The 71,580-nt window shown below is 40.3% G+C and overlaps 3 protein-coding genes and 1 long non-coding RNA gene across 4 annotated transcripts in view; all 4 read left to right on the top strand.

Moving 5' to 3' along the window:
* The window catches only part of PDE10A (phosphodiesterase 10A), a 172,899-nt gene extending 168,045 nt beyond the window's left edge, over positions 1 to 4,854 (top strand). The window contains exon 22 of the mRNA XM_041398164.1: positions 433 to 4,854. Within this exon, the coding sequence (XP_041254098.1) occupies positions 433 to 550 (118 nt within the window). The 3' untranslated portion in view covers positions 551 to 4,854. The remainder of the gene's footprint in view (positions 1 to 432) is intronic.
* A 34,104-nt stretch (positions 4,855 to 38,958) lies between these two features.
* Positions 38,959 to 47,234, top strand: LOC121332580. The gene is made up of 2 exons (XR_005952171.1): positions 38,959 to 39,015; positions 39,149 to 47,234. It is a non-coding gene; the product is annotated as an uncharacterized LOC121332580 (long non-coding RNA).
* A 1,062-nt stretch (positions 47,235 to 48,296) lies between these two features.
* On the top strand, positions 48,297 to 58,499 carry MARVELD2 (MARVEL domain containing 2). The gene is made up of 6 exons (XM_041398149.1): positions 48,297 to 49,535; positions 51,119 to 51,151; positions 52,232 to 52,368; positions 53,251 to 53,422; positions 53,826 to 53,876; positions 54,810 to 58,499. The coding sequence occupies exons 1-6, from the start codon at positions 48,438 to 48,440 to the stop codon at positions 54,924 to 54,926; spliced, it is 1,608 nt and encodes a 535-aa protein (XP_041254083.1). The 5' UTR covers positions 48,297 to 48,437; the 3' UTR covers positions 54,927 to 58,499.
* An 852-nt stretch (positions 58,500 to 59,351) lies between these two features.
* On the top strand, positions 59,352 to 71,148 carry LOC121332592 (general transcription factor IIH subunit 2). The gene is made up of 16 exons (XM_041398174.1): positions 59,352 to 59,609; positions 59,767 to 59,922; positions 60,015 to 60,092; positions 61,063 to 61,099; positions 61,708 to 61,794; positions 62,597 to 62,647; positions 63,033 to 63,087; positions 63,846 to 63,951; positions 64,881 to 64,971; positions 65,136 to 65,223; positions 65,753 to 65,860; positions 67,015 to 67,078; positions 67,929 to 68,032; positions 69,880 to 69,982; positions 70,276 to 70,315; positions 70,739 to 71,148. The coding sequence occupies exons 2-16, from the start codon at positions 59,867 to 59,869 to the stop codon at positions 70,856 to 70,858; spliced, it is 1,188 nt and encodes a 395-aa protein (XP_041254108.1). The 5' UTR covers positions 59,352 to 59,609; positions 59,767 to 59,866; the 3' UTR covers positions 70,859 to 71,148.
* Positions 71,149 to 71,580: the final 432 nt, after the last annotated feature.

The following is a 71,580-nucleotide window of genomic DNA, read 5'->3' as shown; positions in this document are numbered from 1 at the left end:
GGCAGCCCTTTTGCAGGAGTTTCAGAAAGCTTAATCTGCTCCTGTGCTCCAGAGTGCTCTTTCAGAGTCTCTGCAGTCTTGTCTCTCTTCAGTCACAGCTGGGTTTTCCCACAGCCATGAGGACTATGAATTTGTTGCATAAGCAGGTGGTAGCTTCTAATTCAGGGCTTGCCTTGGGAAAGGAAGGTTCTGTAGGCTAGGATAGAGTTGACATGGATATGAGTGATACAGAATTACAAAATGGGATAGCTGAAGCTGAAGGCTGAACTAATGTGTAGATGACAAAAGCTTGATGACATACAGGTACTAATATAAATATATTTACATAAATATAAATCTCAAAGTATAGTACAACAGACATTATTGTGAGGAAGAAAAAAATCCCAGTCAACTTATGAAAAGTGTCTTACCTTCAGTTTTTTGCATCTCCAGGGACAATCTTAACCAATGGGAGAAAGTAACGAGAGGCGAGGAACCCTCTATATGGATTTCTTCTCAATCCCTTGCTCCTGGGACCTCAGATTCTCTTCCTGTGAAGACTGATGACTGAACAGAAGTAACAGATTGCTTTAACCTGAAAATCACCCCTTCTTGTTTTGGGGATTGTTTTTGTTTTGTTTAATTTTTATTTGAAAAAAAAAAAAAGAAAAAAAAAAGAAAAAAAAAAAAAAGGAAAGCTGCAAAATGCTAAGAAGTAGACCTGCCTAGGAGGTAACACCCATAGAGTTACCTCAGCTAAATGACTCTGGCAGCCAATCTCCTAACCTACACCAGTGACACAGCATAAACAGAGGGAAAATGACAACCCAGATGTTTTGGAGTCAGCTATCAAAACAGAACTTACAACTTGTGAAAATAAAAGACTGGCCTTATCTCATAGGCTACCTTGCTGAGGCCTTAATTTAAGACTGATGGGGGTGGGGGGGAAACTTATGGGATATTTCTAAATTGTATCTTTCTTGTAAGGGTTTCAATGGTACTTTTATTATATCCATACTGTGGCTGGCTTTAACACCAGTGTCACTTGGGAGTTCTTGGCTATAAATAGAACAATATACCCATTGCTATTGTGAATGTTTATGTGTGATCTATTTGTTCAGTTTGAACTCCAGCAGAATCCTTGGAGACTATAATTTATGCTTAGGTAACAGTGAATTCTCTTGCTGCAAACTAAAGGAAAACCAACATTCAGGTTAAAGTTTTAAAGTACTTCATTAAGCATCATGATGCCAATTGTCTGTCACTCACAAGGGAAATGTTGGTATAACTAGTGACGGTGCTTTGTTCTTTAGGATGTTTTTTAAAACTCCTCCCTTAAAACACTGGAAGTACTGGTTAATTATCTCTGATATAAGAGGGAGTTTCAGGTTGGAGGTTTTGAATTCATAGTGAGAGAAATATCAGATAAAATTTAAATGTGACAGCAAAGATTTCCTTTTGTAGTGAGCTATGAAAGTGAGCTACGAATTAAGTAAAGCCATCATTTTTATTTTTACCTGCTGAGCTGTATTTTAAAAGGTATTGGAGACATCTATCTGCTGGGAAGAAAAGCCTTGTCAGAAAAGTCAGGTCTGATAAGAGGGATTGTGGTACCATCACAATAAATCAAAAATGTTTTTTGTATTGACTAGCTTTTGTGTTGCACAGTAACACTTCATGTCTTCTACTGCTTTTTCCCCCCATGCCAAGATGAGTGAAATTAGGAAACTTCTCCATTTGTCTGTTTTTTTCCCCTAGTTAGAGAAATTTCTAGGTTTAGAAATGCCTTTCTTAGTGAAAGAATACCTGACTGAAGAAAAGTACACTAAATGGCGTGTTTACAGTTCTGTGCTGACTTAGGCCTCAGCCTTACAAACTTATGCACAGACTTACATGTAATGCCACTCTTATAAATTTACTGCAATTGTACAGAATGTTTCACAACACTTAATTTGCCTTTGTCTTTCTCTCAAAAATATTAATAAGAAAAAAAAATCTTCATAGTGATCCACACATTAGGTGAAAACACAGTCTTTACACACCTTTCCCATATAGCCTATACTGCATTATGTGATTTTTCACAGATAATGCACTCTTGTGGAGGTTCCGTGGTAACACAGCCTTTGTGTAATTGCAACGAGTAATAGTAGTGACCTAAAGACAGAACACAGGTTCTCTTTTTCCATCTCCTGTCTTTTAGGCTCTATTGCTCTAATAGGCATGCCAGCTTTTGGGTTTCTTGTGAACTTGGCCTCTTGAGTTTTGCCTTCTGTTATGGTCGAGCACATGCTAGTATCTGTTTATGTGTACAGTGTGTGATCCGTAGTCGCATAATGTATAAATGCACCTAAGCCTTTGCTGTACATAGAGATCCTACAGGCTGAGAATTCAATATGAAGTTATCTTATTTGTATGATGCATGTTACCTAGCAATAGCCTTTTTTTTTTTTTTTTAACCAATTCTAAGTGCAGAAATTCTTTGGCAAATCACAGCAAACTGGTTTGGAATTGAAAAAGAGCAAAAACAAACAAAAAGAAAAACATGGCAGGAAACAATTACAGCAAAGTAGAATGAATGATATCTCATACTGTGTCCTCTACTTTCCTCCTTAGCCATTGTGTTTCAACTAAATAATGCAGATGCAACCTTTCATCACTAAGTACTTGAGGCAGAATCCATGGTTCCTAATTTACATGGAAATTATCTACATCTATGGTGACTACAGAAGTGCTCTTTGAAATTCAGATGGCCCAACAACTGGATGGAATGTTTTTCTTTGCAGGTTAAGTATATTTGCTTAAGCATATTTGCATTAAAGATAACTTCACTTGTTCTGTTTCCTACCATCAAAAAATGTTTGGCAGTATCAACACTATGTTATGTTTTGAAGTTTGTAAGTACTGATAGAGGACACGATTCCCTGGCAAATTTGTCAAATTGGCAATGAGTTGTTTTATTAATGTCTCAAGTGAATCAGCTACTGTTTCTATTATAGAACTATCCAAACAACTTAAAATATATGTTTGCTATAGTTTAATGTCTATTAGAATTTTTAAAAATATGCTCCAGTGGATGTGGTTTGGTTTGATTTCCTGGTGCGTAAAAGGAGAAAGGTAATGACAAAATATTACTTTTTGTTAGGACTAGACCAAAAAAATTAGTCACGAGGAGCTGTTATATTTAAGCAAATGTAGTCTGTCTTAGCATTTACAGAGTACAGATTCATATGTGTAAATATTTTTTTTAAAAAAGACTTGTACCTGTACTTCCAAAGTCAAACCCACCAAAAGTTAGAAATTTGGAGCTGCATTTGAATTTCATGGATCAAAGACATGTTGAGATCTAATTGTTCAAAGTTCTGAACTCAAACTCGCAATTGATGAAGACATCTAGGTTTGCAAGACATCTGACTCAGTAAGTTAAATTGTCCAAAGTCATTCCTCCTTGCATTTTTATCCTACTAAAACTCATCTTGCCCAAAAGAATATATAAAAAGCTTAACAGATCTTTCCTTTCCTAGAAGTGTTAGATTTTATATTCTTAGAATTGCATTTTTCTTGATAATAATTGCAGCTGCTTTTCCCTCCTACATCTAGTAAATGTAAAAACACTGTTTGAAGCTGTAACTGAGCATTTCTAGTGTATTATGTGCCTGAAAATGTGCCTGAAAGGTATGCACTAAGTGAGAAAAATAGTTGACATAGCATGATACTCATCTGAGATGCTGCATGTTTTATTACAGCATGACAAATTCCATTGTTACAATTAATTGATGAATTTTGTATGGTTTTGCAATATTGTACTCACATGGTTCAACTCATTGCAGTAATTTTTTTTCTATAAGTAATCATTAAAGAAATGAAACAGGGTTTTTTAGCTGGAGTATATGATCAAGCATGTTAAATTGGAGGGGACATGCAGAGTGGAATTCATCTTTTTATGTGACACAGATTTCTTTCCTGTGTGTAAACTTAAAACAGTATGATCAGTTTGCTGTGACTGCACTTAGAGCATATAGTGTTAAAATTGTTGGAGTAGCAAAAAGCAGTATTCATGTTAAAAAAATAGAGATTATTAGATGCTCAAATCAATCATGACCCTCTTGAAATAATGCATTTGCCTCAAACACTGTGATATTGGACCAGTTCTTTGAAGTGGAACAATTAATTTATTTATTCTAAACACAGAAAAGGCTTTCTGCACACTACTACAAGGAAGTTAATGTTCAAACTTTAGGTTCTATATCCCAATCTAGCAAAGGCACATCATAACTTTTGTTTGCTTTCTGACCAAAAACTGTGCTCGATTGTAATACGGGTGTATACTCTGTCAAATAAACCTAAAATAAAAGACTGCTTCCTAGGGTAGATCAAACTGATTTGTAGAGTAGTTTCATAAATATTCCAAATTCAGGTTGGGCTGTTACGTGGAGAAGAAAGAACTTCAAGGTAACAACATTCAACTTTATTACATTTAGTGAGCTGAAAATTTTGTTATATATATATATATTTACACACATACATATATATATATATATGATACATATAAACTATCTTTGTAAAAATATGCAAGTGCAATAATTTAAAGAGGTCTTAACTTTGCATTTATAAATTATAAATACTGTACATGGTGTGTAATTTTTTTTCATGTATTCATTTGCAGTCTTTGTATTTAAAAAACAAACCTAAACCTTTACTATTACGTTTGTACAATAGAACAGTAAGCATTTATTATATCGTTAAGTTGTAAATAAATTCACAAACCAAACAGCCAGTACATATGCATATATGGGTGTCCTATTGTGAAACCTGTTTCTGCTTTTACTGCTGCCTTTAGCACAGCAAGACAACTTCTGTGGATATGTAATTATACATATAAATATATGTATGATACATAAAATATATTTAGAAATGTTCATAATTTTAATGGATATATCTATACATATACTTTGGTGTGGATATTACTGAATACAGAGTTTTTTAATATTATTTTTCATGTTTATTTTTGCTGTTGTTGGGAGTACAAGTGAGGGATGGGAATGTGTGTGCATATATGTGTGTTTATACAAGTAAAACACAGCACAAGGTGATTCAAAACACGATGGAGTCTTTTGAACAGGCAGTGCTTGTCATTCCCTGTATGTGCAGTGTCCTGCTTAATGTATGTTTTCCCAACATAAGGCTTTTTTCAATATAGTTTTATCACCTTTTGCAGGTTCACGTCACAAACTGCAAAGGGACCTCCTTTTCTGTTTGTCCTCCTCCTGTCAGGAGCTTACCTTGCTTCTGATGGACAGCTTCCACATAAATCCTTGCTTTGCCACAGTCTAATGCCAGTGCAGCTGATACAGAATCATTTCCTACCTTTGGGAATTATTGAGATACTTAGATGCTGAATTGTAAAAAAAAACTAATTCTGCACCCAAATTTGTAAGGTCTAGTCCAAAGCAATATAGGATTTTAACAGCTGCAAGTATCCTGAAAATACAAGGTAGCTTCAGAGAACTATAAAGCAAAATTCTGAGCAACACATTAAAAATTAAATTTAAAAATAGCTGAAAAAAAGGCGAGAAAATTAAATCTGTGTATTTCTCCACTTACCATATACTCTTGTGACCAGTCCTTCCAGAAAGCTCTGCTGCAGGGCCAGCTTTTTTGATAAGAGAGAAACTGCACTGACATTTAATGACTTTTTGTTCATTAAATTTAAAACTTTCTGAATTGTTGAGGTGAACACTCCATGTGTGGAGGCACAAGGTTTGACTCCATGTTTTTCAGAAGGCTGATTTATTATCTTATGAGATATATTATATTAAAATATTACATAAAAACTATATTAAAAGAACAGAGAGAAAATATAATCAGAAGGCTACAAAGAACAGGAATAGAATAGAATGCATAACAAAATCTTGTGACTGCTCACAGCCTCGGCACGGGTGGCTGTGGTTGGTCATCAATTGAAAACAATCTACATGGACTAATGGAAGATGCACCTGTTGCATTCCACAGCAGCACACAGTTATTGTTTACATTTCTCTCCTGAGGCCCTCAGCTCCTCAGGAGGGGAAAAATCCTAGGAAAGGATTTTTCATAAAATATCATGGTGACACCAAATTATTTTGAGGGAAAGGCAATAGAAGAGGAATGTTTCTTTAAATACAATTAGTACTTCACACTTGTTTCTGTATTGTTGGCAAGGATCTATAGGCTGACGTCAATTAATGACTTTCTGGACGAGATTTTAAAATTGGTGGCAGTCAGTCACATGCCTTTCCATATTTTTCTGGTTGTTGTTAGCTCTTGTAGCACAGTATGTTGCTTTGCTGTTGATGGTCACTATTTGGTGTGTTTTTCTTAGCATTTTTAGCATTCCTTTCACATTGAAGAAAATAATCAGAAATGTACAAAAATCAAGCCTGAGTATATTCCCTTGCAGATAATGGAAAATATAAACATAAAAGTGCGTTAACTTAGGCTTATTTATATTTGTAGAGGAAATGAGTATTGCTGTTGGTCTTGAGGAAGTTTGAATTTGTCTTATTTGAAAAAATCCAAGAGCTCTGGGACAGGAATATCAATGGCTTTCACCTGCTCAACAAGTATTCAAGATTACTTTGTTGTACTTATTTTACAGTTACTGAAGACAATTATTTACTGAAGACAATTACTAAGGGCGATATTCCCTTTCTTCAATCCATAGTCTGTCTTCCTGATGATCACCCTAAGAAATTCTGTTCAGCAGCCAGACTATATGCCATGAACCATTCCTTTAGGAAATCTATCTTAAACTCATTTTGGGCTAACACAGCCAGAGTAATATATTACAGCAAGGGGAAGCTAACCCTTTAGATCTGCTAAGTGTGATTGAAGCACATTACTCATTTTCTCAATATCTGGGCAGTTTTATCCAAGAAAACAACAATTGTAGGGAAAAATCTCAGTCAAACGACAATGTTAAAGATAAAAAAAATGCCTTTGCCTGGACTTCAAACCAGAGCCAGCTGCCAGAGAGAAACCCACAGAAAATTTACTGTTGCAGGGTATGCACAAATCTAACAAGTCTAACAAATTTTGCCTTACAACATTAAATTATTAACAGTATCAATACAAACCTGGGTATAGACTCTTTGTCAATACACGGGGGTTTTTTTCTTGATGATAAGACCATGCAATATATCTCCTCTGCCTCCACATACTGTGAAGCTGACAACATTTCAGTAAGGTCTTGGGGAAGACAGGCACAGTGCAGAAAGGTATATTCTTTTGTTAAACACCTCAGCATTAAAGCCTTACCAGGGCTGGGGAGGGAGGCTGGCAGAAGTGAGAGTCAAAGGAAATGGTCTTCAGTGGATCCAGATTCCCTGCATAATCCAATATAACCAACATAAAGGAAATGAAAGAGAGATATCTCCTGGCATCGGAATACTGGCGGAAGTTCTCTGTAACCAAGGCAGAGAACAAGAGTCTTTTCCTTTCTCTTTCCAAATACTCTCTTTCCAAACCATGTCCTAATCCTAATTCAGCAAAAATATTTTTGGTTGTTTGGTTGGGGTCTTTTTTTAACCAGTCCAGATTTTCTCTAGACTGAAAAACATCCTTGTTAGTGGGTAGCATTTTAGATTACAAGTGCAAATGACAAAAGTATCTGATGGACAGCAAAATCCACAGCTATCAGAGATGGAAATATTATAGTTTACGACTTAAACATTTTCATTAAGGACTTTGAAAACTGTATTATGAAAGATGCACAGGAGACCATCACAATCTGACCAAGGTCCTATATCACTGAGTGATGAAGAGAAGAAAACAACTCAGGGCTGAGGACATTCACAAAGCACAAGCCTAATACCTTCGGGGCTGAGACTGCAGCCCCAGGGCTGTCAGCTTCCAGGCTTCACACAGATACTCACACCGAAGGGTGGGGGGCAAAAAGGCTTTGGCCATGTGGTAAGAAAGACTCTGGTGAGATGCAGAGACTGCCCATCCTCTGCTGTGCAGACCAGCCCAGCTGTAGGGCCCTTCATCCCAGGGAAAAGCTTATCCACAGGGTGTCATGGCCCATCAAAGGCCTCCCACAAGGGGTCCCCAGACCCTGCACCAGAGCACTGCAGCATGATGCAACAGATCCATAGTGTTGCGAGGGACAGTGTCAAACTGGCCCCCTGAAAGGGAGGCACCTGGGCATTCCCACGTGGCCCAAGACACATTGATTCATGGAATTCTATACTCTTCAGCATGGCGTGGCCTGGTGTGGTGATGGGGGACCCTCACCACCAAGACAACTAGATGGAGCGGAGCAATGAGACATTCTTGGGATCCCTGGAAGGATGATATGCTTCCACCTAACCCCTGTCACTCTTTCTCTGTCCCCATCCTCCCCTGCACACTTCTTTTTCTACTTCTTTTTTTCTTTTCTCTTACTTTCTCGCTGTCTCTTTAACTATTAAATAAAAATGTATCAAATTTTTTGCATCAATATTTAATATTGTTTGGATTCAATCTCATTTAGGAATATTTTGAACCTTCAAAGATTTTTCTGTTTTATACATAGAGACTAGCTTTCTTTGTTCTTCTGGATTAAATCAGTTTGTAACACCAGCACACCAGAAGAGTATGCAGCCCTCTGGGGTAGCACTGAACCACTCTGGGGGGGACCCATTGCCTTGCCTTGCATTACCGTTCAGTTCAGAGCGTCTCAAACAAGAGAAGGGGAAAAGAAGAGCAATTTTTTTTTTTTTTAAACTCTTGAGAATGTCGCTCTTTCTTCACTGCCTTTCTCCCTCTTGCTTGCTTGAACATCAAGGATGTGAGAAAATGACCCACACTCTTGAACTGAATTTTTAAAAACTTATTAAAGGACAATAGGGGACAAAATCAATAAAGCAAAAGTAACAGCACTGGGTGCATAGCCATAGCCAGAGGCACACTGGCACACCAGCTAGCCATAGCAACTCTTCTTATATATCCTTTCTAGTGTATCTGTCAAATACATACTCACAAGGATTATAAATATTCAAACATTTCTTTGAACTCATTTACATGTTCCAGAAACTCTTTAACATGGTTCAGCCCCTGCCCCACCTTTTTAGAGCATGTGCAGTAACTGTGGATGTGGTTTTGAGGGTCGTGTGTCACCTCCTCACAACGGCCCCCTCTTCCATGGTTTCAGCAGGTGACAGTTGTTGATAGTCAAAGTGTCAGTAGCAGGGGTCCTCATCACATCCTTTCTTCAAATATTATCTGACCATACAGACGGTTTTAGTTATTTCAGTTATTGTAAGTTAACCATAAGTACTCTAAATCAACATCAGCTATTTCCAAATACATCTGAGTTATTTTCATTATTGCCAGTTAGTTACAAAAATAAAAGCATTAGTTGTAGCATCCCGTGAACTCCCTCACCCCAGCCAATTCCCAATGGCATTGCCTAGGAAAAGACTTACCATGGAGTTCATTCCCCCTGTGGCAAAGACAAGACTCCCTCATGGACCTCTACCTCACTTGCCCGTATTTTGCAACAACCCTGGTTTCTCCTTTCCCTGTTTCCTCATTGGGTGGATACCCCTGGTGGCTGCCCCCTCTCCCGTGGAGACCAATCCACTTTGCCCTGCCCCTAGCTCTGCCCCTCCATCCCTTCCCTTTCTTAAGCTGTCTGCAACACGCTCTTGCTCTTTTTTCACCTGGGTTCCCTTTGGCTTGCACACAATAAATCTCACCAGAATTAACTCCTGTGAAAGAACCTTCTTGCTTCTCTCGCTGAGCCAGCTGTGGTGAGTGTGGTGTGTGGGTCTGACTGCGTTGCCTGAACGTTAATCCAACTGGCTTTTCCACAGGAGATGTTCATTGGAAACAAATAATAGGCAGCAGCACCCACCATCCACCTCCCACAGTTTTAACTGGTGCAAATCTGGGCCCTGACATTGAGGCTTCAAGTAGCCTTTTTAAAGCATCTCCACTGGATTCTAAGTTGCAGTCACTGTTCCAGTTACCCAAGAGAAAAAAAAAAAACAATTTTCTGGGGGATTTCTCTGGGACCGGCCAACAACCCTCAAAGCTTTGAGGACTAGCTGAATCAGTGAAACTTCCTCTGAGATTTTTTTTTTTTTTTTTGATGCACCAAGGTGCTGAGTATAGCCCAGTGACAGTCACCATTTTTTTTTCCTTTTTTTTATCTCCTAGGAGGGAGAGGGCCAATGGGTTCTAAACTTACACTGAGCAGAAAGAGGTTTATTCCCAAGTTTCTAATGCCCTTGTTAAATATAATGTTAAGTTCTCTAAGGGTTATCTGAGGGTTCTTCTTCTTTGGGTTTTCAAATTCTTTCCAGGTGCTACAGCTGAGTCAGTTTTGTCTGTTGAATTCTGGGATAATATAGGGAAAACAATGTATCAGCTGCAAACTGAAGGGGATTTTTGGGTTGGGAAGTTCTATTCATTTTTAACTCTATAAGGTAATTCAAGCTTTGGGAGAGGGTTCTAAAGATTCTAAAAGTTCTGTATCCCAGTTGTTGTGTTCCAACCCCCCTGTCCCTGTACCTCTGTCACCTTGGGTTAGGTCTGAAGATGGAAACTGCCTAAAACAGGCATAGGAGTGCTACCTGCCTTCTGGCTCCTCCAGTCCTCTCCCATCCCCTTTCCTGACTAGTACTGGCCATGCAAGTCTAGGCTCTTACCAAACCCTTTGTCCTGAATGCCTTTACCCTCCATTACCATTTACTATGATGGAACAAGATGGCGCTGCTCATGCGGACGAATCCTCCATTTTAAAATTTCCCGCCCCTGGTGCCCAGAACGGTGTCTGGGATCTTCCCTTCCCTTCCCTTCCCTTCCCTTCCCTTCCCTTCCCTTCCCTTCCCTTCCCTTCCCTTCCCTTCCCTTCCCTTCCCTTCCCTTCCCTTCCCTTCCCTTCCCTTCCCCCACCACACCACATAGCCCTGTCCCCTCAGCCGCTGCTAACCCCACACTGGAACCAGGAATTTTCCAAATCTAGGCACTGGCAGTGCAAGCAAACACCACATCTGGACTTTGCCAGACCCAGCAGTGAGAAAGCACCTTCTGTAAACTCACACCAAGAACCTGGGCTGCTGACTTTTGCTTCTTAGTGAAAAGGCCAGCATTTTTGTTGAGGGGCCTGTGGCCGTAAGAGCCAGGCTGCCTGCTGAGGTTCCGCATGGCGCAGGATGCCTTCCACAACCAAGCTGCCACCACTGCAAATTCAGCTGCCTTGAGAGTCCCAAGCACCTCCTGAAACCTGACATCAGGAACCTGCGCTGGTGAGTTTTATTTCCTAAGGAAAAGGCTGGCATTTGTCAGAAGCCTGTGGCCCAGAGCATCCAGCTGCCTGCTGAGATTCAGCACGGCACAAGACGGCTCCCTGACCCATGCTGCCACCACCAAAACTCAGGCTTCTTTGACACTCCCAAATGCCTCCTGTAAAATGACATCAGCAACATGGGCTAGTGAGTTTTGTTTCCTAGGGAAAAGGCTGGCATTTTTGTTCAGGGACCTGTGGCCCTGAGTATCCAGCTACCTGCTCAGGTTCCACACTGCGCAGGATGCCTCCCAGACTCAAGCTGTCACAACCACAAATTCAGGCTGCTTTGAGAATACCAAGCACCTCTGGTAAAATGAGATCTGCAACCTGGTCAGGTGAGTTTTGTTTTGTGGGGAAAAGAATGGCATTTTTGTTGAGAGGCCTGTGGTCCTGACTGGCCGGCTGCCTGCTGAGGTTCTGTCCAGAGCAGGATGCCTTCCACAACCAATCCGCCACCACCACAAACTCAGGCTGGTATGAGAATCCCAAGCACCAGCTGTAAAATGAGATCTGCAACCCGGGCTGGTGAGTTTGATTTCCTGGGGAAAAGGCTGGCATTTAGTGTTCGGGGTCCTGTGGGCCTGAGTGGCCAGCTGCCTGCTCAGGTTCCACATGGCGCAGGATGCTTCCCAGATCCAAGCAGCCACCACGACAAACTCAGGCTGCTATGAGAGTCCCAAGCACCTCCAGCCAATTGACATCAGCAACCCGGTCTGGTGAGTTTTGTTTCCTAGGGGAAAGGCCCAGCACTGGTGTTCAGGGGCCTGTGGCCATGAGTGGCCAGCTGCCTGCTAAAGTTCTGCACGGTGCAGGATGCCTCCCGCACCCAAGCTGCCACCATGGCAAACTCAGGCTCCTTTGAGATTCCCAAGCACATCCTGGACACTGATATCAGGAACCTGGGCTGGTGAGTTTTGTTTCCTAGGGAAATGGCTGGCATTGTTTTCCAGAGACCTGTAGCTCTGAGTTACCAGCTGCCTGCTGAGGTTCCACAAGGCGCAGGATTCCTTCCAGACCAAAGCTGTGTACCAAAGGAAACTCAGGCCGCTTGAGAGTCCCAAGCGCCTCCTGCCAACTGACATCAGCAACATGAGGTTCCACATGGCGCAGGATGCTTCCCAGATCCAAGCAGCCACCACGACAAACTCAGGCTGCTATGAGAGTCCCAAGCACCTCCAGCCAATTGACATCAGCAACCCGGTCTGGTGAGTTTTGTTTCCTAGGGGAAAGGCCCAGCACTGGTGTTCAGGGGCCTGTGGCCATGAGTGGCCAGCTGCCTGCTAAAGTTCTGCACGGTGCAGGATGCCTCCCGCACCCAAGCTGCCACCATGGCAAACTCAGGCTCCTTTGAGATTCCCAAGCACATCCTGGACACTGATATCAGGAACCTGGGCTGGTGAGTTTTGTTTCCTAGGGAAATGGCTGGCATTGTTTTCCAGAGACCTGTAGCTCTGAGTTACCAGCTGCCTGCTGAGGTTCCACAAGGCGCAGGATTCCTTCCAGACCAAAGCTGTGTACCAAAGGAAACTCAGGCCGCTTGAGAGTCCCAAGCGCCTCCTGCCAACTGACATCAGCAACATGGGCTGGTGAGTTTGGTTTCCTAGGGAATAGGCCGGCACTGTTGTTCAGGGGCCTGTGGGCCTATTTGACCTGCTGAGGTTCGGCATGGCACAGGATGCTTCCTATATCCAAGCAGCCACCAGAACAAATTCAGGCTGCTTTGAGATTCCCAAGCACCTCCAGCCAACTGAGATCAGCAATATGGGCCATTAAGTTTTGTTTCTAGGAGAAAAGGCCGGCATTAGGAAATAAAACTCACCAGCCCATGTTGCTGATGTCAGTTGGCAGGAGGCACTTGGGACTCTCAAAGCAGCCTAAGTTTGTCATGGTGGCTGCTTGGATCATGGAAGCATCCTGCGCCATGCGGAACCTGAGCAGGCAACCGGCCACGCAGGCCCACAGGACTCTGAACAATAAATGCCAGCCTTTACCCCAGGAAACAAAACTCACCAGCCCAGGGTCCTGGTGTCTGTTTGCAGGAGATGCTTGGTATTCTCAAAGCGGCCTGTTTGCGGTGGTGGTAATAGTATTCAGGAACACATAATCATGGAATGATTATATGCAGGTGCTTTTATTGAAAGGCTCTGGGTTTCAGGGGTAGAGACCCAGATCTGACTCCGCCATGGGTTTGGGATGAACATCTTCTTATATTCTATTGCTACATAACTTACATATTAATTATTAAACTTACATTGACCTATTGTATACATTGATTTCATCCAAGCATAGGTTTCTCGTGATCCCCCCTCAAACTCTTGAACATACTTTCTCATGATTCTTCTTACGATTAAACAATAATCATAGCTAAACAATCTATATATAATATATCTAACAATATATCAATATAACAATATCTAACAATTATATCATTTACCATATACTGGTTATGCTGGTGCTGTTTCAGATGATCTGGCAAACACAAGGCCTAATGTTTCCCAGGGCCCATTTTTAACATTCTCCCAGGGCCTACTAAGCCTAGCTTTCTTTCTAACTCCCCAAGTTTTTGATGGTTTTAAAATCTCTTACTATCAGTGGCAGCTTGGGTCAGGGAGGCATCCTGCGCAATGCAGAACTCCAGCATCAGCCAGCCACATAGCCACAGGACCCTGTACGCGAAATGCTTCCCTTTTCCCCAGGAAACAAAACTCACCATCCCAGACTGCAGATCTCATTTTACAGGAGGCGCTTGGGATTCTCAAAGTAGCCTGAGATTGTCATGGTGGCAGCTTGGATCTGGGATACATCCTGCGCCATGTGGAACCTGAGCAGGCAGGCCACCACTCAGGGCCACAGGTACCTGAAAAAAATGCCAGCCTTTTCCCTAGGAAACAAAACTCACCAGACCAGGCTGCAGATCTCATTTTACCAGATGTGCTTGGTATTCTCAAAGCAGCCTGAATTTGCTTTTGTGGCACCTTGGGTCAGGGAGGCATTTTGCACCGTGCTGATTCTGAGCACGCAGCTTGGTACTCAGGGGTATGAGCCCCTAACCACACATGACAGCTTTTTCCCTCAGAAACAAAACTCACTAGCCCAGTTTCCAGGTGTCATTTTACAGGAGGCACTTGTTACTGTCAAAGCAGGCTGAGTTTGTCGTGGTGGCAGCTTGGATCTGGGAGACATCCTGCACTGTGTGGAACTTCAGCAGGCAGCCGGCCCCGCAGGTGCACAGGAACCCGAACACTAAATGCCGGCCTTTTCCCTAGGGAATAATACTCACCAGCCCAGGTTCCTGGTGTCAGTTTGCAGGAGGTGCTTGTGACTCTCAAAGCAGCCTGAATTTGCTTTGGTGGCATCCTGGGTCAGGGAGGCATTCTGCGCCGTGTGCAACATCAGTAGGCAGTCAGCCACATAGGTCCACAGGTCCCTGTACACTCAATGCCGGCCTTTCCCCCCGGAAACAAAACTCACCAGACAGGGTTCCAGATCTCATTTTACAGGAGGTACTTCTGATTCTCAAAGCACCCAAGTTTGTCATAATGTCTTCTTGAGTCTGGGAGGCATCCTGCGCCTTGCAGAACCTCAGCAGGCAGCCGGCCACTCAAGGGCCACAGGCCCATGCACATCAATGCCGGCCTTTTCCCTCAGAATCAAAACTCACCATCTGAGCTTCCTGATGTCAATTTGCTGGAGGCAATTGGGACTCTCAAAGCAGCTTTTGTTTGTCCTGGTGGCAACTTGTATCTGGGAAGCATCCTGTGGCATGCGAATCAGTATCAAGCTTGATCAGGGAAGATGAGCTTTGGCAATTATTATTTTCTGATTAAATAACTTTAAAACCCACCATCACCATCAGTGACTTGTGGGGGAGTTCAACATGTTTCGGAAGGAAGAACTAATAGTTTGAATTTTACAAAAACCAGAATTTGTCAAAAATCATCAGGAACTGATTAAATTACAGAGTGCCAGGCACTGTCTCATTGTTGCTTCACATCAGAAACTCCATGTAACAAAGTCTTCAGAGGATTTGCTAGCAAAGATAACATGTATGTCTGTACAAATAATATCTGTGAGAGTTTATCAGTTTAAATAGTTGGGGTTTTTTTAATGACAGACAGAAGAAAATCTTTATTTTCTACAGGTCTCCTACAAACTCTTTCTAGTTTAATTTCTCCAGAACCAATGAGGCCTCCAGATGCTGAAACTTTCACAATTCATCTTCATTTCCATTTTAAAAGCAATAGTTTCCTAAATCTGAACATCAGGTCTGACTTTCCATAAAACCCATGGATTAGGCCTCCCTTAAACTCATTCATTTTGCATCTCTCAGAAAAACAGCTAACTTAGGCTGTCTACAAATAACATTTCAAATTCTTGTGGGTAAACAGTTTCTGTTTAAAGGTTTTTTCCTGTTTTATTTCATAGGCCTAATTTTGTATTCTTCATCTTGCTTTCTACTCATACATGTTGATGATATCAACAGCTTAGTAACAACTACTTCCACAATATAGCATGGTTGGACTTTTCAAACTGTTTTCAAGTTAACTGGTCTCTTAGAACCTTTTCATGTGATATCAAATAGGTCATCTATCTTTATATTTTGTTATTTTAAAAACCACTATGGATAAGCCTGAAGAGCAAGAGGAACAAAAAGAAAAACTGTGAGGAAATAGGCAGTTAGCTATGTTAGCTAGTCCATTTCAAGATTTTAAATGCTCGTCTATTTAAGAGATACCAGGTCTCAAAAAATCACAGGGGTTTTTACACAGTTTTCAAGGCTACTTGGATCAAAACAGCAGATATATCAACTGATACTCTTTTGAGCAACGTTGCAGAAATTAACCAATATTGAAGATACAATGGCAATCAAAACCTACATTTGGACATTTCAATAAAGTACAGGAAACATGATACTTTCTCCAAATATTTCCCTACTCTATAAAAATAGGAGTAGGAGTGTTTGCATAGGCAAGTAAATACAAGTATTATTATTAAAGAAATTGAATTGAAACTAAATTTACTTGTGTTTGTAGGTATAGTTGGATATAATTCCAAATTATATGAGAACTTACTGTTTTTTCCTACCTATTCTACTGTTTCTGGAGATATGGTATAAATAGAAAAATAAAATTAAGGATCCCAAGAAGGATCCTGTTCAGAGTTTTCTAGCAAAGAGTACTCTTAATCCTAATTCTCGTATGTATTTCTAGAAGGATGTAGAAAATTGAAGAAACATGTTTCCTGGGCTGTCGGGGTCTGCTCCGGCTAGCTATAGAACCTTGCCCTCACGATACTTCATAGACAAAGGTAAAAGATTAGAGAAGCGCTCTCCTCCATGTGGGAAACGTTGTCCTTTATTCCAAGACACACCTCAGGCGGACAAACCCATGGGAGAAAAGACTGCTCCTGGCAGTAGGGAGCTTTGTTGTTTTTTTCAGTGGTGGTGGGATGCTGGTCAGGATTTTTTTCAGTTTCATGACAGTATTGAACCCTGGTCAACCTTCAACGAACACAGCCCTCATATTCTTCTGAAATGTTAGCAGTCCTTCCCAGACCGGTGACATCACACACATTTTCAGCTTACTTCCTAATTAATTTTCCAAGTTAACTCCAGAAATTTGAAACCAGCTGTGAATAGAGTATTCTGTCCTTCTCCTCTGAACTATTCCCCAGCTACCATCCATCTCTAAAAGTACCACCCCCTTTCAACCTGAACAATGAATAAATATATAAATATATTTTATATATCTATAAATATAGATAAATCTATATTTAAAAATACCATTCCAACTATTTTTGCACCCACTGAATCTAATCTGTGACTTTAGGGGAATTCCCTTTAAATTTTTTCTCTTCCCATTGTTCACATTCTCTTTGTTATGTACACTTACACAACATAAGAAGAATATAAGGCACACATGAGTCACAATGTTCCTGTCTTTCTGAATTCAGAGTGGGTTCTTGAAGTCAATAGGTGGATTCTTTCAAACTAACAATTTGAGAATGGTTAGACTGAAGATGGGTTTGAAGAAGAAGATGTCAACAGAATTTTATTCTTTCACTAAGAAGCCTGGCTGTTACCTTTGGTGGCTTGTGCTTTCCATTTCTCCCTGTTCTGTTGCACCACTTCAGTCCAGGTGGCTTTTGTTATGTTTACTCAATTATCCAATCACAAAATAAAAGGCCAAACAAAATTAAATGTAACAATAATTTTAATGAAATTTAAATGAAATAGTTGAAAACATATGAAATTGAATACATTCAATAAATTGGCAGTATAATTTGGTTATAATAAAATATAGTCTGGTTCGGGTAATGACGCATAAGCAAAATTACCGCGGGGTACAGAGTGCGAGGGCCTTGGGACCCCTGCCACCTCACGTACAAGCTTGCCAAGCCCAAAATTGCCCCCTTTATACTGTCTATTATCAGCATCCCCTCCTATTTTCGATTCATCACTCCGGTGTCTCCACCCTCATCTTCATCTTCACCGCGCATGTGCCACCATCTTTTAGGGGGTCGCACCAGTCTCTGGGGGTCGTCCAGATGAAGGCCGCTCCTCTTCCTCAGGTGTCCTTTATTTCACCTTTGGGTTACACATGTGCACCAAGCTAATATCATGTATGCCAAAACCAAAATTATATAAGCCAATATAATAAATCTTGTAAATTAACATATTTCTGATTTCCACCCAAGTTTCCCCTCTTTCAGTTAATTTTAGCAAGCTTTATCTGACTCCTTTTCCTGCCTCGAACATCTGCAGAAGATAATGGAGGGGTGGACCCTTTCCCTCCGCTTTCCTAGCTTTTTACCCTTTTAACCATTTTGTTATCTCCAAACATTGATTACTATATCCATATTGATCACTGTTTCAATTTTATCAGCACGAATCACACCTATTTATCACACTTTAAAACACTGCAAGTCCACAGTGCGTATGGAGCAGTTGAGTGAGGCGCTTCCTTCAGACCCAGTGCTCTTGACACTTGAACTTTTTACTTCAGAGGGACTAATGCTATTCAAACTAGGACACAATATCAGAAAGCACAGATGAAATCAGCATCCCATACACTCAAATACATCTAAGAAAAAATAATGGTTGGAAGTCAGATAACAGAGCTACCCTGGAAAAACTAAGCTTGAAATCCTTATCCTTCCCATCTCTCCCACCCCAGGCCAACCAATGTTAAAGCAAAGAGTACAACCTGAGCCAGTATTAGAAATAAAGGACTGCTGTTCCCCATCTTATTTTTTGGCATTCATTCTCACTAAGTGCTGTAACTACTTTTTTGTGTATTTTCACTCCCTAAATATTACTGGAGAGTCAGCCAATTCTAGAAATCAAATATGTCACAGAAGGAGTCTCCTAAATTTCACCAATGGCAGGTATTAGGCACAGGTCAATCTCTGTCAAGGGCTTGGTGACCTCAGCTGAGGCTCAGGCATTCATTTCTGTTACAGATCCTACAGCTGACTTTTGATGCTTTATTGCAAACATTTTAACAAAGGCAGCAAGATTATTGACATAGAAAAATATTAGAGTTTGGTCTTTGCCCTAACCCTAACCCTAACCCAATGGAATACCAGTGAGGAGTGGCAAGGGGAGGGGCAACCCAGGGGAGAGACCACCAGGTGGTACCTGGACAGGTGAGGGAAAGATCATGTGATGGGGAAAAGGGGTAACAAACCACAGGCTATAACATAAGCTATACAGTGCAATACAAAACTATTCTGTGCAAATTCCCAATCACCCAGTGCAAGAGAACAACTAAACTGGTGCACCACAACACTACTGAAGAAGGGTCCTTTGAAAGACTAGGCAAGGTATTTAATTGTTTAATGTCTTCTGTCTCCACAGCAGCTATTCCAAAAGCCCAACAAAGTCCTTTTGAGTCTTTGAAATAACCATACTAAGGTAATCTATACCAAGAATACACGGAGCCTCTGAACTAGTCAAAATAGGTTATTTTTTTCCATTCCTTCCCAGTCAAGGTCACCTCAGCTTCTAACAGAGTCAGCTGCTGAGACCCCATGTTACCCCAGCAATGGAAACAAGTTCTGTCCCCACAATGTCATGATGGCATCAGAATATATTGTGTGCCACTGTCAGTCAAAACTTTGTATTTCTGTGGTTCTGATGCACCAGGATATTGTATCCAGACAATCCAATAGACATGATTTTCCCGTGTCTCCATCAGGCTAGAGGCAGAGCCCCTCTAGTTCTGGCTATTATTCACCCCCTGGGCATAGAGTCTGGATGTCCCTTCAAAGGGATCTGACATGTGATCTTAACTTCTGTTCTGCCCAGGAACACACCCACAGGAAACTGGACCTAAATTAATTCTTGCCAAGTTTCCTTTGTTAGTAGTTTCTTTTTTTAGTTTATATACCCATGCTGCTAAGATGGAAGTGAGTTTTCCATCCCATCTTGTCATGTCTTCTCCATATTCACAGAACAAGAACCATAGCTTGCCTTGTGGAGAGTACTCCCTCTCCCTAGCTATGGGATGCCTACTTCAGATAGCAGGGATTCTGGTCTGTACTGGTAAAATGTGAGAAAGGCCCTCCCTAAGCTCCTTTCTGAGTTTCTGATGGCTTTCTGATGGCTCTCTGATAGCTCTCTTCAATCCTCTCTTCCAATTTCCACATCCACTCAGTCAGGTCTTTTTCCAAGGCTGAGACTTTGGCTCAGGTTGGCATGTGGATAGTGTCTTCATATGTCTGTAGCCTTCTTGTGTCATAGTACTCAATGTCTCATTTTCCTTATTCCATTGCAACATCACTAGGAAGTGGGAGTACATTTATGCCCCAAGCTGTGCAAGTTTCAGCCACATGAGTGTTGTACAGGGTCTGGAATTCTTTTGTGTTCATCATTATTTGAGAAAATTATCACAATCACAGCCAGTTCTTTCAAACTTTGGATTCCTTGCTTGGTGGCTTTCCAAGGGCCTTGATGCTGCTGGAGGTATTCTTGGCAAAGGTATCTGTCCTCAAAAATTGCTAAGAGTTGCATCCAGAGTCTGAGATTTTGGGCCTCCTTGCAATCCCCTGGTTGATACACATATCACACAAGAGAAATCCCAAGTGCCTTGCTTCAGTGCCATCCAAAATTGTAGGATCACCTGCAGTGTCCCAGTCCCTTGTTTTCAGGGCATATCGGGAGATAGAAGGCAATACAGGCTTTGGAAGTATCCACTGGTAAGGTAAGGTGTTACTTCTTGGCTGTTTGCTAGTTTCCTTTTTCCCTTTGGCTCATGCTTCTTTTGTCAAGGCCACAGTGCAGACTGAATCTTTAGAGGATTGCCTTTTCTTTGAGTTAGATTTTTACTGTCTTTTAGGAGAGGGAGAGAGAGGATGCAGTTGGAAGGGAGGTACTGAAGAGCTGTTATTTTCCTTCAATGAAAACCATTGTGGATTATGGAGATCTCAGGACATCTCTTCCATATTCCTAACACACTTGATGCCATGATGCCACATGACCAGGAGTAAAACAGTAGATTAATTTAGCTCTTAAAGTGCCAGTGGAAGCTTCCATTGTCTTCAGGGCATTTCCTGTGCCTGAGTTGATACACAATCTATCTTTAATGGAAAATGTTCTGATATGACCACATTTTTGAATACTTAACATCATGCATCTTTCTCAAAGAGATTAACTCAAGGACATGTCTAAAGTTATCAATTTGATATAGTAAGCAGATTCATCTTTCCTTTTGCATCAGCTTGCATTATTTCTTCTTCTCTTGGATACTGTTTTAATTTACTTATGTTTTAATGATATGGGCAATTTTTCTGAAGTCAAGTTATGGTAGAAATTATTCATAACAGTTAGTATTTGAACAAATTAACATTTATTCTTCATGACCTTCTTCCTGAATACAAACCTGTGTTTGAATACTATAGAATAAAGGATAACAAGATACTGCACAAATACCTGGGGGATATCTGACTTAACTGTCTCACTGGTAACATGGAAAGAGAGCTAATTTGCCTGCCTGTTCACCATATGTCAATAATAATATTTATAAAGTATTCAGTGCTATGGTTTGGACAGTTTTGTAGCAATATATTGATATTTAAAAGTAGTGCAGCCTCTTTTCTTACCTCATTTCGTCTTTGAGTTTGTCAAATATATTCTCTAAAAAAAATCGGAAACTTTCAGTTGACTTGCTTTTCCTCTGATTTTATATCCTGTGCTTCTCTAATAGAAAGATGTTAACCCAGACAAAAAACAGATCACTCTGAAAGTATGTAATGTAAAATGTTAACAGGCTTTCGTCCATTATTGGAATAATTAAATATAGTCAAGAGACACTTCAGTGGAAACACATCTTGTAAAATATTTCCGGGGTCTATTTAGCCAGAACTGCTAGGCAGCATGCACAGCACAGCACCATAATGTGTAGTGTAGACTTTGAAGATGATTGCAGAAACAAAGTGCTCAAGATGGTCAGAGCAAAAATAACAGTTGTGTGTATCCCAGGCTCTAATCTGACTCAGATGCAAAACCAAGAAATGGGTAAATATCTATCTTCAATTCTCTCAATGAATTTCAGCATTCTATCAATTTGTTATCAAATGCAGAAACTTATAATCTTCAAGTGTTACATCTTTTGAGATCTGTCATGCATTACCTATAGCTTTTACCTATTTATTTTCAAAATGATATGCTGTTGTGATGCCTGTTGTTTGAAGTGACAAATAAGAACTTTTCAATAGTGAAAGCCTTTAATTTTTTACCATTTCAGGAGTATTTTCCATCTCTGTTTCAGAGAAAATGATGACCTGAAATATGTGCAGAGGTCAAAGGATGTGCATGTTCCAGATTTACATTTATGAAAGGGAATGTAGTATCTGTGGGTTTGTAAGCATAGGTACATTCTTGCACTGAAATCACTGAGCCATTTGCCTGAAGAGAGCCCTTTGTTTTTACATTCCTACTGCAATAAGCTACACATGAAGTAGCCCATGCAGAGCAGTATGATGGTGTTGTAGTCCAGAGGATGTAGTGAAAAGTCTTCTGTTTCCCAGCATTAATTGTTCCCACAGCATTATCACACTAAATTCTTGTAAAAGTGTATTTCTGTGCATTTAGGTTGTTTTCTCTTGGTTGAATTGACAGACATTTGTGCTGCTGGGAACTGACTAGGACTGGCAAATTTAAAAAAAAAATTAAAAAAAAATAGTTACTTTTCATCCATTATATAATTATTTGGGATGCTGTTAAAACTATTCAACTGATTGCACTTATGGGTTGGGAAGAGGTGGTTATAGGGGGTGAAGATCAAGGCCAACTGATACCATCAGTGCTGCAAACTGTGGTGGTAAAACATCCATTACGTGCCACCCATGGGATTAGGTAAGCACAGCAGTCTTGGGCCTGTACACAGAGGTGGCCTGGGGCTGGAATTTGAGCACAGCTACTATGGGCGAGAGGAATCATCAAAATAGACTTCATGAGACATTCATAAAAAGGAGAGTAGTGGTTTATTTTTAAATGAATGCTGACCCATTTGAATCTTCAAAATCCTGAGCTGGTATGCTAAACTTGACCTGTTCTTCCTCTGTTAATCTGTAGAGACTGAACTGAGAGAAAGAGAAAAGAAATTTGTATTGTGTGCTAGATCAGAACATTCTGGTATTTTAAACTGTTTAAGAACATCCATATCATCTTCAGAGAAATTTCAACTGGATTCTAAACTTCTGTTGTAATACTACTACTACTACTAATGATGATGATGATGATGATAATTATGATAAGAGTAATGAAAATATGAGAGAGAGAGAGAAATAACATCCACGAGAAACAAGTGATAAACAGTATCATTGCTCACCTCCTGCTGACTGATGCCTACTCTGTCACCAAGTAATGACCACTGGCTCCAGTTTATATACTGGGCATGACATTCTATGATATAGAGTATGCCTTTGGCCCGTTTGGATCAACTGTCCTGGCTATGCTCCCTCCCAGCTTCTTGTGCACCTGCTCACTGTCAGAGTACGGGAAACTCCAAAGTCTGTGTTTTTGAGTAAGTACTACTTATCAACAACAAAATCATCAAATGTGTTATCAACATTATTCTCATATTAAACCCAAAACACAGCATAGTACCAGCTAAGAAGAAAATCAACTCTAGTCCAGGAAAAAACCCCATCTCATACAGCCGTATTTTGGATTAATAATAGCAGGGAAGTAGTCAAGGCTCTCAAAGGTCTTTATTTCATATATGCATCATATATACTAAGCAATTTTTTTTAATGTGGTGATTTTCCACCATCTGCATCTGACTCAACTTTAAACATGCATATTAACCAGTTGAATCAAGTTACCTGATTCTGAGGCTTTAAACAGTCTTTTTCCTTCCTTCTAAGAATGGTTTAGAAAAAAACCACAATTTAAGAAGTTTGTGCTTAATTGAAAAAGGAATACTAATATCAATGTGCTCTTCAGAAGACATCTAGTATTTGTCTTACAAAGGATTAGCCACCTGGCTTCATTTGCATACCTCCCATTTCTGTATTTGTGCAGAAAATCCTTCATCCTCTTCACCAGCTCTGAAAGGAATGAAGAGTTACATACAAAAGCATTGCTGTCAATAATTTGCAGCTAACAAAAGAGACTGGAGTGTGTCTGATGCTGGTTTTTGTGTTTCTCTGCAGCGGCAGCTGGCCTCGGAGGGGAAAGACAATCACCCCTTCTGGATGTCCCTGCTAGCTGTGGCCAGCACCACCAGCAGCACTGGGGTACTCTCCCGGTCCTGGGTCCAGTCAGGAGGGCACCTAAGGCTTTCGCCTTAAGGGACGGGGATCCGCAATGAGAGGGCTGCTACCCAACAGGAGGGAAGAGACAGACTCCAGCTGCAGTATAGTCCAGATTTATTAACTCCAGGGAGACTGACGGCTGAAGACCCCGAACTGGCGTCTGACACTAGCTTATAAAGAGGGGAGGGTACAGAAGCAGAGTTTGGTTTGATTGGAGTTCAGCCAATCCACAGGAAGGTGGGAGTAAGGAGAGAGTGATAGACACAGTGGGACAACTAATAGGGAAAAGCCTGGGGAGGGGCCCTGGCCCCTGAACCAATCACTCGATGCCCTGACTGGAAGATTCTAGATGGAAGGGATGGGCTACTGAGTGATGGACAGGGCACCAGGGAGGGACTAAGGGACGGATACATGGGTAGCCAATGGTAATGGGGAGGGAAAAACTGGACTGACGGGGCGAGCAAGGAGAGGGAGAACCAGGGCAGAACCATTACAAATAAAGGGGTACATGGAATGAACCAATTTACAACTTAATCAAGTTAAAGTATAAGAAACACACCACAACATTTCTCTTTCCTTGCTGCTCTCATTGTGATTCTATCCAAAAAGGAATTTAGAGCTCTAGTCATTGAGATGGTGTTGGCTACTGATATGTCCTGTCACTTCCAGCAAATCAAAGCTATGAAGAATGCTTTGCAGCAGCCAGAAGGGTGAGTCATTTCACAACATAGTGCAGTGAGGGGGCTGCATTTCAGCTGGTGCTTTGCCAATGTGCTTAACTTCGAAAGCACCTCTCCAGAGGCCCTCTTTTTCTTTGATATCTACAGCAATTTTCTTTCTGCTGGTAAATTTTGAATTAATTCACTTATGAAGGGATGGGCACAGGCCTACATGCACATCTATATTCTGTGCTGGTGGCCCAAAGCTTTCAAATGTCACCATTGTTGGGACCAGCCTCATTGGGCATTTCCCTGGTGGGTAGCATCAAGGACATGATTCATTAGAGTAACCTCTATAATTGAGTATGACTTAAGTTTATAAGACCTGCAGAACATAACTTGCACTTTGCCCTTATGCAGATGGTATCAGCTGTCACTCCCAGAAGGGGCCTTCTTCATAAACAGAGAACAGATGAAAACTTAAGATCCGCTGAGGGAAGGACTGGAAAATAACAGATGGAGCAGTATGGAGAAAGCCTTTTCTTCTTCCCAGTATGCCACTGGGAGCTGTAGTATTTTGTCCACAGCTCTTTCCCAAAACATTCCTTCTATATTGCCTTGAGTGATGGTCAGTTTTTTACTCTGGACACAGTTATACCAGAATTATACCTGTATCAGAACTATACCTGTATCAGTATTATGCCTGTATCAGAGCAGGGTGTGGTTAGTCACCTGATCCCCTCAGAAGCTACAACTCCTTCAACTGTTTTGGATAGCCAAAAAACAGAATTAAAAGATAAGAGCACCCATACCAAGAAAGCATTATTTACTGAGTTCTTGGTCTAGCCTCTTAGGTTATGGTCATAAGAAATCACCACCAATTTTTTTTTCTGTGAAATCAGGATTCCCTTCTGTACTCATACTAGTTTTCTATCAGTAAAAAATTTATCAGTTATTTTCTACATTTGTCAGAGCCCCAGAGATCCCCACTGTTCATTACAGTGGGATGACAGGGACCATTTTCTCTTCTAAGCAGCACCAACGAAATGGGGAGCACAGCAGCTCTTCAAGACTGCTAGTGTGGACAAGTAAGCCTGTAAAGTTTCTGAGCAAGACTGAGCAATATTTCTTTTTGCATTTCTTAGTATCTCTTTTAAAAGAGGAATCATGTGTGTTGGAGAAATAAGACAGTCTTTCAGAGTTGTCTGATTTAATGATCAGAGAAACCACTTCACAAATATCCTGGTCAAGGATTCTAATTACCTTATTAGGTAAGATTTTTGTCATTCTTCCCTCCAAGAGCCAACAATTAATTTTTTTGATCCTTTGGATTTTCAGAATTGACAAGCCGAAAGCCTTATCACTGTTATTGCATGCAGCAGATATCAGTCATCCAGCCAAGGCCTGGGATCTCCATCATCGCTGGGCTATGTCTCTACTAGAGGAGTTCTTCAGACAGATAAAGCTAGGGAAGGTCTTTTCTTTTATGCAGTAGAGAGAGTGTGTGTAGGATTGGGTAAGGAAGCAGGAAAATATTAACATGGATATGTTCCTTTTTCTCTGATACTTTTAAGAACCTCCCAGATGGTATGAAGCTTTCTTCTCTAGCACCATTAGCACTGGCTATTATGCCTCTTAGGCATAGGAAGTTAGTGTCTGATCATTCCCTACAGATTTAAACATTACCTACAGAGTAGAAATTCTAATTTGGGAAGCTAATAAGTCTTTCAAATTGGGAAAAGATGGAATATATGTCACTCTACTTAGCTCTAGAACCATAAAACCATGTTTGCATTGCTGTACTTTATAGGACTCTACTTACATTGTTGCAATGGATGTGAAAAAGGCTTACTTTGCCCTTACTTTAAAAGAAGTGAACTGATCAAAATTATAGTTCATAGTGGATCACCTGTTGACAGATCCACAAATCTAGACAAATCATTAAGCTTTGTGTGGTGGTTATAGGGTTCTGAAGTGGTTAATAAAAAGCATTTACTGAATTTTTTTAAAAAATAAGTAAAAGAAAACGGAGCACTTAAGGAGTGTATAGGATACTTTTCTCCAGTATGAATTGCTAACCCGAGCAGTGCTAGCACTTAAGTGCTTATTTTCCCTGCAAAGTCCAGTAATTTCATGTTGTATAGTAAATCTAAATGCAAAAGGGAAAATATGACAATTCTTTAAAAGTTCTGACAATTGCAAATGATGGTATCTGTTTTTAAAGGCACTGCAGTAATCCCTTATTTTTAACGAGGATATTTCAAAAATTTGCTTTGAAATTACTCCTTTGGTTTGTTTTTCAAACCAAGAATTGTTTTACTGGGTGGAAGCAGATAGCTCATACCTGCAACTGATTCTGTCTTGCCACACAGCAGGCTCATGCATGTAAGATGATGTTAACATGAATTTTAGGGAAAATCTGTGCATATTTATTCTTTTCTAGCTCAAAGTAATCCTAGATGCCTTAAAATACATGACTGCCAAAGAGTTATGAGGAAATTAAGATTACCTCACATTAAGATGTGAGATGACAAAACCTCCAATTTTTGATTTATTTTACAAATGTAATGAAGACAATCTATTATTTTATATATTTTAAAGAGTATTTTCATTTCAGCCAACAGATTCTACCTTAGTGTTTTTTTAGATAAAGCCATATATAAAACTCGTATTCTAATTCCAAATTCAGATGCAGTATTAATTTCCTCTTCAGGAAAATCATTAAGCTTACCATGAAGCATAGACTTGTGTTCATTGAAGTTATTGAGTACTAGATCAATGAGTACATCTCTACTTGATATTAGAAGAAAAACACACACACATCTCACAAATTGTTGTCCTAGTTCTGGCCATGACAGGGTTACTTTTTGCAGTAGACAAGAGGTGGCATGGCTAGGACCTGGAGGTTATTCTGTCTCACTTTATTTTCCAGGAATGAAGGAAGGGCTGTTTTATGAGTTGGGGTGGTGTTCACTGAGCATTTGCATGTGAATCACTTCCTCTCTCTTGAACTTTCTTATCTCGTGCTGTTTCCAGTACATTATTATTATTTCAATTGCTAATCTTTCCCTTTTGTGCCTCCAATTGTCCTCTCCAGCCCACTGCAGGGGGAGCGGGAGGGAAGGGGGAAGAGAGGACTGAGCAGAACGTGGTTTGGAGTTTTTTGGTGGGACCACTAAATTGAAGAATACCATTCCTAAAACAAAACAGCCTAGTTTGGCACCCACTGTGGTGGGTGCCAAACTCAAAGAGTTGAGATAACAACAGATGTGGCCACAGAGCGTTGGCAACAAATTTGATCTATGCATTAGGTTTACTATGTATGGAGTCACTGGTCACAGTGTTGCTTGGTCTGTTCACAAGGTTGTGGTACTTAACCCTGGTATTAAAGCCAGGCAACTCGGATCCCTGTCTTGGAGTGTGGGCATTGACAAAGGGATTAGGAAAAGAACAGAAACTCTTAGCCTCTGGAGCAACTCCCATCTAGTGTGAGAGAGAGGTATTAATTCTCGCAAGTATGTTCTAGTAGTGTAGTCAAGCAGGGGGAAAGCTGAGGAGAAATGTATCTAGTACCTGAAAGAGTTAGCTGCACTATAGGCAACCTATAAGGATTCAAGTAATAACCAGTCCCTTGCAGACTCAGATCAGGTCCAGTTTACACAATCCATGTGGCAGAAGTTTGTATGGAGCACACTATTGTTGTACACGAACTCATTAGCATTGATATCAACGAAGGGAAGATAGCAAAGAGAGCTTCAGGTAACTACACTACTATGGCAACATAAAATAATTTTTTTTTCCTTTCTGACTGCAGACAGACTCGAAAGATTCAAGCATGTTAGAGGGGAAATGTCCTATGACCCTCCAGTATGGGCCACAATCTCTGCTATTGGAAACATGCACTCACTGGCTCAAGAGAAAAGGCACACATCATGAGATAACATGCAGTTTTACTTGACCATAGAGAAGACATGAGAAAGCGGTCTTATAGATGGATAATGAGATGATTGGCTCTTGCAATTACGGGATAACTATTGTGTGAATATTAAGAAAAGCTTTAGTGATGTATAGTTATGTTATTGTAGTTTAGATGTCTGTTCTCTCCATAGTTCCCTTTCCGCCCCCCCTGTATTGTTACCATCAGACAGCTGGGGTTGTCTAGGACAGGTAGAAAGAAAGTGTGCACATGTGCCCCTTGCATAAGCAGTTGGGAATGGAAAAGCTTGTTGCTTAGGGGGTGTGGCATGGCAACATCTGATCTCCAATCAAGTTACAAGAAAGCAGTCTCCACCAATAAATGGCAAAGAAGAGATGACTGACAGACTTTGGGAGGGGCCAGGGCTGGCTGATGCATACCACCCCCAGGGATATAAAAGACGGAGCATCCATCTTGAAGATGAATCGGCCACGTGGTATCACAAGGGCAGTTCCCAGCGGTGCGAATTTTTCCTTATGTAGTCCTTTTGTTGTATTTTTGTTAAGGTTTAATAAACCTTTTTAAATTTTCAAAGTGAGTAGTTGTTTCTCACAGTGGGATGGAAAACCCACCTCTGCCCTAGCAGCACAGGTGTGTGAATTGAGAGGAAGGACAACCACCACGGAAAATTCTTCAAGCATAAACGCTGCTCCAGTTTCCAGTGGGCAAGTTGTCAGACACAATGGAATGGAATCCATTCTTCTGATCCTCTTGAAAGGACATCCAGTTCGTAGTTCCCACCAGCCAGCGAGAAGGAAACACAAGCTTTCCTCAGTACTGTGGGTTTTAGAACGATGCATATTCCAGATTACAGTCAGATTGTAAACCCTCTCTAACAAATGACCCAGAAGAAGAAACATTTTAAGTGGAGTCCTGAACAGCAACAAGCTTTGTAAAAAATTAAACAGGAGATTCCTTGGGAGCAATAGACCCAGTTAGGACAGGACAATATGTGAAAAATGTGCTGTACACTGCAGCCAGGGAGCATGATTCTCCCTGGCATCTCTGGCAAAAGGTACCCTGGGAGATTTGAAGGTAACCCCTGTGGTTCTGGAGTCTGAAATACAAAGGATCTGAGGCCTGTTACACTTCACCAGAAAAAGAGGTACTGGCAGTCTATGAAGAAGAAGTTCTAGCTGCTTCAGAAGTGATTGTCACTGAGATACAGCTCTTTGTGGCCCCCTGATAGCCTGTTTTAGGCTGGATGTTTAAAAGAAAAATCCTTTTCACACATTCAGATGCATGCTAATTTAAATAGGCTGTTAAATATACTGTAAAATAATTTTCTTAAATTAGCAGGTTGTTATAATTGTGCTGAACTTCTTTCCACTGTTCTGACTAATGTCAAATAGAAGCTAAAATATTCAGGAAACATAAACAGAGAAAAGCTTCTTGGGCATAACAGCTGAATTCTTATTTTTGTTAATATAACATATATAAAAGGGGTGCACATTTCTGGTGGGATTTTGTGTGGAAAAACAAGAAACAGTATCCTTCTATTGTAGAGCAATTCTGATTTATGTTAGGAGCCTGATATAAAAATATCAGGGTAAAACACAAACTAAACACAGAAATATTTCTGAGTAACATTCCTTTATTGTGTCAGCTGTGTCACTCAGAAAAAACATCTCTCAATGCCAGCTCATGATTCTTCTCTCACTCCTTAGACCTTCTAAAAACCACAGTGGGTAATTATCTTGGAAAGGAACACCTGCCTGCCTTTGTGACTGCTCAGAGAGACACTTGGTTTCTAAGCTGTTTGAGCAGCTCTTTAATGGCTAGCTAAAACACATTAGTAGAACTAATTAATTAAGGGAAGATGTTTGCTTTAAGAGATGCTCATAGATGTTGAGTATAAAAAACCAGTTTTGTACTTAGAATCTTTCATACCTACAGCATGGTCACTTGATGTATGAAGACCTGTGTCATGTCACATCTCAAAATACTGGGAAATCAACAGAGCTGGGGATCTTTTCTAATATAGGTTAAGTCAGGCTTTACGGCCTTGTCCCAAGTGTACACTTCATCATCACAATTCTCATCATAATGTCTCAACGATCTTTTCTCTCTGCGCTCTTGCTCTCTCTGCCATTTTGAATCTGGTGAAAATATTGAAATTTTTCCAATGCTGCATGGACCTCCCTTGGCATTTGAAGGAATGCCGTGCCAAATTCTGTCTCCGCAAATCAAAAAGAAACCTCTCGGCAAACGCACCGGAACCTGGAGTGATCCCCTAGTTGTTGTTGTTGTGTTTTTGCACCAAGCTGATGCATTCCTGTAAAACCCTTGATTTGGTGTGACATTAATGGTATTGTTTGTCTTCCTTGGAATCACAAATTGCATGCACATGTCCATTGTCATGGATCTAAAGATTTTCAATTCCTGAGGTTCAGTAGAAGCCACAGGTAAAAGATGTGTCTAGGCATGCCACTTATTCACAGGATCTTTAACGATCTGCGAAATCTCAATGGCATTGTGTCTTGGAATTGGCCATTCGCTTACTGGCAACTCAATCATACATGCCGAGAATGGTTTTCTTGGTCGGGAATGTGTCAGGCAGATGCTGTCTAAATCTGCTGCTTGGGCTAAAGCTTCCTAAACATTTCTGTCCGGCTGGTCAATGGGTAAATTTGCCCTGCTTTTTACAGCGATTGACAATGGAATCAAGCACACGAACATCGTGAAGCACATGATTTCTTTCTTGTGGACAAACATTACCATTTTTCACTCCAAATCTTAAAATTCCCTTAAAATATCTTTCTTTATTTTTCAAGCCCTTCTGAGTTGTTTTTCGCAGTCTGGATTTCTTCTTCTGTCTGAGTGCTTGTCTCTCTGCTCCTGGAATCTGTGTTCTCTGGTTCTTGCGTCTGAAATGGTTTCACGTGCCGCGCTGACACTCACTTTGGACCTCGCTCTGTGGAAACACAAGCGAAACCTTTGCCCTAAGTGATTAGTTTGAAGGGACTTTCTATCTGTCCTGAATCTGGGTTTCTGATCAAAACTAAAGGATTCTCCCTTAGCTTTGCTTGTGAACTGTTTGAGAAATGTCTCAAGATTGGTGGATTGGGTTCTGAAGATGAACTATTTAGAAAATTCAACACATACAATGCTTTGTTCAATTTCATGTGTGGCGTCGCCTTTGGTTCTCTTCTTTTCTGCCTATCTAGCAAAGATTTTAATGTATGATGTGTCCTCTCAATGATTGCTTGACCTGTGGGTGAATATGGAATACCGAATGTATGTCTGACACCTCATTTCTTTAGGAATTTGTCAAGCACTCTGTCTGTATATGTTGGACCATTATCTGTTTTTACTTCTTGAGGCACGCCCAAAGACGCGAATGCTTGTAAAAAATGTCGACAAGCATGATCTGATGTTTTCCTTGCATGTGCCGAAGCAAAGACTGCTCTTGAAAATGTGTCCACTGAAACATGAACATTCTTGAGCTTTCCAAATGATGGATACTTTGTAATATTTGTTTGCCACAGTTGAAGACTTTGCAGTCCTCGCGGATTGACCGCTCCTGTGGAAGCTGGTGGTTGCACAAGCTGACAATCTGGACAAGCATTAATGATTTCTTTCGTCTGTGTTTTTGTGAGACGAAAAGATTCTATCAATGCCTGTGCATTCTGGTGAAAAAATGCATGACTCAACTTTGCCTGCTCAAAAATGTCTGGAAGTGTTTGTGAAATGGGCATTGTCAATTTGTCCGCTCGAGCATTCCCTTTTGCTAAAAATCTTGGAAGCGTTGTGTGTGCTCTTATGTGTGTGATAAAATATTTGTGCTTTCTACTTTCTAGTAATGTTTTCATGCTTGCCAGATATGAATATATATCCTCATTGCTGGCCTCTTTCAAAAGTGAACCCTCTAATCGTCTGACCACTCCCGCAACATATGCGGAATCTGTGACCAAGTTCAAGGGCCCCTTGAACAACTCGAATGCTCGAAGGGCTGCTGCCAATTCCACAATCTGTGGAGAGCTTTGGATCATCTTTACATTTGATTCTCATTCCCTTGTCCTTGAGTTCTTCTAAGTGATCACTGACTTGTGTGTTTTTCCTGAGCTATTCGTGAACACTGTGATTCTATCTAGAGGTTCTTCGCTGATTCTTGGCCTTGCTCTGTAACATATTTGTGACTGTAACAATCTGTGCTGTGGAAAATGAACTGTGCAAGTCCTTGGAAAAGCTAACAATGCAATTATCAAATCTTTCGATTTCTGCATCGCCCAATCGAAATATTCTTTTTTCAAGGGTAGATGAATGACTGAAAACTCTCGCCCTGTCATTGTCAACAGCCTTGTTCTTCCTTTAATGATGATCTGTGCTGCCATTTCCAGATCTGTAAGAATTGTTTTTGAAGGCTTATATGGTAGAAAAATCCATTCTATGATTATTAAAGAGTCTTTCTGAGATGGATCCCATTGAAAGATCAAGCCATGAAATTGCGTCTTTTTCCCCAACACTGCCAACTCAAAAGGTAATGATTCAACAAATCAATGTGCCTGTCGCTTTTGAATGGCATTTGTGATCTTTTCTAATTCTTTCTTTGCCTCTCGTGTGAGTGTCTTGGGAGATAGAATGTCTGTGTCTCTTCTCAAAAGATTGAGCAATGCTGGAATGTCGCTGTTCGTGATTCCTAGAATTGACTTCATCTAGCTGATCTCCCTTAGAAGTTGTTGCAAGTCATGCAAATTGCTGACTTTTGTGCTGATCTCTATCTTCTGAGGTCTTATCGTTCTCTTTGAAATCTTCCATCCTAGGTATTTCTAAGGTGCGACCTCTTGAATTTTTGAAACACTAATTTCTAAACTTGCCTTTTGCACTTCTGCGATCACACAGTCACGAGCCTTTTGCAGCTCTTGTTGTGTTGACGCTGCAATGAGCAAATCATCCATATAATGAATGATCCTCGCCTTTGGAAATTTTTTCTTTGCTGGTGACAAAGCTCGTGCCACATACCATTGACATATCGTCGGCGAATTTTTGAGACCTTGTGGAAGTACAACCCAATGGTATCACTGCAGCGGTGCTTCCTTGTTGACACTCGGAACAGAAAAGGCAAATCTGGGTGCATCATCTGGATGAAGTGGAATACTGAAGAAACAATCTTTGAGATCAATGATCACGAGTGGCTAATCTCTGGGAATCATTGAAACTGATGGAAGTCCTAATTGAAGAGGACTCATGTCTTCAATGACTTCATTGATCTTTTTGAGATCGTGTAGCAATCTCCATTGGCCTGATAATTTCTTTTTGATGACGAACACTGGAGAATTCTAAGGACTGTTTGTTGGCTTAATGTGTCCTTTTTCCAATTGAATCTGAACCAGGTTTTTTAACGCACTCAATTTCTCTTGCTCCAGGGGCTACTGATCCACCCAAACTGGAACATCCGTCTTCCAAGTTAATTTCAGCGTGGTGAGTGTTGCAGTGACCCCGACTAAAAATCTATTTCGATCTTCGTTCCCTATTGAGCCAAAAGATCCCTTCTCCAGACTGTGATGGGCTTTTGCACAACAAAAGGACGAATGATCGCCGTCTTGTTTTCTGGTCTTGTAACAACGATGGAATTTTCACTCTGCAAACACAGAGAAGCTCCCCCTATACCTGAGAGAGATCCCAATGGTACAATCAAGTTCCAGTCACATGGCCAAAAGATGTACGATATCACCGTAACATCTGCTCCTGTGTTTAACATTCCTCTGACTGCTATTGTTCTGTCCCCGCATGTCAATTGGCATGTCAACGTTGGTCGATCCCGGCCTATGTGTTTGATTTAAGTAGTATGTACTTTAATATGCTTCTTTAAAGGATATCTTTCTTCATCAAAAATTGACATGACCTGCTCCATGGCATGTGGTGCCAATGCGAAAGCTCTCGCAATTTGAGTATTTTCCGCCACGATCAACGGTGGACGAAGAGCCTTTGCCAAAACTGTAAGTTCCGTGTTCTTGTCTGCCAAGACTACAGTTGGATAAACAATGAGACCTAGGATACTGCATTTGTCTTGTCCGACTATCAAAAAATCTTGTTTCTTGTATGAGTTTCCATGGACACCTGTCGGTATCTCTGCATGACTCTCATCCAAAAAACATATTATTTTGGAAGCTGCCAGTGTGCACTGTGCTCCTGGTGGAAGGATGTCTGGGTCGCTAGGAATTCTGCTGAGGACCTTGCTGATGGTATCTGCATGCTGTTCCCCGATGATTGTTTTGTCTGCTCTTGTGTTGCCGCCATCACTTGTGTCGTTGCGCGCTGGCGATCTATCTGCGCGCTCCTTCTCTCGTTTTCTGGAAGTGGCAAAGGATTCTCTTCCACATCTGTCTGAGAGTAACATTCTTTCACAGAGTGCCTGCCTCTTCCACATCATGCACAAATTGGCTTTTGTGGTTTTGGTGTCTGCACTGTTGTCTGCGTCTGTGTTTGCGGACAATTTTTCCTGATGTGCCCAAATGCTCCGCACTTGTAGCACTGCCCTCCTAATGGATTGTTCTTCTTTTGTGTGGCTATAAGGACTTTATCTATCAACTCATCTCGCTTTCGAAGTTCTTTGTTCATTTCCTCTCTTATCTTCTCTTCCAAGTGTTTCCCTGAATGTTCCTTCAACTGTTCTTCCTATTCTCTTCTTAGCTCGTCTCTTACAATCGACGCAACTTGCTGAGGTGTTCCCACCTTGCTGCATGCTTCCACCATCTTTGCTAAGGATGGCCGACCTGGCATTGCGGTGATGACTCGTTGACAATCCGGGTTGGCATTGCCGAATGCTAAACTTTCCATGAGAGGTTGTTTTGCGCCCTCAACAGTCACCTGCCGATCCACAGCTTGTGAAAGCCGATCTATGAATGATGAGAATGGTTCTGTGGGACCTTGTCTGATTGTCGAGAATGGCACATCTGGAACTCCCGCTGGAGCAATCTGCAAGATCGCTCTTTGTGCTGCGTCTTTGATGTCTCTCAGCACACGCCTTGGAAGTCTTGCTGCTTGCTCTGCTGGATTGTCGTCTGGAGGATCTCCCACCAATTGTGCTTCCGTGAGGTCTGCGTTCGGACCACCTCAATAACCGTTCCTCAACTCTGCGAGATATCTTCTCCATCTTCTCTCCCAGATTAAATTCTGTGTGTCTGTCAAAATCATCGTCACAAGGTTTCGGATGTTAAAAGGCGTAAGATCATAACTATTGAATGTCCCTTTCAGAAGTTGTTTGAAATATGGTGAACCCAGTCCATTGTTTTGAGCTGCCTTTACTAAATCTTTGACTATGTCATGATCCAATCTCTCCCACCTTGGATTCTGACCCTGTGCATCATACGTCACTGGCATTGTCAGATCTTCTGATCCTAGTGGAAAAACCTTTCCTTTGTACAGCATTTTTCTGATGTGATCCCAATCTGTTGTCTCTATTGGTCGCTCTTCTTCTTCCTTTTCTAGAGACTTTTGTGGGAATTGCTCGTACAATGGAATCTTCGAAGTCTTCAATGATTCTTTGCCATACATTCTTTGACTTGATGTCTTTGATCTCGCTCCTAACTTTGAATATGGAATTTGGAATTCTTGTGATTGCAACTTTTTCATCATCTCATATGATGGAGTATATCCCATTCTTGCTTCTGCTGCTGTAAACATCCATGCTGGAACCCCTTCTGGTGCTGTGATCTTTATCACTTCTCCTTCTTCTTCTTCTTCTTCTGGCTGTCTCTTCTGTGATGAATCTTCAAATCTCTATGTCTGTGGATAATTCTCTTGTCTCGTTGTCTTCGTCTTTCCTGATGTGATTTTCCTTTTATATTTTGTTGGAAAAAACTGCTGAATTGTTGCAGTTTCACTACGAGGTGGCGCTGTGGCTTTGCCGACCTGCTCTGGCATGTCCTGTATTTCAGCCCTCCTACCATGAGGTGGCTACCGCTGCATTGTTGCAGTTTCACCACAAGGTGGCGCTGTGGCTTTGCCGACCTGTTCCGGCATGTCTTGCACTTCAGCCCTCCTACCATGAGGTGGCGCTGTCACTTGCTCGGACCGCCTAGGTGACGTCACGAACTCGATCGGCTCCTCAGCCGTGTCGACTGAGTGCAGCAGTTTTGAATGTTGGGACTGCGATTGTGTGAGTTTCGACTGAACTAGCAATGAAGGTTGAATACATGAACGTCTCCCTGAGGCTGGAGAAGGGGTGGAGCCTCGGGATGTGGAGCTCCGAGAACGCCCCCTCCTCGCTCGGGATGTCACAGGGGTCCGGGTACGTCCCTGACTGCGTTTCGCCCGCGACTTTCGCGCATGCGTGCTTTCTGGGATGCTTCCCGTGTCCCCTGAGCTTCCACCACTGTCTCCCTTCCGCTCTACGCCTGATGTCTCCCCCCTGATGTCTCTTCCCGACTCTCCCTCCTCCTCCTCTGACGCTGTATTCACACCCTCCGCCCGTGTGTGCAGCCCTCGCCCCGCCTGTGCCCTACCTCGCTCCGCGATTCGAGCGGATCGTCGCGGCTCGACTTCCGGGTCCTGCGCCACCTCCATCTTGGAACCCCTGACCCCCATGTACAGAATTCCAAACCTGCCTGTACAAGGTTCAAAACCCCCCCTGTACAATGTTCCAAAATTTTTCCCTTCACCCTGTGATTGCTACTACTATGCTACTTAAACTTTTGTGACCTGTAATTCTTCATATAAAGTTGGTAATTTGCTCCATGGGTTGAGATCGAATTTCCAGGTGTCTTTGGCTTCCTGCCAGGGTCTCCGAACCCCAGCCAGGGCATCCAGAGAGATGTCCTGGGTTCTGACAGTAATTCATCGAAAACCTAGCACCCTTTTGGTATGCTCAGCAAGAACATCCACTGCTCCTCAGCTCAAAGAGTGTTTTTTGTATTGAAAAGTGACAAGTTTTCATAGGTAGCAGATTTCATGAATTCCACCTAAAAGGAAAAATTAAGAGAGGCAGGCAACAATATGTGGATGGTCTTCATTTTACTTACCTGTATGTTTTCTCTAATATTTGCCTAAGGCATCTCTTCTTTATGTTCTTCAGCAGATTTTATTGGTTTCTGATTTTATCTGTTGCTGAGAAAAAAGGTTATATGTGGAATTTTCCCTATCTTGAATTGAATTTTCTGTGAAAATTTATCTTTCTTTTGGTAAGACAAATATGTTGTATTCTGCAAACTTTATATTGACATTTGAAAGTAGTATTTGGTATTCTATGAAAAATAAGTGACAACAATTCATGCTGCAGTATATTCATGCTGTTTGGTCATTAAAATAATGAGCTGTTTTCAAGATTCCAGTTGATATTTTAATTGCAGGACTTAGGATTTTTGATTGTAGAAAACACTATTCAGTGTAAATGATAACTGACTGGCATTGTATTATGATGGGATCAGAAAATACAGCAGGTTGAAAAGGGGGACTTCAGTGATTTCCAGCAGAAGGAATTCAGTGATGGTAATTTATGCCAGTTGGTGATTGGCTTAATATTTTTAATGCATCTTTCTTTTATTTCCCGTGTTATCAGCTCAGGGTTTGTTTTATTAAGAACCAGCTAAAATCACACTGTGCATACATGAGAGATTTTGTTATGTATATAGTATTGCAGAGAGTGGACCAAAAGATATTAGGAGATTTCATAATGAGACTGGAATGTAGATTAGTACTTTTTACTTCTCTTTCAATATTTTTACTGGAGTTTGAAGACCTTCAGAAGTGAATGTAAGCTACTTGTTCTTTGAAAAGTGTCGGGGTCCGCTGTTTTGTGTCTCTGCCCCGACACGGGGAAAGGTGGTTCTGGGCGGCCGCGATTGCGAAGGATGAGCCTGGACTCTTAGATTTTCGGTCTTCAGTTCTGTTTATTATCTCTTATCTACAAAGTTTTCTCTTTGCCCAGCCGAGGTCCGCTCAGCAGGACAGTCGAGTGCACTCTCTCCCGCCCACAGGGCGGTTGTGTCTTTTATAGTAAAAATTACGTGTGACATATTTACCTTTATTTCCCAATACTATTCATCCTTATAGACAAGTGCACTTTCACTACGAACCAATCTCCAAGTGCCAACATTACCACACAAAATGGAAGACATGAAGAAGAAAGAGGAACACAGGACCACGCCCTGAATCCTCCATCTTGCCTTCATGACCCCCCTGTACCTATTTTTCTAAAATTTATATTTCCCTCCATAAAGGTATCGTTCACACCCAAGAAGTTCTCATTTCCTCCGTCACAGGTTCTTCTCCCTTTGATGGATCGAAATCCAACCACCAAACCCTTTTGGCATCATTCCAGGGTTTCCGAGCCCCCCAGGGGCTCCCCTGGTGTCTCTGCACATCCACAGTGATGTGCTGAGATCCCACAGGTAAGACAAACACGACAACTCTGCATGTCCTCCCAGTCTTCCTTCCTCACTCTGCTTTACATGATGAGCATAATGCCATTTTGCAGTGACTGTATCAGAATTCATCCATCCCATCTTTTCTTCCTCTGTGTAGCTGAGTGTTCCTGATTACCCAGAGTTGTTCTTCATGTGTACTGCCATGCAATAATGAAATATTCTCCAGCAGAGGCTCCAAACCTGCCTGCCAGCTACTGAGAGAATTGTCCAAACACTCCTTGAACTCAGGCTTGGTGCCTTAACCACTTCCCTGGGAACCTGTTCCAGTCCCCAGCCACCCTCTGGGTGTAGAAACTTCTCCTGAAATCCAGCATAAACCTCCCGTGATACAACTTCATGCCATTTCCTTGGTTCTGTCACTGATTACCAGAAAGAAGAGATCAGTGCCTGCCCCTCCTCTTCCCCTAATGAGGAAGCTGTAGACTGATAAGGTTTCAGTGTTTCTTCTTTTGCTTTTTCTTATTAGGAGGACTCATTGTGTCCATCACTTTTCCTTCACAGACTGTGTCCACACTTGGACTTCTCATCCTTTTTTTCTTTTGTTACACTGTGTCTCACTGCATGCTAGATACCCTGAAAGGCTGTATTCATCTGTTTAACAGTCACTGGTTTATGATAGTTTTGTCAAGGTCATTTTCTCTCACTAGACTTGCAAGCTCCTAAAACTGTCCATAGCAAGTTTTGTACTTCCTTTATGCAGCAGATTTTTCACTTTTTATCCTACTGTTTTCTCCAGAAGTGGCCCAGTGATCTGCTACTTTATCAGTTTCTTGATCTGCTGCTTTTTTCAGAGCAGTAGCATCTGCTGTGGTGTCCCCTCTGGCTCTACAGACCTCTCCATTCAGTAAAAGATTTTATTCTGTTCAATAGATTGCTATAAACTGTGACAGGCAGCCTGAACCCTCCTCTGCAGAGCAACTAACAGTTCTTTTCAACAATCTTACAAAAAGCAGAACCTTTCCAATATTTACTATGCTTACTGCCTCTTCTATAATATTGATTGCTGTCTCTGCTTCTTTATCTCCTTTTGCCTTTTTCTTTACTACACAATCCTGATCTGCTTACTTCTCTGAATGTAGTGCTCTTATGACTCAAAGAGCCAGAGGCTGTCTGTAGAGAACGCAGAGAATGCAGAATCACAGCATGGTTGTGGTTAGAATGGATTTGGCATTGGTGCAAGAGGACTAGGTCAGGGGACACCTCAGCAAACTAGAAATAATTAAGTCCATGGGCCCTGATGGGATGCATCCATGAAATACTGGTGTTGAGGAAGTTGGCAGATGTGACTGTGAGGCCCCTCTCAGCAACCTTTGACCAATGGCAGCAACTGTGGGGACTGCCCAAAAACTGGAGAAAGCAAATGTCACTCCTATCTTCCAGAAGGGCTACAGCCCTCTCCTACCTTTTTCTGTTACTTTGAATGTTTTATATTCCTTGCAGAATTAAGAACAGAGTTATGTTCATGCAAGAGGCTCTCTAGATGTGATTTGCAAGGTTTTTCAGATGATGCAATAAATAATTTCCCATTTTAGTCTATGACAGATAAAGGCATATGATTCTTGTGAAAGTTAAATGTCATTTTGACCAGTTCTGCTATTAAGGTATTCTGTTCCCTGTTGAAACTCAGTAAAGACAGCAGTGCAAAACATTTTTGATATATTCATCGGAGCATGAATAATATTTTTTGATAATGATATGTAGAGGGTTATGTCTGTAATATAAAACCTCAAAATTAGTTAGCAAAAATCCAATATTAGATATCTATTATGTAAACATTGATGTAATTGAATGCAACGCCCTGTATTCTTGATAGTTTTCTTAGCACTATGACTTTACAGACCAAAGCTATTATGACGTAACCTTTATTTAGGGGAGATATTTTCACTGTTATGTTCTGTATAATTACCTAGGTTGTTACCTCCACACTTGCAGTATTTATGAAATAGCACATTGACTTTTTGTATGGCACTTCTGAAATTATTTATTTTGCTTTGAAGTGGCCTCCTGGTAAATTGAAGAGCTGGGATATATTGGCTGTGTGTCAGAGGGGAGAGAGTTGTGTTTCTAGGTTTACCTTGTAAACATGAAAAAAAATTATTCTGGTGGTAACGTTTCTACGTTCTACGTTTGTATTGTTTTGTGTGCCTTGGTAAAAGATGACAAATACCTCTCATTAAAAACATTTTGGCATTCTGCAGTTCATGGCATTACATGGGTAGATGGATGGGCATATCCAAGAGAAGTTCATTGTAGCTCTCTTAAAGAGCTCATATATAGTGTAGAAAAACTAAATAGTCCTAAGGTAACCTTAAATTTAAGATAAACTATCTTGAACTATAAAAAACAGATTTACAAAGAGAGCTTCAGAAAAACAAAGGTAACAGTTTTACAACCTCTGCACATGATATGTCAGAATTAATACTCAAATCATATTGTACTGAACACGGTTGTCTTGCATTTTATTTAATGGAGACTAATGAGAAGGGATGATTGTGTCAAATAAAAACTGCTCAGTTGTTCAGGTGTTTCACTTAGATAACAGATTTTTACTCAGTGATATTTTGTAAATTTTGGGGAGACCTCACCTTGATGCTGATCTCCTGAGCACTATCAGAATACAATATTGCTTTTTACACTGGTAATTTTTGTTCTGCATTTCTGTGTGTGTAACACAAGCAATACATTCCTTTTGGCAGTATTAATGGATAAAATGGATCCATGGTAATCACGGGGTAAGAGGCAGATAAATACATAACTGTTAAGTTCCCTTAGTTCAATAAGGAGCTTTCTTTATTTTCTTTAGCCTTCCACTACTTCCAACTGCAGGTTTAAAATCTGAGTATTAATTTAAAGAAGGATTTTATTTCTTGTAGTTTATATCATTGAAAGAAGAGTTCTTAGAAAAATAACCTAAATGAAAGATTTTCTTTGCCTTCTTATATTTCAGTAAGAACATTATACAAGCCATGCAAATACAGGAGAAATTAATAATTGAAGCAAATGCAACTGAAGGATGATTTATGTATATTTGCATTTCTGCTTTATTTATAAAGAAGAAATTTAAAATAAAAGCAAGCTGTACATTCATCAGAACTAGAATTAGTAACCAAGAATGCCAGGTTCTCTTTTAGATCAGTTATTCATTTTTCAAAAAATACTCCACACCCTATATTTGGCTTAAGGCACAAAAGTTGAATGGAGATTGCTAGTTTAGGTGACTGGGTTGCCTTCCTAATAAAAAAAAAAATTCTTTTGGTTCTTCTATTTATAAAACCTTTTCTGTTCATTTTATTTCTTTTTTTTTCTTATTTTCCAATTTAAAACATTATCAGTAGCAATGAAATAAGGAGAGCTTAAAAAATGAATCATGTTATTTTTCAAGTATCAATATCAAAGAAATATCAAAGAAAATTCTTGGTTTGCTTTCTCATTGGAAAATCAATTTTAGTCAAAGAGGAAAGAGACCTCACCTCTTGGACATAAAGTGACAGCAGTATCTGGAACAAGGAAAGCATAGTTGATATTTTAGAAAAGTAGGAGATGCAAGGTGGCAAAGATTCTTTCATCTGTGGTTTCCATGTTCAAGGGAAAATAATTTACTGCAAAAGTTAGAAGGCTTTGATTCCTTCTTAATGAGAAAAAAATGTCAGGTTCTAGTAGTGTAACAGTACAAAAACAGTATTAAAAGTTTGTGGTAACTTGGATTGCAGCTGTCTACATCTATTAGCTAAATAGCACATGCTTCAATAAAGATCTACTACATGTATGTAATAAAACTGGATAACTAATTGCCGTAGGTTCATGTGTTGTCACACACAGCAAGCCAGGTAAAAAGTCACCACAGTTGTTGCCTTGCGTAAAAGCAAAATTTCCTTTTTGTACAGAATTTACACAGCGGTGTGGTTGTGTTTGGTATTTCTCAAAGATTATGAAACAGTCCTGCAGCCCCTAAGCTACTGCTTCACTTATTTGTGTATATGCATGTGATTACTTCTGCTGTTTTTTCCTGTCTCCTTTTCTCTCACCTCCTTTATGTCTGTTGTCAGAGAGAAATATGTGTGAACTCCTTTCTGGCCTGGAATGTTCTTCCACCTCTCTTTGCTGCCCTGTCTCACTTTCTACTTCTATATAATGTTTTCCACTTTCCTACTATTAAAAATACAACATTTTATACCCTCAGGTTCTGTAAATTTACTTCTTGCCTGCTCCCTGTAGGGGGCCACAGTGTGAGTTTTTAACATTTAAAAACTGTGGTTCATAAGAGTTTTAAACTTATTATACTGCAATGCTATCTGCACTCCACTAAATCAGGATCCATGATGCCATTGGCTGTCCATGTCTAGGCAACAATGTATAATTCCAAAATAATTTAAGGAGAAATAAGGAGATGAGGGGATATGAAAAAAATTTAATAAAGCATAATGTAACTAATTAGATGTCAACTATGTAACACTGACTATGCAATTAAGTACTTATTCCGGCATCAAGAATGTCCTGGGAACTGAAAACAATGTAAAGTGTTGGTCAGTGGAGTCAGTAGTTGCTAGAAATCTTGTTCAAGACACGTGTTAAATTGCTATTCATGCAGTTACACATCTCTGTTCTTGCTCCTTCTCATCTGTATTCTAATTTTGATAGACATTGCCTCTCTTTCTCTCTGACCAGCTGACAGTAGGGGGTGGAACTTTCTTTGCTGCAAACTTTTTTCACAGCTGCCTTTGATCCTTCTGCTCCACAATGTCAGGAGGAATCTGAGCTCACCTTTCTCTAATCACCAGGGCTAAGGCAGCAAAACTTTCTGTCCCTGCACCTCACCATTAGCTCTCACTGTGAAGAAAATAGCCTTCCTCCTGCACCACTTCTCAGGTCACAAATGCCAGCTCCCTATCCATCCAAACATATCCTAGATTTTATAGGATATTTTTGCTTTTACTATGCATAAACCCTGGACTAATTTTTTTTTCTAATTTTTTCTAATTTGTTTATTTCTGTTTTGTTTGTTTGTATGTTCTTTTCTTTAAGATGCTGTAAAAAAATCACATATGTCTACAAAAATATTCAACCTATTGCTTCACCACAGCTGTGCAAATTTTTTTTTACATAGATGATGTCAGAGAGACAATGTACTTGAGTAGTTGAGTACTGCTGTTGTGCTTTGTAGGAATGATACCCAGAAATGTGAATGTAATTTTTTATTCATATATGCATTTTTTAATACCCTGAACTTCTAGATTCTTCTCTTAACTGTTCATGAAGGGTACAAGACTATTATTTTCTTACAAGCTATGTTGCTTCATATGTCTAGTTTAGTGACAGGTGATAGTGACCTCAATGACTGTTAAACTACATCCAAAGTATGAGGTTTTGGACTATATCTGAGCCCCAGAGGTTCCTTATCAGTAAAAAGGTACATGCTTGGTGCTTTGAGGGAGATATTACACAGAAATCTGTTAGATAAGTAAGTAGTGCAGATAAGATTTCCATTCAATGTTAAACTGGTCACATATTTTACTAAAAGCTACTGTTATGGAAATAGTTGCTTGAAGAGGTACATTTGTATTTTTCCTTGAATGGAAGAATAAATTCAGGGCCTCTTACAAATTTTGTTCTCTGTGTCCAAGTTAGTCTCTGTATTTCTGAGAGAGTCGCAATTCCTTGTTCATGGAGACAAAAGTAATGCAGAAATATCACAAAATATTCCTGACATTAATTTTAAGCTTGTGCAGTTTCAGCCACATTAAAGTGTCATGTAAATGTGACAGTTTTTAAGTGCTTATCAAAAATACCTTGTTCATGAGATACCAAAGCACTTGTCAGTTTTTCACATTTGAACCAATACTTTTGTAGAGTGTAGCAAAAAAAAAAAAAAGTATGTTGGTCTGCACAGATGACAAAATTTATGATTAAATGATAAAAATTATAATATCCAATGAAGGTGGAAATTGTGGAATTTACCATACTTGTGATCTGTATATATTATGCTTATATTTTTTCTAGATTCATTCTTCAGCAGCTTATGTGTAGTTATCAGTAAAGCCATCTTGCTGTTTTTCCTTGCACAGAGTATATAGATTAATTGTGGTATAGCAGGTTTTTCAGTCCTGTTTTGGTGTTATGTCCCTTCCTTACAGTATCAAGAGAACAGCCTTGCTCCAAAATCTCTTTTCAAGCTGCTCTTTACAACCAAAGTATATTTAGATGGAGCTACTGCCTTAAAAAGCTGTGTCAGCACACTCACTGAGTGTAACTCTTGCACTTAATTGTGAGGTAGCTGTACATTCGTTGATTTTTGGGTTTGGTTTTTTTATCAGTAGGCATACTGATACATTTTTTTGTAACCCAAAATGTCAATACTACCTCTCGTTTTGCCTAACTAAAACCCCACATATTGTGTACAGATATGGTGGGTAAATAAATATGCTTCTAGTCACACAGCCACACAGCCAAGATTGAAGCTCTCCTGTTAGGTTTGTGTTGGGAGGAATGGGTTAAAGCTTGGAAGACTGTTGAGAAGGATTGTAAATCATTCAAGTGACCTTGCAGTTCGAAATAACTCTTGATAAGCCCCTGAGAACCACAGTCCAGTGATCCTCTCGCATGAACCATCTCTGTTTGTGTGCCTTTGCCTGGCGCTCCTTTGGGGATCCCCTCATTAGCAAGGTAAACAGAAATAAATTTATTGTTTTTGTTCTAACTGCAAGTTTGTAGCTGTTCTGGCTGCCTGCCTATGTCAACTCAGTTTGAAACAACACCAATAACATCTGTAAAACTTAAGTAATGTTATACAATTAAATAAGTATCTGTCCTGTTAGAAATGAGGCATATGTCATGCTTTATAAATACATAAGTCAGGGTCCTAATGTTGCAGTAATTTAAATCCTTCATCTCTTTTTTTACTGCATGGATTTCAGGTGTTTGTGCACGTTGAATTTGTGATGTTATTTGCCATCAAGTCTTATAAAGTCCTGGCACAATTCTTCTGGCAGAACACATCCTTACTGGCCTGTCTAACTTAGCATCAGCAGCAAAGTTGCTCATCTCAGTCTTCACAGGGTTCCCTTTTTTTCACAAGGTTACATTTAGGAACGTACTGGATACCCCAGGTCCCAGCACTGATCTCTGCAGACTTGCAGTGGCAAGTTTCCTCCATTCCAGGAGTTAACCATTAACTCATACTCCCTTCTCCAGTTTCCTTCCCATCTGTTAATTATTTATCAAACATTAAGACTGAAGTTCTTATTTTTGGGTTAAGCCTTCTTTTAAGGTTTAAGGTTTCTTTCAAAATAAGTCTGCTTCAGGAGACTTGGTGAGAAGCCTTTTGGAAATCCTGTAGACTCTATTAACTAGATCCTCATTGCTTACTGATCCTTTTAAAGGCTTTAAAAGCTTTTCCCTGCCATAATAAACAAAGCCAAAGTTTGCAGTACATTTTAAAAATGTGTATGATGAGGCAAGTACCAGGTGATTAGTGTGTATGGTATGTAATCCAAAAAACAGTGTTTAGACATCGGGGTCACTAAGCTATGTTAATTATTCCTAATAAAAGGCTTTATATCTTAACCAAGGCTTTACCACCTGAATTAATTAATTTTTCAAGGCATGTAATGATAACTGTGATAAATACATAGCTTATGGACCGTAGGGGCTTCTTATTATTTGGAGGCAATCTTTAAATATCTTATGCAAATGTGAGAAACACTTCAAATATATATATCAACTTTGGTATCCAAAATAATACAAACATAAACAGGACCACTTAACTAAGCATATGAAATAATTATTTTCCAGTGTCTTTAATTCTAAAAGACATCTACCCAATATGGTACTGGTGATTATTTTTCTTAGGTCAAATTTCTTTTATGCAAGGTATTAGGAAGATCCTACTGTAAAGGTATTTTGGGAGGTAAGCTTAGAATTTATTTTTTAAGTAACACCTTCTTTTTTGCTAAATTAAGGAATAACTCTTTATTTTTAACACATTTTTATTTACTTTGCATTTGTACAGTTTGTTTCCAGAGTCCACGATTGTTATGTAGTGAGCATTTGAAGGTTTTATTAAAATTTATACCTTTAAAACGATCACTGTTTGGAATTTTAAACCTTGTAAAAGAAGAGACTGAAGCATACCATAGACAAGTTGATAGCCCATACTGACAATGTAAATAAAACTCCTACTGCATCAATGCAGCTGCAGATTTTGTGGTGAATGTAGAAAGCCATTTGCAGACGACAATGGTGCAGCACACCAGATTTCTTCTCCAGCTCCTGAACCTGAAAAACGATGGCAGAAATGTTGGTTTGTCCAAACAGACTGCTCAGTGCCTTCCCTGTCACTAGGCCAGCTCTGTGCCAGGTGCTGCCCAAGCACCAGCCCAGGCTGGGACTGAAGTGCAGCTCTATGGAGAACGACCTGGGGGTCCTGCTGGACAACAAGCTGTCCGTGAGCCAGCAATGCCCCTGTGGCCAAGAGGGTCAACAGGATTCTGCAGTGCATTAGGAAGAGCATTGCCAGCAGGTCGAGGGAGGTGATCCTGCCCCTCTACTCAGCTCTGGCAGGGTCACACCTGGAGTGCTGTGTCCAGTTCTGGGGTGCCCAGTGCAGGACAGACATGAAGCCTTCCCTTAAGGGGAGGGTGACAAGGATGATGAGGGGACTGAAGCTCAGGGGATCTCTCTTACCAGGAAAGGCTGAGGAAATTGCACCTGTTCAGCCTCTAGAAGAGGTGACTGAGAGGGGACCTCATCAATGTTTGTAAGTACCTAAATGGAAAATATCAAGAGGATGGAGCCAGGCTCTCCTCAGTGGTGCCAAGCAATAGGACGAGAGGCAACGGGCAGCAACTGGTGCAAAGTTCCACCTGAATATGAAGAATACCTTTCTTTCTGTGCGAGTGACGACGCGTTGAACAGATCCTTAGTGGAGTCTCCTTCACCAGAGATACTCAAGAAGTGTCTGGACGCAGTCCTGTGCTCCAAAATGACCCTCCCTGACCAGAGAGTTTGGAACACAACCTGACCCATTCTGTCATGCTGTGAGTCAAGGCGCCCAGCCCTCCTACGATGCCCGGCCGCGCCCCGCGGCACCCGCCCCGCCGGCGCACCGCGATTTCGGCAAAGCTCCCGCCGCTCCTGGCCGGGGCGGTCCCGCCACTCCCGGCCGGCCGGCCGGAAGCTCCCGCCTCCCCGGGCGAAGGCCGTGGGGCCGCCACAGGTGAGGCCGCCGGGGCGCTGGAGGTGTTGGGTGACTTCTCCCGGGCCAGTGGGCGCTCTCCTCCCGGCTCGTCCTTCTCCGGCGCCGTCTGCCCTTGGGACCCCGCGGCAGTTCCCTCCCGTCGGGTGAGCCGAGCGGGGCCGGGGAGCGGCCGGGGCCGGGCCGAGCGCCGGCCATGTCGCGGAGCTCGCAGGGCGGGCGGCCCGGCGGATCCCCGCTGCCCCGCGGGTCCCCGCTGCCCCGCGGGACTAGCCCCGGGTCCGCCGCCGCCGCGCTGCCGCCGCCCCCGCTGCCCCTGCAGCCCCCCTTCGGCCCCGGCGGGGCCAGCCCGGGCCCCAGCGGGCCGGCAGAGCTCAAGCCGGTTCGGCGGTTCATTCCGGACTCGTGGAAGAACTTCTTCAAAGGGAGACGCCACACCGGCTCCAGCTGGGATAGCACGGCCTCCGACATCAGGTACATCTCGGACGGGGTCGAGTGCTCGCCACCTGCCTCTCCCGCCCCGCTGCAACCGGGAACCAGGACGGTGCCTGGCTCCTACACGGACCCATTCGGGGGGTCGGGCGGGAGCTACAACTCTCGGAAGGAGGCCGAGGCCATGCTGTCCTCCGGAGACCCCTCGGGCTCGCTGGAGCGCCGCTCCGGCACTGGGCAGACTTACAGCGAGCGGGTGGAGGAGTACCACCAGCGGTACGCCTACATGAAGTCCTGGGCAGGGCTGCTCAGGATCCTCGGCGTGGCCCAGCTGCTGCTTGGCGCCGCCGTCTTCGCCTGTGTCACCGCCTACGTACACAAGGACAACGAGTGGTACAACATGTTCGGGTACTCGCAGCCTTACGGATACGGGGCGGGCAGCGCCTACGGGGGATACTCCTACAGCGGGCCCAAAACGCCTTTCATCCTGGTGGTGGCGGGGATGGCGTGGATCGTCACCATAGTGCTGCTCGTGCTGGGCATGTCCATGTACTACCGAACTATCCTCCTCGATTCCAACTGGTGGCCTCTGACCGAGTTTGGGATCAATGTGGCCTTGTTCATCCTGTACATGTCGGCTGCCATAGTGTACGTAAACGATACCAACCGAGGTGGGCTCTGCTATTACCAGTTGTTTAAGACGCCGATAAATGCGGCTTTTTGCCGTGTGGAGGGCGGTCAGACTGCGGCAATCATCTTCTTGTTTGTCACGGTGATCCTCTATCTAATTAGTGCGATGGTTTCCCTAAAGTTGTGGAGGCACGAAGGGGCTAGGAGGCACAGGGAGTTAATGGAACAGGAGGTAAGTCATTAGTTATCGTTTTCTATCTACCGGGTGCCACATGATGGGGAGCAGCTGTAAGATCTTACTGTGGCATAGACGGTGTCAAATCAAGTGTCTTCTCTACTGCAGATCTATAGCCCTGAGGCTGAATTTTAACCAGTCTTTCAGTATTAGAAACTGCCAGATGAAAGGCGTTTTTAAGGTGTCAGATCCAAAGTCGTGGACGTGCTTTGTTTTTTGGTTCTTTTTGATGTTTATAATCCACCTTGGGTAAGGACCTGGCGCTGTTCGCTTCCTAATACTGGGCTCTCTTCTTGAGTCAGCTGATGAACTACTTCCTACTGTGTATTTTCCATACAAAGGAAGAAACAATGTCCATCTGTTCAGCAGGGTTAGGTGGCTTAAGGCTCCCTAGCATTTATTCGAAATCTGTGCATTCAGCACATCAAGTGCTAGTGTGAATAAACCTAAGAATGTGAAATACATATTTTTACTTTGCAAGCGAATCTCCAAGCAACTTCTTTATGCCTTTTCAGCTTTCCTCACAATAGTTATCAGCAAATATTTGCAGTAACAGCCTTGGCTAGATTTTGATGTCTCAAATTTCAGTCAGCCACATTTTTTTCATGTCAGATATTTTGCCTCACTACTGGCCTTGCCCATACTAGAGGCATTCAGTATTTGCCTGGTTAATGATAAGCTATAACAGTAGAGATTTAACACTCTTACCTAGAGAGTTCAAAGTAATTTGTGTAAAACTTCCTTCATTTGAAAACATCACCAAAAGACCCTATAAAAATGAGTAAGGCTTACACAGCATGAAAATTAATGCATATGAAATGTACATGAGCCTAATTTAAGGAGGGGTCAGCCTTTAAGGGATTTTAGAAGGAGATTTTAAAGTTGCATTTCCTCTTCTCTGTGACTGCAGTCTGATTTGCAGCATTTTGATTTAGTGCTGGTTTCCAGTTTACCATCTTGCATAAAATTTAGGCTTTTCTTTTGAAAACTAATTATAATTCTTCAATAAAAGTTTTTTAACCAACTGATAGTATGTCCTGCAAGACTGAGGTGATTGCCAGAGTTGTACACAAGGTGTTCATTTTTCCCTGTTACCATCCAAGTGCCCACTTTTAATCCACTTCTTAAAACTTTCTAAAGGGAATACTTTAAGAAAAGAGGTTAGAGACTGGAGATGCTGTGCAAAACAGCTGCAGGTTGAGCTACTGGTTAGTGCACTGTTGTGTGTTCTAAGCAATTGAATTAGGTTCAGCGCATTATGAGGTAACTCGGGCTGGAATGTGAAACAATAATAAAGGAGCTTGAGAAGTTGATGGAGTATTTCCTGCAAGCTGTTCCTTACAGCTGTGCTCTGGGAAATCCTGTTGTTCTGGGGTTTGGATGGTTGTTTTCCTTAAACAAGTCTTTAAATCACTGGATGTGAAAATATTCCTTATGCTAAACCTCATCATACCTAAGTATAAATGTAATGTTCTGTACAGTATGATTTTGAAAATGTTTGAATTTTAGGAGTCTGTGCTTTTGCATACTATTTTTGCTGAAAATAAAACTTAGTTTGTTTTTTTTTTTTTTTTTGATAGATGAAAACACAATCCTTTTTTCCAGAAAACAAGGTAGGAAATATGAATTTATCTTTCTGTTTACTGAGAATTCTAAATTATTATTATTATTTTCCTTGTGACTATTTTCATTTATTTCTTTATTCATCTCAAAGAGATTAGGTTTAGTTTATAAGTTAGTTTGGACAGCAGTCTCCTGCCTAGAATACTCAAAAGGAGCTTGTGAAGAGCTTACTCCTAATTAGGCTAGGTTATAAAATCTATAAATTGCAAAATGGCAGATGTGATGGCTGCCTCTCCATGTGCTCTTACCCTCTTCTATGAGGTGACAAGTTCTGTAGCATTTATCACAGAGTTTGGCAGACATGACTAAAACAGCAGATCATCTGATGTGAGATAGGTTTGAGTCTCTTTTTATTCCTGGCTGTGTGCTTAATTTGCAAGAGAGCCAGTGGAAGCACAGTGGAGATGCCCTGTGAGTTGAGTTTCTTCCTTGGTCTTCGAGACTGCTCCAAAGACCCCCTTGCCAGTTAAAGCACCAGCAGTGTTAGTGTTTCAGCCACACAAAGTGTCATTGCATACACTGCAAAGATTGTATGGCATTTCCAGAGAAATTATGATGTATTAATTTCATGCTTAAATGTCTCTTGATAGACATTGTGAATTTTATGCCACTGTTTTCTTTGTTGATTCAGTACTGGATCAGGATCCTTCTGTTTATGTTCTAAGATTTTACATTTTTTTATTTCTGGATCAAGGGATGAATTGTGCAATAGGAAACAAGGAGAAAAGGGATCTCCAAAGAACTGAATCATTCCAGTTCATTTGTAAATTAAATGAATACTGAAGTAAACTTCCTTACACTGTTTTTTTAAGACATGCAAACAAATCTTTCCAAACCTTCAGAAGTATTTATCTGTACTGCTGTTAGGACAAACTTAAGAAAAATACGGTGTGAGAAGCATTACTGTAAGTCATTAAACTGATTTTCTAATTACAATAACAGTTGTAAGAATTATCTGTGATTTGTGTCTACTGCTGCTCAATACATGCATCTCTGTCTTAAAATTGCGTATTTTGTGATTTATGTAAAACTGATTTCATTAAGAACAAATTCTTTCTCTTTTAAAACAGTATGAAGGTGACGACAGACCAAGGGAAGAAGTCAGTTACAGGCAGCTCAAATCACTGGAAAGAAAACCAGAGCTACTTAATGGTCATATACCTGCAGGCCACATTCCTAAACCTATAGTGATGCCAGACTACTTAGTGTAAGTGACTTGATTTTGATGGACCAACTTAGTGGAGGATACTTGAATAATGTTTTTCACTGCATTTCTCCAATATATGCTTGTGGTTTCTCTCCCATGCACGTGCTATGGGAACTCATAATTTTTTCTCTCCCATGCACGTGCTATGGGAACTCATAATTTAATGTGTTAACATTTTTAATGTTAACATTAAAAAGCAGAGAGGATGGGGCTGGTATCAGTGGCATAAGACCAGTATATATATAAGAAGTGTTAATTTAAAAAATAACCCCCCACAAACCTCAAATGTTGAAGGAGAATGTCATAATATAGCAATTACATTAACTGCCAAAGGAACAGAAGACCACTGTATAGATATTAGAGTAAAAAACTAAAATACATGGGAAATTGCCTTTTTAGGGCCTGAAATTTGACTACTCTTATATTTTCTAATGCTGAATTTGTAACATGCTCCCTTTTAAAGGGTAGCGCTTTCCAAGTTTGATATCATAAATGAATTTTTATACTATTTGCTATGGGCACAAATAGAAGCAAGGGAGGTTTCACCTGAATATTAGGAAACTATTTTTTTCTTTGAGGGTTGGTACAGGTTTCCCAGAGAGACTGAGTCTCCATTCTTGGAGATATCAAAAGGTGTCTGAACATATTCCTGGTCTAAGTGTTCCTGATTGTGCAGGAGGTCAGATCAGATAACATCCAGACATCTCCTACAACCTCAGCTATATCTGTGATTCTCTGATTTCAATGCTTTACAGACATGCAAATTTCAGCAGGCTATGAGATTAGCAAAATATACAGAAATACGCTGTCAAGGTGTAGAGTCTAAATGTTGTTCGTAAGTTGTATCTCTAAAACTGATTCGTAAATTTTTTTTTTTTTCAGGAAATACCCTGTAATTCAAACAAATGAAATGAGAGACCGGTACAAAGCAGTATTCAATGATCAGTTTGCTGAGTATAAAGAACTGTCTATGGAAGTTCATGCTGTATTAAAAAAGTTTGATGAGCTGGATGCATTGCTGAAACAACTTCCTCACCATCCTGAAAGCATATATGTAAGCACCTGTGAAATGAGCGCTTGGAAAATAGCTGTATTAGGTGGTGTTAGGCAGTTTTTGGCTGCCTTCAGCTAGGGCACAATGTCTTCTAGTGCTGCCTATGACCTGGTGTGAGAGGAAGTTTCCCCATATGTTACATCATCTCAGGGCATTAATTAGGGATACTAAGTTCCAGTTAAGACATTATACATGGTTTTCTGGGGGTTTTTGTTTCTTTGTTTCATACTAGTAGCTTTTAAGTTAGTCACAGTTGATGTATTTTCATTATTTCTCAAACACAAGATTTACATCTAAAATTTTATAACCACAAGGTATTGATTAAATGAAAATGAGTATTTTGTAGTATGTACATGCATATATGGAGAGCACTCAAAGTTAAAAATCTGTGGTTTCTCATTAGGAACAGGAAAGGATATCAAAAGTTCTGCAAGAATACAAGAAGAAGAAAAACGTAAGTGTTTTAAATTTGCAGTGCTATTGAATCTAATGACTAGGTGAAAGAGAGTGTAAACAGACAATATTTCTGACGCCAGGCAGATTTCGGTATCTCAGGGTACCTGGAGTGTTGTGCATATTTTGTCTTCTAAAACTTCAGCAAAGTTATGACACAACCCATACACTCACACCAACAAGCATTTGTGAGAATAATGATTCCAGTAGCCACACGTGGGGAAAAACCACAAACCACAAATGAAGAGTCGAGCGTTTTCATCTTCTGAGAGTGTCCTTAATCTCTTAGCATTCTGCATTCAGATTAGTTCAGTTATATTCACTGACTGACACAGCCAATGGATAAAAACAGAAAACACAGTCTTACACTTGAAAAGAAGTTTTGTATTTTTTTGAGGCATGGAATTTAGACACTCTCAAAAAGTAATTTGCAGTGTAATCCAAGAGGTTTCTCTTTGTAATTTTTAAATGCAGGCAGCAAATACGTATCTGTGTTCTGTTAAAAACATTATGCATTACAGGTACAATGGTTTTTTTCTCCATGGAATTCAGAGTTTGTGTCCATGTTAGTTAAGCTTCATTGCTTTTTTGGGGGGAAGGGTGTATCACACATGCCACAAATACATGTGTAAAAATCTAAATTACGTAGTAGAATGTCATTTATATTTGCATATTTCTGCTTTAAATGCTGAAACAACTCCCACAGCTCTATTTACTAAGTAACTACAGCATATAAAGGCAGAACATTTTCTTCTGGGCTTTCATGAAGGAAGGGGAAACAGGAAATAAGAAAGGGCCAGGGAAAAAGAGTGTGATTTTTTTGAGAATATTTACATACTGTCCTTTTAGTCAAGAAGATAATTGATAATAGACTATTCTTGGAAAAGTCTGAAAGCCTAATATATTAATGTAAAGGTGTTTGTATTTTTGGCAGGATCCTTCATTTCTAGAGAAAAAGGAGCGTTGTGAATATCTGAAGAATAAGCTTTCTCACATAAAACAACGAATTCAGGACTATGATAAAGTTATGAATTGGAATGTAGAAACTTAGTAATGCCTTAACTTCATGGATACTATTTTTTGGTTTTAAAATCAATATTTGTATTTTAACCTATTTATTTGGTCTTTGAACAGTAGTACACTTATGGGGATTACTTAATCACTGTCATACATTTGGATGTTGTACATTACTGATAAGTTTTGTATGCAGATCCAATTGTAATTGAAGTTACGAAATAAGTTAGGAAACTGCGCTAACATTCCGCTTTCATTAGTGCAAATCCTGGCCTCTTAAATATGAATACTTTATTTGAAAATACTTCATTTGCAAACTTGCAAAGCCTACCAGAGAAAGCAGTTTCCAGATATTTTGTGGAAACTTTGTACAGAAATGCTGGTAACAATTTTGGATTTTATTTATATGTGACATCTTAATGATATCAGAAAGAGCTGAGCTGTTCTGTCTGTGTGGGGTTTGATGCACTGCCCAATTGTATTGAATGTTTTCAGCAATTCAGAAACTAGTTTAATAAGAATTTTTGTATTGTATTTCCAAGTGCTGTCAATTATATCAAGAATCATCTTGATTTTTGCCTAACAAGAAAGGAAAAATAGCTTCTTATTTAACCAGCTGGAGGAGGGGGACTTGGGTTTGGTTTGTGTATCGCCTTCTTCAAAGACAGTGCAACAAATCTATACCTAGCCTTAAAGGACTAGAGGTACAGGATGAAGCATATTAATGTCCCATTAGTATTGCTTTAGGTCAGTGTGCTCTGCCTACCTTCTGGATCATGCTGTTAGGGGTACATGTGTTTAAGGGCTCCATTCTTCATCAGCAAGTAACAGGACTTCTTGTCCATGCAGCAGCTGTTAATGAACTTGGCATTCAGAGACCAAGTACAGCAAAATGAGTTCTCATTCAAAGTATAAATTGTTAGTATCCTCTTTAAGGCCAGGTAAAATGTATTAAAATACATACTTTCCGGAGCATATCTGCATAAATTGTATATATTTTTATATTTTCTTGGGGATATTATGCTGGCGATAGGTTTGTATGTGCAAGTATTTTCACAAGCCAGTAAATTTTCTCTTTGTATCTTTTTCATGTCTTTATTTACTTTAACTTTTTTACTTACTATAATTGTTAGAAGCATTGATAGTATTTGTACAGTTTTCTACAACTGCAATTTGTCTGTTCTGAAATATGTTTTTTACCCACCAGAGTAGCCGTATTACTCTACTGCTTATAAAGACATTTTGTTTGAAAAAGGTGCTCTGATTACAATTACTGCAAATTTTTATTAGTGATTTGAAAGAAAGTCTTAATTTCTGCCTTAATTTAAAGGAACAACATCAGGAAAGCCATTTCCAGTTTAGTGTGGTCATGGTAGTACTACCTCTGCTCTTCACTGTTGGAAATGTATTAACATACCTCACTCTGACCATTGTAGCCCTGCTGGTTTTTCAACCCCTAGCATTCATGCTGCAATCCCAATGGTCATGCACCCACCTTCATATTTGTAAAATTGACATTCCAATTTTATCAGCCATTTAATTCCAAGAGCTTTAGTGGATGAAGTAAATAGCACAAGATGCCATGGGAACACTGAGAGAATTTGAAAATTTGGCACCTCTTCATTTCAAAGCCTTAAGTCTCATCTACTGAAAAGTGCCTCAGTATTTTCATCATTCTGAGAACATGCGACAGCCAGTGCTATGCCTTGTGCTCTCTCTGTCTTTTCAGTGCCTTTTTTTCTGGTTCTGGTTTGTATTCATTTCAAAGGAGAAACCTCTCTTTCTTATAAAGGAGATGGGCCAATTTTTTATACTTGTCGTGCTGAATACTTGTTAAATTGCTCTTTGTAAGAGAAGTACCTGTCCAGATCTCCACAATCTAAATAAATGACCTCTGACGTACACCCAGGTTTCTCATTTTTTCTCAGTGACAATTCTGGGCATTGCATCAATAACAGAAGAAGATTAGCACAAGTTTGAGGATCAGCTGGTGTTCATAAAGTGCTAGCAATAACATGACTGATGTTTTCTTTGGAAGATTCACAGTCTGCACACTTAAGAGGTTTTCTTTCTGTAGGATAGACCAAGGTCCAGGCTCCTTTTGACAGTGGTCTGAGTTTTAGTCTGTGAGAAACTGGCTCCTGGTCCCTGAGACAGTGTCTGCATAGTCTGTGAAGAACCACTGTTCTGCTTCTTTCCTACAAAGTTTCCAAAAAAATTGGTAGGGAAAAGGGAACAGAATACCTGTGCCTGGAATAAGGAGATTAAGCAGCAACATCTGTATGTGGATTCTTGTGTTTCCTGGCAAGATGCCACAGGTGTGGCCAAGTAGATTTTCCAAATGTTGGGAAGAGAAGCTGGGAGAGGAATACGCCCTTCTGCCCACCTTTGGGGTTCCAAACAGGGTTGATGCAGGGCACGACAGAAGTAAGCTACCATCCTGAGGTACACAGGCCATCCTAAGGCTCAGCAAGGTGTTGCAACCATTACAGTAAATTACTTGCTCAGTCCTGTGTCTGTTGCAGGCCTCAGGGCTGCTAAAGCACCTCTGGTGTGTACAGTCTGTGTGCTGGTTTTGCTCTCACTACCCATGGACGACTGAAAAGGGTCTTGTCTTCAATGCTACAGACATGCTGGAGAAAAACTGTTAGTTTAAGATTAGTCTAACATGTTAATCTCTCAGAGAAATTGAGATTAATGAAATAAGAAATAATGGCTGGAAGCTGAAGCAACTTGGAGTGAGGCAGAAATCAGGAGGAAAATGATGGGAGAATCCCTCAATCTGAGTTACCATAAGAACTATCAAGGAAAGTGGCCTTTTGATATTCTTAAAGAATAAGAAGGCATACCCCAGACAAAACAGAAGTTTTAGATGATTATCACCTCAATCTCTAGTCCCTCTAGACTGAGCTCTGACCGTACATTTTTGCATGTATGTGTAAACAATGTGCTGTGTGGTCTTACCTGTGTGACTGGGTTTTTGCAGAAGGTAGTTAACACATAAATTAATCACCAAGGAATACAGCCTTACATCAGTGGGCTTGCTTTTAATTACAGCCTCTCCTCAAACCCCAAGTGTATGCAACAAGGAGTTTTATCCTTCAGTCTTGCTCTTAGAAAATGCTTACCTGGCTGCACAGATCTACAAATTGAGATGTTCAAGAGATTCTTTGTGTTTCTACAAATACTTTCTAAAGTAATTGTAGAAACACTATTTGTATTTCTAACTTAAATAGTTTCTAAACTGTATTTGTGTTTCTTCTTGTCTTTGTAAGATCAAAACAACTGTGGCAAGATTGGCATACTTTTTACTGAACTGTACATTTTTTCAGGCCACATAAAGTAGTGACTAACAAACATACCCAAAATTTTGTCTTGCACAATAGCCTGACCAGCTTTCATGCCAGCATAGTGACTGCAAATGCTCATGGCAATGAAAAACCTAATTGCTTTGAAATTGTAAAAGAAGTTGTCCAGTATGTTATTTATGAATTTCAGAATCGTGGTGGGATTTCAAGCACTTGTACAATAAAGTTTTACAAAATTACTGTATATCCTGTGTTCCAGTCCAGCACTGAAATTCTTGGTCTTGAGAATAAAAAATACTCCTGTTCTGAAAGAAGTCTCATTTCTCACTTATTTTATTCAAAGTGCAAGCCTATAAGACACTTCATTTCAGTGTTTTATAGATTGGATTTTTTCCTTCTAAAGAAAAAATGGTCTATGTTCTAATGGGAGTTGTTCAAACAACTATTTCAGTTCCAAGAAGCAAATTCTGACTTTTCAAAGAATTCTTCTTTTCCTGTCTGCTTTCCTTCAAAAAAAAAAAAAAATCATTGCTTTTTCCCCTGTATGGTTTAACTGAAAGCTAATTAATTTCTCCTCTCTTTCCGTTAGAATTATACACTGCTCCTGATAAATGCAATAAGCTGAAGGGTATGGAAGTGGTTAGTTTTGCCCCACTCTTGCTTCAAAAATTGTTACTACTGTTTACATGTTTTCTTCCTCATGTATTGTCTTACTTGGATGCAGAGTGAGACTCCTTAGGAACGGATGTTCAGTAACTTTCCTGTAATTCAACAGTCTTGGCATACTTCCACTGTATCCAGTAAAGTTTTAATTGTTTTGCAGAGCAATCAGCAATTAGCAATCAGCTAGCTCTGAGCTAATCCTCACTGTGGTGCTTATGAAATGGAAACTCTTGGTGACGTGACATGAATACTCAGAAATATTTCAGGTAGATGGAAAACGTGATTACTTAACATCAAAATACCTGAAACTTCTTGCTTTTGCTGGCGGGGTGACACATGGCTGCCTTCATTAACCGGCGTATGAGCACAATCATATTTTAAAATCCAGTGCTTTTTCCAGGCTCCTGCGTTGTTCCATTAATTACTGAAATGTCTTTGGTTAATGCAGAAGTGCCACCGAGACCCAGGCAGTGCCAAGAGCCTGGCGGCGCCGCCCGCACACACGAGCGAGGGGCTCCTCACGGAGCTCCGCGCCCGCACGAGGGATGTCTCCGTCAGGCGCCTTCCCTAGGCGCTCGTCCTCTCCATGACCGCACTTGGACGATTTTGAGCGCGCTGTGGAAAACACAACGGAACCTTCCCGGAACGGTCGCTCCGCGGCCCGGGCGGCGGCCGGGACGGTTTGGCGGCGCACCGAGGCGGAAGAGGGCGGGCGGCAACGTGTCGGGGACGGCCGGGCCTGACTGCGGGTTGGGGCTCGTGTCCGTGTCCGTGTCCGTGTCCGTGTCCTGCGGCTTTACTCAGCCCTCCTCGGCTCCCCTCGGCTGCCTTTAGGCCCTCCGCACGCCTCTCAGTGTCCCTCGGCTCCTCTCAGAGCCTCTCTCACCCCCCCTCTTCTTCCCGCAGTCCCCCTCGTCACCCCCGCGGCCCCTCGTCTCCCCTGAGCTCCCCTGACATTCCCTCAGCGCCCCGCATCTGCCCTGCTCTCCCCTCCGCCGCCGCGGAGATGGATGACGAGCCCGAGCGGACCAAGCGCTGGGAAGGAGGCTATGAAAGAACGTGGTATGTTTTTCCCCCCTCACCGTTCTCTCCTTTGTGGCGAAAGAGGAGGAAAAACTTCCTCTCTGCCCACTGTAACAGTCTGTTCTGCGTAGGGAAATTCTTAAGGAAGACGAATCCGGCTCGTTGAAGGCAACCATCGAGGACATTCTCTTCAAGGCAAAGAGGAAAAGGTATGTGGTGTGGCCACGAGCCCGCTAATAGCACTGACTTGGTCAGTTATAAGGGCTCGATCATCCTGAAACTGGGTCCTGTGGGATGAATTAACCATAAGGCATGCCTGCAGGATGCTTTTATGTTCTTTCTCCTTCAGAGGGGCAGGTGTATGCCAGAAAAAATGGTGGAAAATTAATTTTTATCTTTTAACACTGATTGTATACAGGCTGTGTATCCCATGTGTATGCAAGCTACAGGTCTTGATCTGATGAAACGCTGCAGAGCACTGCAGCTGCAATCTGCACAGCTTAGAGAAATCTTCCATCAATTTTTTTTTTTTTTTTTTTAGTACACAAACCAGAGAATTGCAAGATAGTTTAGGTTGGAATGGACCTTAAAGATCATCTCACTCCAACCTGCTGTGAGCAGGGACAGCTTTCATTGGACCAGATTGATCAGAGCCCCATCCAAACTGGCCTTGAGCTCTCCCAGGGATGGGGCATCCACAGCTTCTCAGAGCAACCTGCTCCAGTGTCTGACTATACTCATTGTAAACACATGTTTATCTCCAATCTAAATCAACCCTGTTTTAGTTAAAAACATTGTTCCTTGTCCTGTCACCTGTTCTGTCAACAGAATCTGCCTTCTGGTATCAGGGCTACAGATTTCTGTTTCAAATTTCAGGAAAATGGCTAGAAAAAAATCCTAAGTTTTGTGTTATTTCAAGTTATGTTAGAATTTGATTTGTCAAATTTCGATAGAATTTTAAAGCTTCATTAAACCCGGTAGTAATAAATAGTTCTTACTTATTTTCTGAGAGTTGTGAAATCTGTGATTGAGCTGTGGAGTTTCTCAGCATGAATTAGTGTCTGCAATTTGTTGCTTCTACACTTTAGCCAGAAGTCTAGTATTGGATTTGTTCGGACTTTTGTTTTAGGAGCCATTCACTCATTTGAATTTGACTTAAATCTTTCTGTGTTTTGTTAGACTCAATGAGCACCATGGACAAGTTCGGCTTGGAATGGTATGTTAGTACCGTAACCCTCTTCTGTCCTTAGTCCAAAACTGTTTGCCTAGAGGTGGAATGCCAGATCTGAAATACAGTTCTGCTGGCCTAGCATACTTCATGCCAAACCTTGTGGTTTCCGCTGTTATTTACTGGGGTTTTTTTAAGCATTCTTTGTTTGTTGGCAGTGTGTACGTGGAGCATGGCTATTCAGGGCTGGAGGTTTGGCACACAGGGTGTGTTTGGCAGCAGAAGTCAGACCACATGTGCTCGCACTGTGAAAAGTGGACGTGATGGAAATGGGTTGTAAATAACCACATTGCTTTGTACAACACTGAGCTCTTCAGATGAAGACATGAATGCTCAAACTATGCATGTTTTGTAGCTTGTCATGAGAATCATAAGAGGAGAAGAGTAGTGTGAATTTTTCAAGAGAGAGATTTTTTTTTATTTTAAGAGAAAAGTGGAAGAATTTGTTACTTTTCAGTTGCTGTTAACTGCACCTCTCAATCTACTGAATCTTCCCTGTTAGAGGGAGGAAGTAGTGGCTTTTTAAAGTAAATGGAATAATGAATTCATTTCAATATGTATTCTGAGAGTGATTTTCACATATGGTGGATATGCAGATGCGTCACCTTTACGTGGTTGTTGATGGATCAAGAACAATGGAGGACCAAGACTTAAAACCAAACAGACTTACTTGCACTCTGAAGGTATTCCTGCACCCAACTTTTTTCTTACTGAGCCACCGTCTCTGTATAAACTGGTTGCGTTTTGCGTTTCAAAGAACTGCAGTCTCCTGTATCTGCATAGCCTTATCTCTCATCCCTGCATTCGTCTCCTTGTTTCTGCCTGTCACTTTCCTGTTTTTTGGATAGTAAAATCTGTGTGGCATTGGTTTGCCTTGCACATGTACTTCTGTACAGTAAAAACACTTTGCACGAGCATGTTATGGAAAGACACATTTGGAAACTAAGTGGAAATTAAGTGTTTCCCAGATAAAGGGGATGACATGTTCTCATCACACATCTAGAATTGGTTTGTATTTTTTTCTCTTACAGTTGGGTTTTTATGACTTCTTATTTGAAAGGATGCTAGATGAGAGTTGAATTGGATTGCTGTTTCAGATTGTGGAGGACTTGAACTGTGTACATTGTGTTCTCTGTGTTCTTCTCCAACAATACTTGAGCCTGGATTTTGCTGGTTTTGTACAGAGTAGTGCTTTTTGGTGTACTGAAAACCTCCATTTAAACCAGCAGGAATCTAGAACTTCAACATAGGACATGAATAAAATAAGGGGGATGTAGTTTCTGAAATCTCATTTAATTGCATACTTGGGATGAAGGGGGAGGGATAGGGTGAAAGAAGAATGGAAAGAAGAGGCTCATTCCCCCTTTTTGTGTTACCCAACTACTTTGTTTTGCTTTTTAGTGGTACCAGATGTTTTGCATCTACTTAAATGCATGTGTAATAAAAGTATAATTAGTTTTTAATTGCCTTAACTTTTCTTTATAGTTACTGGAATATTTTGTTGAAGAGTACTTTGACCAGAATCCTATTAGTCAGGTATGTACAACCATGCAAGAAACAAATAACAGAAAACTATTTTAGAAGGTAGTTTTGGTTATAAAACTACCAAGTAAACTGTTTTCAATTTATGTGTACTTTCTCATCCTTTATTCATCAGTCTAGTGAAATTCTTGTTTCTGCCTGTTTCTGCAGTTAGAGTTTTTGAAGATTTCTTTTTGTACCTTTTGGCAGTAGTAACGAAAATACAGAAGTGTTTATAAACTGATGCATCATGTTGTGCTGCTGTTGTTACACTTGAAGTAAAACTTTTATGGTTAAATAATTCTGGTCCATAAAGACATTAAAAAATATAGTAACATTCTAAATAAACTCATTGTAAAACTTTCCAACAAAAGTTTGGTCTTTTTCCCCCCTTTTTCAGATTGGCTTAATTGTAACCAAGAGTAAAAGAGCAGAAAAAATGACAGAACTCTCAGGTAGGGAAGTAGTATTCTTGTCTTAAATTGCAGATGTTTTTATCCTTTTCATTGGTGTTCTAAGTTCTGCCTGATACATTGCTGAAAATGAAGTTATCATAATGAGTTTTGATTTAAAAGATAAATTATTGCACGTTGTTTGAAAACATAATCTACATTTTGATCTGCTTTTATCCAGAATTGTCATTGTGTGCTCGTTTGTGATCAAGTCTCAATCAGAATACAACTCGGATATGTTCTGACTTTCCTATAGTTAATTTTCTACCCTGTTTGTTAATTTTGTATGTTACAACATACTTGTTTTTTGTGAGATCTGATCAGATGTTGAGAAGTCAAAGTTTGTTTGGTTCCTGCCTGCTGTTACGCCTGTCTCTGTGGCTTCAGCAGGTTTCATTGAGGGGATTGAGGATCAATCAATCTTTGAACAATGATTTGAGGATAACAGAGGAAACAAAACTCTTTTTCTGTTTGTGGGACATGTCACACTCATGTTGAGTGCTTAATGATATCCAACAGTGATTTTACTCTTTTTGGCTTCTAAACTTACTAGCATCTGAGTGCCCATTGAGTAAAAGTATTTTTTACTCTTTTCTGCCTTCTGATCAAAATACCAATTTCTAAGGAAAAATACAAGCCCGTTCCACTCTGAAACCAGTTCCTGTTGTTGTACAAGTACGTTTCATTACATATGCACTTTAAATATTTCTGTTCTTTAACTTGTTGTATCCGTTAAATTGATTGCGTTTTTTCACTTACAGGAAACTCAAAAAAGCATGTAACTGCTCTGAAGAAAGCAGTGGATATGAATTGCAGTGGAGAGCCTTCTCTGTATAATTCCCTCAATTTGGCCATGCAGACTTTAAAGTTAGTATATACAAGGAGGTTTTTAGTTGTCTTTGTGATTGTGACTTTTGAGAGGCAGAGACAGAATTTTTTCTAAGTAGCATCTTGCATCATGCTGCCTTGAGTCTTTAAAAGGTGACTTTATATCCTCTTACAATACAAATCATTGTTAAATACTCTAGTAGTGCAGGAGTTTGTTTTCTACACTAGATGCTTGTATTTAGGGGCGTGCTTCTTACAGAAATGAAATTTCGAAACCAATTTGATGATGGTATGTAGATATTGTCATGAAAGACACTGCAATTCTTTTTTACTGAAGGGCTGTGGTATGAGAGAGGACATAGTTAGGGGTTAATAATGTAAGAGAACAGGAAAAGAAACAGTATTGTGTCACAATAATCTTGTGAGAGTTATGGCATACTTTAGAAAGATCAGTTTTCAGGTAGGATAGATTCAGAGCACTTTTTTGCAGTGTGAGGTATTGAGATGTATCCCAATTTGTGGAAGACTGAATAAAGAATTACAGCTAAAGACACTGACTGAACAAAATGGATAATCAGTTCATGAAAAGTTATTTCATTACCAGCAGGAAGAGAGTAGTAATGTATTTACACTTAAAAACTGATTAGAGCTTTTTAAAAACCCAGGAAGACTTACTACAGTGTGCTAGTTTGAAGATGAATTTTACCTGTGAGTATGGCTAAGGTACAAAGGATTCATATCAGCAAATAATCAGGTAACAACTACACAATTAAATACTGTATTTTAGATATTGGAAAAGTTTGGCTTTCACAAGGTGAAAATCTAGTGCTCAGACAAGGATCTTACCACAGTTTGTAGAGGACTTCATATCATGTCATCTTTTGACTTCAGTACATTAAGGTCCTTGGAGATGTTGTCATACAAATAGCTTAGTGTGCATAAGTAAATTAACTGTGTTCTTTCCTTAGGCACATGCCAGGACATACGAGCAGAGAGGTTTTGGTGGTCCTCAGCAGTCTGACAACATGTGATCCAGCCAACATCTATGATCTAATTAAGGTACAGAACTGAAGTTTGACTACTGCATTGAACATCCAAGCTGCAGGAGGAAAAACAGGCAGTAGCAGTGTTATCACCCATTAATTTTTGTTTAAGACTTAGAACCTTTTTACTATTTCTTGTTTTGCACATGAATTGAGTGTGCTTTTTTTCTCTATTTTAAGTGTTTAAAAGCAGTAAAGATCAGAGTATCTGTCATCGGCCTAAGTGCTGAAGTTCGAGTTTGTACAGTACTTGCCCGAGAAACTGGTGGTATGTATCTGAAGTTCAGTAATTTTATTACTAACACAGGTTTAAAATCAAAATTAAGTAATATTTGTTACTGCATTTTGACATTTTTAAGGATAAATATTTTCCGTTGTGCTGGCAGAAAATTAGAGTTGCCCAAATCTACAAAATACACAGTAGTAAGTGAAATTACTACCAGCTGGTAGCTGCAGCTCTAGAGAGAAGAAATACATATATTTTCAAACCTTGTGTTCCATATATAAAGTTATGTCATATGGAACTTGATTAGTGTAACATGTTAATATCCATTGCTACAGTGGTAACACTTACAGTATCATTACTACAGTGTAATGTTGGAGAAAAAGATCTGTGCCTTCATACTTAATTTAACATTCTGTTATTACTAGTTTTAAAACGTCATTTACTGTAGCATTAACAGGGCTGTTTTTTAGGAACAGGTTTGGATAAACCTGTTTTCTGCCATTTGGACTGTATGTTTGTATTTGTGTTTTGCTCATAACCTGACATTAAGGCATCTGTTTGTCTGTGACAGGAACATACCACATTATTTTGGATGAAAGTCATTATAAGGAACTGCTGATGCACCATGTCAGTCCTCCACCTGCCAGTTCAACTTCTGAGTGTTCCCTTATTCGAATGGGTAGGATATGGTTTTGTCAAACTCCTAGCGTGAGATTTTGTCTTTTTCTTTATTTGCCTCTTCTGTGTTAAGGAAATACAGATAATAAGATGCGTAATAAACACATTGTGCAATTTTTTTGTTGTTTTAACTTTTATTTTGCTAGATAAATATAACTTCTATTGATGTTATTCCTGCAGAGTAGTCAGCTTTTAAATAAAGTTTGTTAAGTAAGACAAATTACAGAACAGAATTTGGAAACAATGAAGTGGAACAATATTGATGGCACAGTATTTGTTATAAATTTAATACTTAGAAATGAAGGATGAAAAACTATTATTTTTCCCTCTGCTTTTTCCCTGCAGAAGGTAACTGTTACAACTATTAATTGATTTAAGAACCATAGGTAGTACACGTTTATTAGCAACTTTTGAGTGTTCTTTCAAGAAATAGATTACCTTTTCTTTTCTTGATCTGTTTCTCAATAAATTTAAGCTTGGAGTTACACCAGAATAGGAACTCTAATGCTAGAAAGTAGAGCATTGGGTTCTCACTTTCATCCACCCTTTCATATATAAGAATGTATGTATTTTTATGTCTAGATATAGACAATGAAAAGGTTTACTTCTCCGGTAAAGCCTGAGCAGTAGTTGGAAAAACCAACTTCTCACCTATTATCATCTGTAAAAAATAAATGATAGAAAAAAGAAAGAAAGATATCAGTCTCCAAAAAGTCCTGTAGTCTTATCTGTCATATATTGCACTTAGAAGGTGAATATAGGCTGGATGGATGCATATAAAAATATTTCCCCTTAGTTAGAAACTGTTGTTTAAGTGAACATTTGTATGCTGCTCATTCTGCTTTCTTACCATTTCACAAATTTTACTTTTTAACTGTTCTTCTAAAATGGGGTTCCAGTGCACTTCAGTTAACACAAATTCTATGGCAAAGACATTTTTTCAGTTGGGGGGAAGTAAAGTCAGGGAGGTGTGGGTGTAGGTAGAAACCTTTGGGAAGAATTTGATACTAGCAAGAGTGTATCAGTTCTCTTGTATAACAAATGAGAAAGAGATAGGCCTGAAAGTCTAGAATGATCTTTGAACTTCACTGAAGTAAGAAACTGACACATTATTGCATGTTTAAAATTGTTATTATGGGATGTTTTTCTCTTCAGGTTTTCCTCAGCATACTATTGCTTCTCTGTCTGATCAAGATGCAAAGCCCTCCTTTAGCATGGCGTAAGTAGCATGGATTAGAATTCAATGAGCTGATAAGAATTCAGTATTAACTAGTCATATTTAGAAAATTTGCTTGACAGTGAAAGTATTGCAAAATAATCTGAAAAAAAGAGTAAGCCATGTCTTGTGGCTTCTCAGCAGACATTTATTTCCATTGGTAGCTCCAGTATTAACAGTATCCTCTGTTAAATATGTGTTCTAAAATTTGCATTTAAGTTTTTTTAAGGTAGTAAATGATACTTAGTTCTGTTGCAGTGACTGGGGCACACAGGTGGTACAAGGTGTTAAAGTAATTACTTGCAGCTCATGATTTAATTACTACTGTCATTATAAAAGATATTTATGAGGATGGAAGGATATTATCTGAATAAATTATTTTTAATGTATTTCTTAACATGACTTTAAAGGGAAGTTGAAAATAGAGGCCTCATTTGATGACTGTGCACTTCTCAGTGAAAAGAATCATTGTTTTGCAGGTCATAGGAGAGTCTGAATTTCAGAATGAAACGGCATCTAACAGCATGTGCTATTATTAAAGAATAATTACTATGTGCATCTTAGAGGCAATAGAATATTTTTGTTTCTAAAAAGAAACAAGCATGCAGTTATTGCTCGTTTCTTTATTTTTAAAGATTGGCTCCTTTATATGGAAATATTTGGTCTTTGGTTCCTGTGGGAAAATGCGGTCACTGATATCTGTCCATATCAATTGATTTCTGACACACATTAAACTGTTACATGCAATCTAGTGAAGCTTTTTAAATTATTTGATGTCAAAACAACATTATTTGTACTTACGTAGTAGCATGGTATCATTTCTTAAGTATTGAATTGTTTCTTTCTACTGTAGGCAATTGGAAAATAACAGTGACCCAGGTCTTACTCTAGGTGGATATTTTTGTCCGCAGTGCAGAGCCAAATACTGTGAGCTTCCTGTGGAATGCAAAATCTGTGGTAAGTCACAAGAAGAGATGAGCAGATGAATCAGCAGTTCATGGTTAGAGACTTAAGGGGAAGAAAAATTCAGCTATACTTAGTAATTAAAAGCCAGCTCTGCTTTAAGAGTCCTGCATTTCTGTGACCTGGGATGTCAGCTTTGTACAAGTGTCTCTCAGGACTATACCTGTAACAGTAAAGCTTTATCATATTCCTTGGTATAAGGAATATACCTAGGACAAAGTGGGGAAGAGAGGTGATGCACATGGGAGTGGTAACTTCTCAAGAATCCTCGTTTAAACACACCCATGTTTCAAAGTCCTCAGTGCGAGGCCATGAAAATAGAGTGCTTTGGAGCAGGAGGACAGAAGTACTCTCCTCTCCATGAGTATATGGGTGAAAGATTTCCAAGTTGAACCAAGGGCAGGCCGTAGAGTTGTAAACAGGAGCCTTTTGGTCTTGCAAATGTTAATGCGCTGTGCAACCAATGATGCCTCCCTCCATTGCTCTTAGTGAGGGTGGAGGGAGGATTAGTGTGGTTTATAATATTAATATTGTGAGGGGGTGCTGTTCTCCTAACTTCCACAGGCTTATGACTGAAACACAATAGGTATTACCAGGATGTGTGTATTTGAGGATGAAATAATTGTGGTTTTGGGTCACTTTATCCTCGTTTAATTTCAAGTTTTTCCTACCAGTGAGACCATGCGATTCATTCCAGCAGAGGGATCGTGTAACTGGAGAAATCCTGTGTATCTGCAGTGCATTCTCCACAGCTGCAGTGATCAGGAGAACAACAGTTTGGACATTTACAGTACGAGTGAGTGAGTGAGTGAGTGAGTGAGTGAGTGAGTGAGTGACACATTTGTGCCAGCCCATGCCCCACCTGTTCTCCTGGGCTTATCCCAGCTGGCAACTTAGCCCCACACACTTCCACACACTGGTGAGATGGGGGAGAGAATCAGAAGAGTAAAAGTGAGAAAACTCACAGGTGTTGTTAAAGGCAATTGAAAAGTTCCAGCAAAAGCTGTGCACACAAGACAAGCAAAGTAATTGATTTACCACTTCCCATCAGCAGAATCTCCAGGAAAGCAGGACTCCCATCATGGGTAAAAGTTACTTGAGAAAGTAAAAGCCATCATCCCCAACATTCTCCCCTTTCCACCTTCTCCACCCAGCTTTATAGGCTGAGCATGATGCCACATGGTATGGGATATGCCTTGGTTCTCTTGGTGCACTGTTGACTGCAATCCTGACTGTATCCCCGCCCTATGCCTTGTGCACCCCCAAGCCTACTCCCTGGTGGAGTAAGAAACAGAAAGGGCCTTGATCGTGTGTAAACACTGCCCAGCAGTAAAGAAAACATTCCTGCCTAATCAACCCTGTTTCCAGCATAGATCCAAAACATAGCCACATGATAGTTAGTGTGACAAAAATAAACTGGTTTAAAACCAGCAGACTTGTGTTAGCTGAAATGGGGCTGTAGCATGGTTTTGGCAGTAGTATAGCAAGCTGTAGTAGGGCTTTCTAACAGGGGATCATTTTTGCTGGTGGTGATACAGCAGAGCTATCATAGCCAAAAGGAGCTTCCTAGCTTCACCACTGTGTGTTGTGAATGTCTTTCTAAAGGCTGAGTTAAACCTTTCCAGTAGAAATTTGATCAGTTTTCTTGTTCTTTGTGTTTGGATTTAAAACTGGATTCAGGTTTGGCCAATGGAACAAGTAATTTTACTTTTTAAAGTTCTTAGAAGCTCTCAACCACTGAGTAATTAAAAATATTATTTTTCCTTTTTACTTTATTTGATACAGAAAAGCTTTTCAGTAAATCTTCCCTTGTAACAATTTTGGTGTCTCTTTGTTTGCAGGTCTTACATTAGTGTCTGCACCTCACCTGGCTCGGTCTTACCATCACTTGTTTCCTTTAGATGCCTTTCAGGAAGTTCCACTGGAAGAATACAAAGGGGAACGGTATGCAAATCTTACTTCTGATAATGAGTGTACTTGTGGATCCTATAACTTTTTTATCACAAAAGTAAGAACAGCTGGCAACAGCTTCTTTGCTGCTGGAGATCCCGGGTGTTTGGGTGCTATGGGGCACCTTGGCATTAAGAGATATTTGTAGTTTCCATGATCTGTGAGTTCAGTTGAATAGCTGAAATAATTGCCAGAAATTGTTACTATATATGAGATCTTTTTTAAAACATTGATTTACACAGTCCTGACTCTTCTTTTTTCATGTAAAATATAAAATTTTCTTTTAGGTATTGTCAAGGCTGCCAGGGAGAAATGAAAGATCAAAATGTAAGTATGTTGAATGGCATTGTAGTTTGCTTTGAGGAATGTGAGAAATAGAGATGATCCTTTAGCATTATATTCTAAAGACCAGAAAAATAGTTGTGAAAGTTAATGTAATGGTTAACTAGAGTTATGTGTTAAACAGTCACACTTTCTAGACTGCAAAGTCTGTAGAAATGTGGGAAGGAATTTCCTAGGGAACTGCATTAAAAAAAAGCTTCCACTCTCAGCCATTTGGAAGCATTTACAGTGACCTGAGCTCAAGCTTGCAGATACACTTGCTGTCAGAAGCTTTAATTCAGCTGAGTTTCTGTGATGCTAGCAGTGTAGTCTGTTTAGATTATCTTAATGATGTACGTGTTGCCCTACTGTAGTGCTATGATGATAATTTTTGCTAATTTGACTTGTCTTTCTATCCTTCTTACACAGGTGTACATATGCAAAGTGTGTCAGAATGCATTTTGTGTGGAATGCGATGTGTTTGTTCATGATGCGCTGCACTGCTGTCCTGGCTGTATTCACGAGCACCCTGCTCCTGTATCTGTATGATCTCTTATCATTTTAAAAAGTGCTGTATCCTTGTCATTCTTGCATGAATCTAATTAGTTTATTCAGCCATCCCTTTAACTGACGCATCTCTGAACAAGAAGATGATTACAGAGGGATGAACAGTGGAGTAGGAGCAAATGTTAATTTTCTTATTATTTTATTACTTTTAATATATACTTGAATTATCTGTATCTATTTTTTGTTGTTGTCTAAAGAACTATGGCTTTTTTTAGCTTTTATTGTAATAAAGTGTATATTTGTAAATGTGAAAGTGATAAAACTGCTTTTTATGATAATGTGATGATTCATCTTCGTTTCATTACTTGTTCAAAAAGAAGCATTGAAAATACATGTTACACATCTGTTGTTACAAACTTCTGGTTTTGGCGGATGGTGGATTTCTGTAGATCTGTCTTGGTTTGAAAAGACAGATGTTTGCTAAGGAAGGCAGGAGCCTCTCTTGAAAGGGAAAATGTAAACCCCCTCCCTCTGAATTATAATTTTGAAATTATTGGGCTCTCAGGCAAAGATATGGGAGTAGGAATAATAGTTCTTTATTGGGAAAAATAAAAAAAAGCAGTAATAAAAATCCACTGAAGGGGTCAGAATATGACCTGACACCCTGTGGGTCAGGGAGTTGGTAGCAATCCAATTGAATGGTGGCTGCAGTCCTCCTGGAGTGACAGGTTTGATTCTGTTGGAGCAGTGACCCTGTAGAAGGG

The sequence above is a fragment of the Onychostruthus taczanowskii genome, unplaced genomic scaffold (genome assembly GCF_017590055.1).
Source record: "Onychostruthus taczanowskii isolate IOZ18803 unplaced genomic scaffold, ASM1759005v1 scaffold141, whole genome shotgun sequence".
In the NCBI taxonomy this organism is placed as follows: domain Eukaryota; kingdom Metazoa; phylum Chordata; class Aves; order Passeriformes; family Passeridae; genus Onychostruthus; species Onychostruthus taczanowskii.
The sequence above is the reverse complement of the archived record's forward strand: the minus strand, read 5'-3'. Positions and strand labels throughout refer to the sequence as shown.

What these genes read in the sequence shown, in the direction of transcription:
- MARVELD2 (XM_041398149.1), top strand. Translation starts at nt 48,438, where the DNA reads ATGTCGCGGAGCTCGCAGGGCGGGCGGCCCGGCGGATCCCCGCTGCCC. An exon ending in CCTTTTTTCCAGAAAACAAG is followed by an intron (nt 51,152 to 52,231) that starts GTAGGAAATATG and finishes CTTTTAAAACAG; the next exon opens with TATGAAGGTGACGACAGACC. An exon ending in AATACAAGAAGAAGAAAAAC is followed by an intron (nt 53,877 to 54,809) that starts GTAAGTGTTTTA and finishes TATTTTTGGCAG; the next exon opens with GATCCTTCATTTCTAGAGAA.
- LOC121332592 (XM_041398174.1), top strand. Translation starts at nt 59,867, where the DNA reads ATGGATGACGAGCCCGAGCGGACCAAGCGCTGGGAAGGAGGCTATGAA. An exon ending in ACTTGCCCGAGAAACTGGTG is followed by an intron (nt 65,224 to 65,752) that starts GTATGTATCTGA and finishes TGTCTGTGACAG; the next exon opens with GAACATACCACATTATTTTG. An exon ending in GAGAAATGAAAGATCAAAAT is followed by an intron (nt 70,316 to 70,738) that starts GTAAGTATGTTG and finishes CTTCTTACACAG; the next exon opens with GTGTACATATGCAAAGTGTG.